General features: G+C 44.0%; 2 protein-coding genes, 2 long non-coding RNA genes and 1 pseudogene across 11 annotated transcripts; 3 read left to right on the top strand and 2 right to left on the bottom strand.

Moving 5' to 3' along the window:
• Nucleotides 1–14821: 14821 nt before the first annotated feature.
• On the bottom strand, nucleotides 14822–33274 carry Zfp37 (ZFP37 zinc finger protein). 7 transcript variants are annotated; one of them, XM_021160904.3, is made up of 4 exons: nucleotides 32827–33274; nucleotides 29540–29621; nucleotides 29034–29165; nucleotides 14822–18090 (listed from the first exon to the last, which is right to left on the bottom strand). In XM_021160904.3, the coding sequence occupies exons 1-4, from the start codon at nucleotides 32857–32859 to the stop codon at nucleotides 16565–16567; spliced, it is 1773 nt and encodes a 590-aa protein (XP_021016563.1). In that variant the 5' UTR covers nucleotides 32860–33274; the 3' UTR covers nucleotides 14822–16564. The 7 variants fall into 7 exon arrangements, with proteins under 7 accessions (XP_021016563.1, XP_021016568.1, XP_021016569.1 ...); XM_021160909.3 differs by having other exon boundaries at nucleotides 29540–29624; nucleotides 32818–33139; XM_021160910.3 differs by having other exon boundaries at nucleotides 29540–29624; nucleotides 32827–33139.
• A 7843-nt stretch (nucleotides 33275–41117) lies between these two features.
• Nucleotides 41118–50984, bottom strand: LOC110293556 (uncharacterized). 2 transcript variants are annotated; one of them, XR_002377815.2, is made up of 5 exons: nucleotides 50787–50984; nucleotides 48739–48805; nucleotides 46649–47065; nucleotides 46000–46057; nucleotides 41118–42535 (listed from the first exon to the last, which is right to left on the bottom strand). It is a non-coding gene; the product is annotated as an uncharacterized LOC110293556 (long non-coding RNA). The 2 variants fall into 2 exon arrangements; XR_002377814.2 differs by lacking the exon at nucleotides 50787–50984 and having other exon boundaries at nucleotides 48739–48906.
• A 590-nt stretch (nucleotides 50985–51574) lies between these two features.
• Nucleotides 51575–59538, top strand: LOC147004294 (uncharacterized). The gene is made up of 4 exons (XR_015047365.1): nucleotides 51575–51833; nucleotides 53505–53921; nucleotides 54513–54570; nucleotides 58035–59538. It is a non-coding gene; the product is annotated as an uncharacterized LOC147004294 (long non-coding RNA).
• Nucleotides 59539–63394: 3856 nt separating this feature from the next.
• On the top strand, nucleotides 63395–65074 carry LOC147004293 (importin subunit alpha-5 pseudogene; annotated as a pseudogene).
• Nucleotides 65075–65371: 297 nt separating this feature from the next.
• On the top strand, nucleotides 65372–68815 carry LOC147004292 (protein arginine N-methyltransferase 6-like). The gene is made up of 2 exons (XM_085839533.1): nucleotides 65372–65450; nucleotides 66678–68815. The coding sequence occupies exons 1-2, from the start codon at nucleotides 65372–65374 to the stop codon at nucleotides 67808–67810; spliced, it is 1212 nt and encodes a 403-aa protein (XP_085695659.1). The 3' UTR covers nucleotides 67811–68815.
• The last annotated feature ends 2279 nt before the right edge of the window (nucleotides 68816–71094 follow it).

Here is a 71094-nt window from a genome sequence, read left to right as displayed (position 1 = left end):
CGGGCAAGGCAAACACAAGGAGTTTGGACACTGAGAAGCCGTCGGATCCCAGGATTTCCAGGGGTGAGAAAGGCACCATTTGGGATCCCTGTGAACTTGTTGGAGTTGGGCTCTGACTCTCAGGCACCACAGACACCACCGGGGCCATGGAAGAGCTGGCTCTGGATTCCCTGGGCCACACAGAGACCAGAGATGACAGGTTCTCACTCACGGACATCCCAGATGCTGCTGTAGGTCCTGGAAGAGCTGAAAACAGGTGAGGACCCTCAGGAGGAGGACTCTGGCCTAAGGCCTGAAGGAAAAAGGGTAGGGAGGAGAGAGTTCTGGCAGATTACCCCAGGGATCAGAGTGCATGGCTTGCTCAGGCAGAGGCTTGGGTTGGCGGATGCTGGCCATGGCTGGGGTGCAGAGAGGCCTCCCAGTGGGAGGTCAGTCAGATGTGTGGTTCGTTAGGGGAAGACCTGCTCTATTGCTCCAGCATGGAGGGTCCAGATGAGAAGAGGCAGTCCATGGTTTTAAGGCATTTATTGTAGAAAAGCAGAGAGAAGGACAGAGTGAGGAAGGAGAGGCCAGTCATGGCCATGTGGAGAAAGCAGGGAAGGGGATGAGGAGAGAGGGGGAGCAAGCAAGCAAGAGTAAGAGCAAGAGAATTAAGAGGTAAGAGAGGCAAGAGAGCGAGAAGGGGCAAGCAGCTCCTTCTATAATAGGCTGTGCCATCCTGGCTGTTAACAGGTAACTGTAGGGGTGGAGTACAGACAGAATACCAGGAACTTGGGGCCTTGACTGATGGCCACACACTTCTTTACAGGGGGCTGTGGGAGGCTGTAGCTGCAACAGGAGCCAGGGGCGCAGGAGGGATGGCTGAACACCTACCATCCCTTAGGGTCACGGGGCACTGTGGGTAAAGCTTCCAATGTATATTTTTTGGTAGGCACAGTTCACCCCATATCAGCTCATGTAGGTCCAAGAGGAGCTTGGTAGGGGTCGGTTTTCTTGTAAATGGGAAGGAACTAAAGCATTTTAGAACTGCAGTAGGAACATGGGCAGAGGTGTGCTTTCAAAGTTCATCTGGCTGCATTTGGAGAACAAATGACAAAGGGAAGGAAGAGGAAGAGAGAAAGAAGGTGCAATCAGCAGTTCTCAATGTGTGGGTCATGACCCCGCAGGGGGTTATCAATTCATGGGTCTTGACCCCACAGGGTCACATGTCTTATATTCTGCATATCAGATATTTACACTGAAATTCATAACAGCAGCAAAATGACCGTTATGAAGAAGCAAGGAAATAATTTTATGGTTGGAGGTCACAGAACATGAAAAAGCTGTATTAAAGGATCATATCCTTGGGAAGGTTGAGAACCTCTAGGCTAGTAGATCATGATGGGAGTGACTGGAACATGCTGGCAAGAGATCATGTAAGCTTTATCTCAAGATAGCTGGAATGAGAGAGACATTTATAGAGAAACTACATGGTATTGAGAGAATGTGAGGTGTCAAGAACAAATTGGTATTTTCTGTATCTCTATATAGATAAATTTTAGAGTTTTGTGATTAATATCATGACCAAAAGCAACCTGAAGAGGAAAGGGTTTATTTAACTTACAGTCCATCATGAGAGGAGCTGGATGTTTGGGGTGGAGTAACACTATGTGAGAACCTGGAGGCAGGAACTAAAGCAGAGGCCTTAGGGGAATGTTGCTTCCTGATTCATTCCCTGTGGATTGTGAGCCTACCTTCTTATATAACTCATTACCCCCTGCCCAGGGTAGTATTTCTATAGGGAGTTGGCCCTCCTGAATCAGTTTTATACAGGCATTTTCTCACTTAAGGGTGCCTCTTTCCATATAACTCTAGCCTGTGTCAAGTTGAAACAAAAACAAAAATAAAAATAATGACCCAGGAAAGTTACTAATACTGGTTAAAAAAAAAGACAAAACAAAACAAAAAACCTTAACCAAACAAAAACCAATTCTACATGAGAAACAATAAAAATAACGCCGCTGCCCACTGTTTTGAAACCTGATGTCTGTATCCCTACGTACAAGTGGGTATGAAGGTATCTGATGTACTGTTGACTGATACATGCAGATGCTGGATGCATGAGACTTGCCACTATGATACACACATAAAGATGCTGTTTTGAACCTTTGTGATGTAGGCACTTCTGGCTTCTGTCTTTCTTTTCTTCTTCTTTCTACATTAATCATAATTTTCCGTGTGTCATGTTGCAAATAGCTTTATGTATTATGCTCAGGACTTCCCCCTTGACATGCATTGAATGGAACCATATATAACTGCCATTTTATAGGTGTAAAATGACTGTGCTGGCAGTTGATACAGTTCACCTCAACGGTGGTGATCCTTCTGTGGATGTAAATTCATTTTTATCTGAAGCATGATTAGTGGTTTTAAATTTCAGAATGTAAAAATACTTTAGCCACGGATGTGAAAACCGTAAAAGTGAATGACTGAATGCCCAAAGAAGTGCTTAGGGCTGGAGAGGCTCCTCAGTCAGTAATACCATCTCCAGACAATGCTTCCAGAGGACCAGATGAACGGAAGTTTCCAGCAGCCATGTCAAGCAGCTCACAACCTCCTGTCTGTCAGGCCTCCACGTGCACCTGCACACACACACACACACACACACACACACATACACACACACTCAAATTAATCTTTAAAAAAAAATAGCGAAAGAAATGATAAAAATGGGCTTATTATGTGTTTCTATTTGGATCACTGGCTTTATCCCTCATAATTAATTTGGTAAACAGCAATTCAGAATTAATTTCATTGTAAGTTTGACAATTGGTTTTCTGAAGACATGATCACTTTGATTTTATTTAGATGCAAAGGAAATTTAAAGAGTTTTTGAATGACTCTAGGGAAATGGACCTGCTTGAAATGGATATTTTAAAAGAATCAAACAAATCCAATATTCAAATACACTATAAATCTACTGTCAGACATTTGTTTATAAATAACAAAATAACTAACTAAGCTCTGTAGTGCAGAGAGGTACCAATGTGTCCGACATTCCATGCTACTTGGTTGTGGTGCTCAGCTTAGTTTCGTGCTGCAATTTAATCTATCCACTAGGCAGTAAATTTTAATTAGGTATATAAAAATATGAAGGGTGCCTGTCAAATACTACAGAGAAGATAAGGACTGAAACTCTGGAGATAATAGGACAGACCCTGCAACCACGCGATGGCCTCTGTAACTATGCATGCGTAGCTCTGTTAAGCTCATCTATGCCTGAAAGAGTAAGAACTTAACCACAGTAGTCACCTGGACTTTGATGAAGCTCAAGAAATTGGTGTTGAGCGCTCACAGTGCAAGTGCAGCAAGGACACGGTTGCCCCCTACTGGCCAATCTGAGTGTTGCACTGTCTCCTACAGCCACACTACTAGGGCTTCCTTTCTTTTGTGCCTGTTAGGTTTGTGCTCTGTGTATACATATTACATTTGTATGTATAATTTGAAGCCAGTAGCTGGAGAGTTTGAACACAAAACTTGTACTCACTACGGTCCTCTTTTAAAATTAGAAAAATTGAGTCTGGAGAGATAGCTTAGTGGTAAGAGCACTTGATGCCCTCACAGACGACCTGAATTCAGTTTCCAGCATCCACGTGATAGCTCACAACCATCTACACCTCCAGTTCCAGAAGATCTGACACCTTATTCTGACTCCTCAGGCATGATTCATATATGTGATGAACAGACATACATGCAGCCAGAACACTCAAACACATAAGATAAATCTAAAAAACTTAGAAAAATCAGGGGACTGGAGAGATGCGTCATCAGTTAAAAGCACAAGCTGTGCTGACAGGAATCTGATATAGCTGTCTCCTGCAAGGCTCAGCCAGTGCCGGGCAAATACAGAAGTGGATGCTCACAGTCATCCATTGGACGGAGCACAAGGTCCCCAATGAAGTAACCAGGGAAATACCCAGGGAGCTGAAGGGGACTGAAGCCCTATAGGAGGAATATCAATATGAACTAACCAGTATCCCCAGAGCTACTTGGAACTATACCACCAATCAAAGAAAACACATAGTGGAACTTGTGGCTCTAGCTGTATATGTAACAGAGGATGGCCTAGTAGGTCATCAATGGGAGGAGAGGCCCTTGGTCCTGTGAAGGCTCTATGCCCCAGTTTGGGGAATGCCAGGGCCAGGAGTGGGAGTGGGTGGGTTGGGGAGCAGGGGCGGGGATAGGGGATTTTCAGAGGGGAAACTAGGAAAGGGGATGTAAATAATTGTAAATAAAGAAAATATCTAATAAAAAATTAAAAGCACAGGCTGTTCCTTCCGAGGACTTAGGTTTGGTTTATGGCACCCACATGGTGGCTCACAACCATCTGTAACTCCATCTCCAAAGGATACATTGTTAATCTACTTTAAAAGAGTAATCTCATCTTTCATTACAAATGTTTCAAGCTAACCTTTCAACGAAAAGCCTTGGTTACTAGTCTTTTAATCTCTGAGTTACATTCTTTTGTTCTTTGAGTGCTGAGAGAATCTCAGGTGCAGAAGATACCATAGAAAACATTGACACAACAGTCAAAATGCAAAAAGCTCTTAACCCAAAACATCCAGGAAATCTAGGACACAAGGATATGGAGAAAGGGCACATTCTATTGCTAGTGCGAGTGCAAAACATGTACAACAACTTTGGCAATTAATTTGGCAGTTTATCAGAAAATTGGGAATAGTTCTACCTGAAAACTCATCTATACGACTCCTGGGCATATACCCAAAATATGACCCACTCTACAACAAAAACACTTCCTCAACTATGTTCATAGCAGCGTTATTCATAGTAGCTAGGAACTGAAACAATCCAGATGTTCCTCAACTGATGAATGGAAAAAAGAAAATGTGGTACATCTACACAATGAAATACTATTCAGCTATTAAAAACAAAGGCATCATGAAATTTGCAGCAAATGGATGGAACTAGAAAATATCATCCTGAGTGAAGTGACCCAGATCCAGAAGGATAGGCATGATATCTAGTCACTTATAAGTAGACATTCACCATAAAGTACAGGATATCCATGCTACAATCCACATACCCAAAGAAACTAAGTAATGAGAGCCCAAGTACCCCGACCTGCAGGGATAATCAGTGGGGACCCAGGGCAAGGGACTGAGAGAGTGGGAAGGAAAGAGACAGGAAGAATGAGAGCAAGTCAATGATACTGATCAATCTCTAAAAAATTTATTCAGGAGTGGCAATATAAGCATAAACAAGAGGTGGCTCCAAGAGAGTGGGGAAGAGTCTGGGGGGTCTCTGAAGGTCAGGTGGCAATCTTCAGCTCCTGGAACCAACAGTCACAGTGTCCTTTTTACCCACAAACATTCTTACTGTTATGACCACGAATGTTCTCTCAGGATTGTTTATGTAAGCTAGAAAATATCCACAAGGCCATGGCTGAGGCCATGGCTCCCAGCACCCAAGAGAGGATTCATGAATCTCACTCAGAGGAAAACATAATACTCATCGAAAGTGGATGGATGGGAGAAGGGGTGAGGAGAATTGTGATAGGAATCAGGTTGGGGAGAGGGGGCCTGGAGAGGGCTGGGTGTGAGAACAGAAATTGGTGAAGGGAAACTCTGGCCCTAGCAAGAGACCTGGGATTGGGGAGGCTCTTGGGAGTCTTTGGGAATGATCCTACTACCTGAGACTCCTATCAGCAGGAGATATGGAGCCTGAAGTGATCACCTCCTATAGCCAGGCAGGACTTCCAGTGGAGGGAAGGGGACATTAACCCACCCACTAAACCTTCCACCCATAATTTGTCCTGCCTACATGATGTGAAGGGATGAAGATGGAACAGAGATTGAGGGAACAACCAACCAATGACTGACCCAACGTGAGACCCATTCTATTTGAGACATACAACCACTCATACCATTAATGATACTCTGCTATGCCTGCAGACACACTGAATGGAACAGGTGCAGAGACCCACAGGCAAGCATCAGGCCGAGCTCAGGGAGTTTTGTGGAAGAGTGGGGATAGGGTTGAGCAAGCTGGAGGGGTCAAGAACACCACTTGAAGACCTACAGAGTCACTCACCTGCTGCAGCATTCAGAATAGGCCCTGCACCTTGCCTGGGCAGCACAATGGAGCTGGCCATGGATGTAGGGGTTACAGATGAGCTGGCCCCAAGAGTGTGAGTGCAGGAGAGCCAGTCCTGCCTCTTGTCTTCTGGGTGGTGTGGACAAGGAAGAGCAACTCTTCTTGCTTCCCTTGTCTCTCACTGTCTATGAGAGACAGGAGAGCTGACCCTAGGATTCTGAGAGCCATGGCTTTTAATTGGCTCAGCCTCTACCCCACTGATGAATTGCTGGCATCCATGGAGGGGCTGGATCTATAGACCCCAAACTACAGAATCTTCATGACATGGGGCAAACCCAGAATATCCTAGAAGAGTTCCAGTGAGGTTTCAGTATTGAAAGAGTAGAAGCCAGGGACTAAGAAGTCATTGCAAAAACATTTGTAAGCAAAGTATGGACAAAAGTCAATACTGTGGGACACACTGACACACTACAGCTTCTACAACATTATTTTTTTTCCCTCTGGGGGAAGATTGCAAGGGTAGAGCATGGGTATGTGGAAATGGCAAGATGAGTGGAATTGGGGCACATGACATAAAACTCACAAAGAACCAATAAAAAGTTTTTTAAAAACTTTTAAAAATCAACAATAAAAGGCAGCAATCAGAAGAGATCAGTTGACAAGCCTTAATGATTTTCAAAAATTGGTGGGAGATATTAATTGGCTATAGCGTACAACTGAATTAACTACTAAAGGTTTAAGTAATTTGTTTCAAACATTACAAGGTGATTTGCACTTAAACATTGCAAGATGGTTAATAGCTACATCAGAGAGAGCATTAACTCTGGTAGAACAGAGACTGGAAGGTACATATGTGGATCACAGAGAGCACAAACTTGATTGTCTTTGGGTTATTTTGCCTTCAACTCAGTCTGCTACTGGACTCATTATGCAAAGGGAAGATTGTACTATAGAATGGATTTCTTTTTAGTAACAAAGTAACAATTAAAGACTTACATTGAAAAAGTTCCCGATTTAATCATAGAAGGTAAAAATAAGACTATATCAGTTGTCAGGAGTGGGCCTAGCAGAAATTGTAATACCTTTTACTATTGTTGAGATTATGTTATTATGGGTCATCAATGAAGATTAGCAAAGAACTTGTAGCAGCTTTTTGGGAGAAATTAACAGCAAATATCTTAAAAGCAAGTGTCTCCAGTTTATAAGAACTAGCTGGATTTTAAATAGAACTCCAATTCCTGAAGCACTTACATTTTTTTAAATATTATTTATTTATTATTATTTAGATAACTAAACTGTAGCTATCTTCAAACACACACCAGAATCATCAGATGCATCAGATCCCATTACAGATGGTTGTGAGCCACAATGTGGTTGCTGGAAATTGAACTCAGGACCTTTCAGAAAAGCAGTAAGTGCTCTTAACTGCTGAGCCATCTATCCAGCCCTAGCACCTACATTCTATACTGATGCAAATAAGTTGGGAATGGCAGGCATAAGTCAGACAAAAATGAGCAAAGTAATTTAAAGCCCATATACTTCAGTTCAAAAATCAGAGCTATATGCAATCCTTATGGTATTTCTAGATTCTCCTGAATCTCTTAATGTAAGTACTGGCTTTCAATACGCAGAAAGAGTTGTTCTGCATATAGAAACTGCTGAATTTATTCTGGATAATTCAAAATCAACTTTTTTTATTTATACAGCTGTAACAGGCAACCAGAAATAGAAATCAGCAATTATATATCATCCATATTCAGTCTCACAGAGTCTTGTCAGGTTGCTCAACTAAAGGTTTAAAGAAAAAAACTTTCTATCACCTAGCAATAAGCCAATGAGTTTATAAGAAAATGACCTCCTTGTTCTTTCTATAACCAAACTCCATTTCACACCAGAAGTAACCATAGGTGTACTAAAAGAAATTAAATTTGGCAGATGGATGTGTTTCATTTTGTAGAAGTTGGTAAACTAAACTTTATACACCATACATTGATCCATATTCAGGGTTTCAATGGGCAACTGCTTTGAGTTCTGAGAAGGCTGATTCTGTAAGCACACGTTTACTGGAAGTCATGGCTTTTATGGTTATACCTGTACAAATTAAGACTGACAATGCCCCCAACATATGTCTCCATTAAGGTGAAGCAATTCTTTATGTTATAAAGCATATTACAGATATAACACAGAATCCCACAGGCCAAGCATTGGTACAAAGATCTAATCACACCTTAAAGGAAATGCTTATATAACAAAAAGGAAAAATAAAGTCTCCCAGGGACAAACTACATAGTACTTTGTTAACTTTAAATTTTCTTAATGAAAAAGGAACAATATCAGCCAAGAGACACTTGATTATAGAAAAAATGTGAAATTAAATCAACCCATATATTGTAAGGATGTGTTAAAACAGAATGGAAGCCAGAAAACATTTTGCATTGGGATTGCAGACTTGATTATATTTCCACAGGAAATCAAAAGTTGTGCATACCATCGAAATTTATGTAGATTAGAATTCAGCAGGAGAGGTCTCCTGAAAACCTTGGCCACTGATGTGATAAGTGCTTAGTTCATTTACAGTGTCTCTGATTATATTTTCCTGCTACATCCAGCATAGTTGATGACTTAAAACAGAAAGGGGGAAATGTAATGAGAATTCTGGATTTTTGTTTCTTAAAAAAAAAAGACAGAAATATTATACATCTATGTCTTTGTGTTAATCCCAGATATGAGTATATGGGGAGACTTCACAGCAGCTGACTGTGATTTGCCCCATGCTCTGGCAGAGGCATGTTTTAACCAGCTGAAGATAGAATCTACCTGTGATCGTGTGACATTTGGAATCCTGGGAACTTTTCAGAGGGTATATAAATGCTTGGACTCTCAGAGACAGGGTTGAAGGTTGTTGGTCATTTATGGAGTTGGCTACAGTTTGTAGTTGTGCTCAAAGAAGAAACAAAGATATTAGATTCAAGTATCTATATCTCTTTATCTATATCTTTCTTTTACTCCAATCTAATGATAGGGGATGAAACTGAAGGGATAAAATGTGGGGAAAGAACCCACAAAGTAGGAAAGACTCACTATGTATATTCATTGCCCAAATTCCTACCCTCTGAGAAGATTTCCCTTCAACAGTGTCTTTGAGGGCTGTCCCAAAAATGGGTTATAATTATGTAGCTGTCCCCTTCTGAGTGGTGCCTGCATAACATGATACTCCATCAGTGAACCAGCCCTTAGTCTTCTCATCTTCAGTCGATGATCATAGGACACATCCCATGAAGCTATGGGTGCATGCTGGGAGCAAATCACATTGTAATGGGAGTAGAAACCAGACATTTGTGCAACTTCTTCATGCGACTTGCTTGTGTCTTCAGGACCCACTCAGGCCTGATCTTGTATATAATACTTCCATTTGATAATAGATTTCTGTTGTACATCTCCTACTTTATGACTGGTGGGTCAGATAATATCCAGCTCATGATGGACAGCCCAATCCACATGGCAACTTTCTGGACCATTGTCAAATGTTCAGTTTCCACTAAGGTCCAACAGCAAGCCAAGAGCTGTCTCTTAAAGGGAGAATAATTTTCAGCAGATGATGTTAGGACCTTGCTCTAAAGTCTCATCTGTGATTCACCTACAGGGGCCTCCCAATGGCTCCAAAAATTATCCCTATCTGCCACTTACACCTCAAGTAACATCGGGCCTATTGCATCATATGGTCCAAGTGGTAGAGCAACCTGGATCTACTCAAGAGCCTTCTTTTGTTCCCTTCTGGGCCCAAAGTTAGCAACTTTTCAAGTCACTTGGTATATGAGCTAGAGTAGAGCATACAAGTGGGGAATGTGCTATCTCCATAATCCAAGTAAGCCACTAAATACTGTGCTTCTTTCTTGACCTTTGAAGGGGCCAAATGCCATAGCTTATAATTTACCTTAGAATGAATGTCTTAAAGTAATACCACACACCTCTGGATTCCTAGGAATTTCATTGAGGTACAAGACCCTTGAATTTTGGTTGGATTTATTTCTCATCCTCTGAAGTGCCTATCTAGTTTATGCCTCAAAGCACCATGATTGTTTAGCTAGTATCAAAGTTCATATGAAATAAAAATTCAAAGTTCAATCATAAAAATAAAATACCATAAAAATCACCTTTGTGCTGACCATTCCAGATCACACTAATATGGACATTGCTTTCTCTATGCCAACCATTAGGATAACCTTGCCCTTGTCAATTCAGTGTTGACACCTGTCCTATGCTACCTTGGGGCCCAATTGAGTGTGTTCCTCATCCAACTGAGCTGCAGCAAGCTCCACCCTTGTCTAGCATAAGGAAAAGGCAACAACAAAGCTCTTCAAATGTGCTGGTGCCCTTTCATCATTTTGCATCTTATAGGACTTATGAAGGGCATGTCTTCTGGTCCTTCCCGTTGTTTTACACATCACACCCACTCTAGCACTGCAATTTGCCTGAGCCTTAAAATCCCTTCATCAACACTAAGCCAAGGGATATCAGGCATCACCAGCACCTTTTCAGTAGGCCACCTTCTGACAAATGATCTTCTGGCCTTCAGCCAATGTTCAAACAAACATTTGACATCTTATTTTTTAACTGTGTGCAATTCCATGTTAAACCAAGAGTCTCCACTGGATCAATAAACTCAGCCTGATCCAGTTTTATGTTCCTTCTACAAGTATCCCGCCATTAAAATCCATTCACACACATATACCTCCAGAGTTCTACTTCAATGAATTATCAAACTCATTAGCACCCCTTCCTCATGGACTATACTTTCTACCTCCCCACTAAAAGTCTACTTAGCCTTTATATGTCTGGAAGCCCATTTGGTGTGCCCTGGGGAACATCAGTATTGTCTTACCATTGTCTCCTTCAGGGAGTTACTGCTGCTTTAGTAGACTATAAAGGATTGATTTCTGTTGGAGTGCACTGTGTGAAGGTTGCCTTTATATTATTCAACTGTTAATACTGTGCCAGCAGAGGATGAGTACTGGCTGGGTTTTGAGGACAGAACTTATAGAATGAAAGAGGGGGGAAAGAAAGGGAAGGAGGAAGGGGGAGAGAGAGAGAGAGAGAGAGTGTGTGTGTTATTAGAACGATTTACAGGCTGTGGTCCAGCTAATCCAACAATGGCTGTCCATGAGTGGAAGCTCCCAGAATCAAGTAGTTGTTCAGTTCATGAGGCTGGGGCATCTCAGCTGGCCTTTAGTATACACGGGAATCCCAAAGAAGTAGGCTCTAATGCCACTGAAGGAATAGACTTGTCTGCAAGAACAAGCGGCAAAGAGAGAGCAAGCTTCCTTATTCCATATCCTTTATATAGGCTAGCACCAGAATGTATGGCCTGGACTAAAGGTATATCTTTCCTCCTTAAAAGATCAGGATTAAAAGTGAATCTTACCACTTCAAAAGATTTAATTGAGAAAACATTCCTCTGCAGGTGTACCGATCTGCTTGGGTTTTATTTGATACCAGATGTAGTCAAGTTAACAAGCAAGAATAGCCATCACAGGCGTATTTTCTATCTGTTTGCTCTCTCTTAAAGAATCCAGGTACTGTAATATATATTTTTTATAATTTTCCCCACATCATTAATTTCCAATTTTCCAGCCCATGGATCTCCTTTTTATCTTATCATAATACTTCTCTCTAAATTCTTTCTCCAGTAGACTATTCCATTTCAACTTAAATTGCTTTAAACTCATTATGGAGAAAAGTAAAATTGCTTGTGTCTCCCAGGTTACCTTCATTTCTGTCAACATTCTTAGCTCACTACCAATATACTTCCCATCTTCACAGCCAGAAACCACTGTCTTTATTACAAACCCCATATCATCTGTGTAGTATTTTTTCTCTTTTATAATGTGGATTTGTTTGCATACCAAATTCTTCCTAGGATCATCATAATCCCATTCCTTATAATGTAATATGTACATGTGCATGGTGTGTGAGGGGTGGATATGCCAAAGCATGCCTATGCAGATCAGAAAACAGCTCCAAGGAGGTGATGCCCTCCTCCACCTGTGGAAGCACATCACCTGCTGAGCCACCTTGTCAGCCCAGAGGCTTTTTTTTTTTTTAATGGCACTGAGTCTTTGTCTCCACTTGGTATCAGTGATGCTACCTTAGGCAATGACTTTGGAAGTATTCTCTCTTTTAATTTATTGAAGAATTCAAGATGGTTTTTATTTTTGATCTATTTTTGATCCACTGAATTGACAGTTGTCTACATTTGTCTTATTTAATTCCCATGAATTGCTCAAATAAACTCAAATAAACCCCAGGTTCTTAATCCTTCATCATGACTTTTTCAAGGCCTTTTGGAAAAGCAATATTGTTAATGACCCCGAGCATCAGGATTTGTCACACAGACACCCCTATGAATCCTAAACCATTCACAGTTCATCAGAAGAAAAGCACTGCATTGCACTGCCTGCATTGACCTTATTAGTATCAATAAAACATTATGACCACTAAGCTGTGCTCAGATTTTGGTTAAATATGAGTAGGTGACAAAGGAAATCCTTTAAGCATCTAAACTTAATGAAAATTGCTTTAGGTCTCCTTGGCCATTGTTGGATAGGAGGGAGAATCCATTTTGTCCAGGCTGGCATTGTCTGGCATCGTTCCCCATACCCAGCCCAGGTGTGGTTTGGTTTTTGTTTTGAACTTTTTTTCAGAGAATAGTGGATTGTGAATTGTGATGGTTTGAATATGATTTGCCCATGGGAAGTGACACTATTAGGATGTTTGACCTTGTTGGGAAAAATTCATCACTGTGGGAGTGGGCTTTGAGGTCCTATGCTCAAGTTCCACCCCAGTGTGGATGAGAGTCCCCTCCTGGCTGCCTTTGGATCAAGAGATAGAACTCTCAACATTTCCAGTACCATGTCTGCCTGCACGATGCCTTGTTTCCTACCATGATGATAATGGACTAAACCTCTAAAACTGTAAGCCAGCTCCTGTTGTAGAAAATATTAAAAAAAAAAAAATAGACCCCGTACATCCCCACACTTGCGCTTCTGCACCAGTGGTCTGACTGGACATGCACTGGCAGGCAATGGCTGACCTGTTTTTATCTCATGAAGACTCTGACTCAGAACACCACAGTCTTTCCACCCAGCTTGTTGTGGGGAGCTGGTGTGGTGGTAGTCCCAAGATGGCACCCAGGACTGCAGCCAAGTCTTATGACTTGCACCTGACTTCCTCATATACCCGAAAATAAACCACATCCATCTTGAGAGCTGTGCAGGCACGCACCATGACACAAGATCAGGCCATTTGATGAAGACCAATGAACTGAGATTACGAGTGGGCTGATGGGACATGGTTGAGGGGTTATATAAGGGATTGCAATTGGGGGCTAGTGAGAGATTCCTGCTTGCATATTGAAAGGTTCCTGAATAAACCGTTTTGAGAATGCTGTGTCGTCGCTCTTTTCTGCTGGTCAGAGACAGAAGCGACAGCTTGCTAGGTACCTGCTGACATACATCATTACCACCTCAACCCCTTGCTTCAAATCTCCCGTGGCCTTTGTAGTGCACATCTGGCAAACTTTGCCACTGTACCTTTTTCTCTCTTGAATCCAGACAAGCCGCCACGTGAAGGAAAACACAACACAAAGTAAATTCAAAAAAAACAATGGTAACTCAATCTCTGGATGCAACAACTAAAACCTAATCTTGTAAGCCTTATTAAAATCTGATTCCTCTAGTGTCCAATCCTTGCGGATCTGCCATGGTACCAGGAAACTCTAGCAGCTACATCATACCCATATGCTATTCCCATCCCAAAAGGGCTGTAACTCTCTCCTGCTTCCCCTCTTCCAACCCAGAAGTCCTGCCTACTCGCCCAGTGATTGCCCCTTTATTCATTAGGAGATTGGTCCACAAGAAGTCATTTGAGAATGACTCACTTCTTGTCCACAACCCCTCCCAGGAAAGCAGAATTAACATACAAACAGGACCAGGCCCATCCACAACAAGCCCCAGTGAACTGTTTTCCTTTATAAGAGCTAGCTTGATCATGGTATGTCTTCAAAACAATGAAACCCCAACTAAGACACAGATATAAAAGACACTAAGACACTGATATAAAAGAAAACAATGTAAAACAATTAGAACAACTTAAAAGTGCTACACCACTCACCATTGGAGATGCCACCCTGGGCTGATAGTCCTAATGTATAAAAAAGCAGGCTGAACATGCTCTGAGAAGCAATCCAGTAAGCAGTACTCCTCTACAACCTCTTACCTCTAAGTTCCTGCCTTCAGTTCCTGCCCTGAACTCCCTGGATGATGAACTCTAAGCTACAAGATGAAATAAACCCTTCCTCGCCTCCAAGTTGATTTTAGTCATGGTGTCTTATCAGCAATAGATCCTAGCTAATACAGTTTGCAATGGCAGACAGGTCTCTTGAAAAAAAGTCAAACTGATGTACACTACCTTCTGGAATGCTTTCCCAACCAGCATTCTGAAGCAGACTCTGTAAGAAGCTGAGCAAGTGATCCAGCAACAATATCTGCTACTGGGCAAGAATGGGGTGTGGAGGCATTTGTTGAAATACAGCCGAAATTCTTGACTAAGACATTTGTGAATTAGCATTCTGAATATAAAATAAAATACCACTTTCACTTTCATTCATCTTTAGTTTTTAATAGCAAATAAGAGAAATAAAATATTGTTAACAGTTATGACTCATGTTAACAAAAATCTGTGCTCTATAGGAAACTCTTTGTGAATTCAATATCAAGGTTCAATGCCATATGCTTTCATTTCATTATTCATAAAGGAGCATAGAAATCTTATGTCACTTTTTTAAATAACACTGTGAAATAGACTCAGCTATTGTTCTAAATTTTGTTAATTTGCACATATGAATATATTTTTATATAATACATATTTGAATTAGACACATGTACATGATAAACATGTCAGACCTCAATGCTGCACTCTTGTGTTCAGTGGAAGCCACCATTAATTTTCTTATAGGTTAAAAAAAGAAGTCTATCCATATAAACACATATATATGTACACAGAGTACAGGGACACACATACACACTCTGTCCACAATGAGAACATACTATATACATGGTTTAACAATCCATTTTCTATACTTAACAATATAACAAGTATCACTCACTACCAACACATTTTCAGCTGTTTTCCACTTTTTTATGAACCTCTTATTAACAAAATCTAGACAAAACCCCTTAAAGTTTTCTACTGAAGTCTTTAAATCTAGCACTTGGGAGGCAGAGACAGACACATCTCTGTGAGTTCAAGGTCAGCCTGGTCTACATAATAAGTTCAAGACCAGCCTGGTACACATAACAAGTTCCAGGCTAGCCAGGACTATATGGTGAGATATTGTCTCAAACAAAACAAAACAACTCCCGAAAGTTTTCTACTAATTCAGAAGCTAACAGACATTAACAAAGAAAGCTAGACAATACCAGAGGATACCCTCACCCTCACTTGTATTTTACACAAGGCAGTAAGTATGCACTAAGAATAAATACAAATTAAATACTAACTGTGGAGCTTAAGCACACATCTAGAAAGTTCATGAATTGTCATATTTTACTGTTTGTTGCTCTAATTCGTTAACATTTTCACAACTGTGTGTGTATCTGTGTGTGTATCTGTGTGTGTGTCTGTGTGTGTGTGTGTGTGTCTGTGTGTGTGTCTGTGTGTGTGTGTGTGTGTCTGTGTGTGTGTCTGTGTGTATGTGTGTGTCTGTGTGTGTGTCTGTGTGTGTGTGTGTCTGTGTGTGTGTCTGTGTGTGTGTGTCTGTGTGTGTGTGTGTCTGTGTGTGTGTCTGTGTGTGTGTGTGTGTGTGTGTCTGTGTGTGTGTGTGTGTCTGTGTGTGTGTGTGTCTGTGTGTGTGTCTGTGTGTGTGTGTGTGTGTCTGTGTGTGTGTGTACATGTGTCAACCTTGAGTACTGTTTCTTAGGAGCCCTCTACCCTATTTTTAAAACAGTTCTTTTTTCTTGTGACCTATGGCTTGCAAATTAAATAAGTCTGGTTGGCCAGGAGTTCTCAAGACTCTCCTGTCTCAGCTTTCCCAATTGTGAGATTGCAAGAACGTGCCCCCACCCACATCTAGCTTGTTATCGATCCTTAGGGATGGGATTCAGACCTCTGTGCTTGCTTAACAAGCGTTTTACTGACTATGATATCTCCTCATCTCCTTACTCACTCTTTTAAAAGATTCATATTTTAATCTAAATATGGAGACAATTTATAATAAGTGTAAAAATACAGTATTTTCTGTTTAGGTTTAGGATCAAGGTTAAATTTTATTACCATCTTATGTAAAGATCCATATTCAAATTCTCTCATGTATCACAAGGAATGATTTCTTTAAAAAGATTTTCTAACATCATCAAATTGAGAACATCTTTAAGGTTAAATAATACCAAACCAGTCAGTTGTCAGATTTCCTACATTAATCTTCTTCCTCAGATTGTTCTTCTGAGTGAATTTTCATATGTTTGGTAAGAGAAGCATTTTGCTTGAAGGCTTTACCACATTCAATACATTCATAGGGTTTCTCTCCAGTGTGGGATCTCTGATGAATAACAAGTTGTGATTTTGCATTGAAGGCTTTTCCACACTCATAACATTCAAAGGGTTTCTCCCCTGTATGAGTTCTCTGATGTACAATGAGGTGTGACTTCTGACTAAAGGCTTTCCCACATTCAACACACTCATAGGGTTTCTCCCCTGTGTGAACTCTCTGGTGTTGGGTAAGGCCTTCAATTTGTTTAAAGGCCTTACCACATTGATTACATTCAAAGGGGCAATCACCTGTATGAGTTCTCATATGGTAGGTAAGAGATGAGCTATGTCCAAAGGCTTTCCCACACTCATCACATTTATAAGGTTTCTCCTTTGTATGAGTTCTTTGATGTATAACTAGATGTGACTTTTTGCTAAAAGTTTTCCCACATTCATTACATTCAAATGGTTTCTCCCCTGTATGAATTCGCATATGTTTAGTCAGGGAGGAGCCATACTTGAAAGCTTTGCCACATTCGTTACATTCATATGGTATTTCACCTGTGTGTGTTCTCACATGTTCAGTAAGAGATGAATTATATCTAAAGGATTTGCCACATTCCTTACATTCATACGGCTTCTCACCCGTGTGAGATCTTAGGTGTTGCATAAGGTTTGAGCTGTGTCTAAAGGTTTTGCCACATTCATTACATTTGTAGGGCTTTTCTCCAGTATGGATTCTTAGATGGTCAGTGAGGGCGTGTTTATGACCGTGTGCTTTGCCACACTGTTCACACTCGTATGGTTTTTCCCCAGTGTGAGTTCTCTGATGTACAACAAGGTGGGACTTCTGGCTGAAAGCTATCCCACATTCATTACATTCATATGGTTTCTCCCCAGTGTGAGTTCTTTGATGGTCAAGGAGTCCCTGTTTATGGCTGAGGACCTTCCCACATTGGTTACATTCATAAGGTTTCCCAGAACCTGGGGCTTTGTCAGGTTTAGATGGAGTACGGCAGTGTGATTTCCGTTTCTCCCCGGTCTGAATTTTGTCTTCCTTGGTATGGGATGCACTATGACGGCATACTTTCTCACATTTTTTGCTGGTTTGGTTTTTGTCACCTTTATCAGACAACTTATTGTTGGGTAACTTGTCGAATTTCTTTCTAGTTGGAATTTCATCTTTGTTCACATCAGATGCAGAACGGCTGAGTGATTTCCTGTATTCATTAGCTGTGTCAGGTTTCCTTTTCAGAGAGTCTGAATTCTGATTCGAGTTCTTCCCACGGGAACTGGACTTAGGCAGTTTTTTCTCAGAAGGAGTGTGTTTTGAGTCGACACTTTTGTTCTCCAACAAACCATACTCACTGCTTTTCTTACTGTTGGAACTTTTCTTCCTGAGTGTCACTTCCTTAGTAAGTCTGCTTTGGGACTTCTGCTTTTCCTCCCTATGCTCATCATCTTGTTGGAGTTCTAAAATAGAATTAGAGACATTCTTGTGAGTTTCTGCACTCCCACTCAAGTACTTTATACGTTTCCTAAAGAGATGCCCTCCTTGTTTGGGGTTGAAAACTTACTCAACCCTAACTAGCAATGTAAAATAAGCATCAAGAACAAATGTCACTATCCTCTTGGACCTGATGGGAAGAAAGTGATAGTAAAACCAGGGGAAAGACCACTGAAGTAGTCATTAGGAAATGAGTTGGTTGCTTAGAAATAAGATTTTGTAACCTTGGATAGAAGGTGAAATAGACACAAGGAATACTGAACAGGCAATGCATTAAATTAAAAAAAAAAAAAAAAAAAAACTTTGTGATTATGCCAGGTACAGTGGTACATGCCTATTAATCCCAGTACTCAGGAGGCTGAAACAAGATACTTTTTCATATGTTTGAGATCAGTCTGGGCTACATAACAAGGCATTACTAGTCTTCCCATTGTGATTAAGATGATATGATGTAAGTACTACAAAAGCCATACTTATCCTAAGTAGTGAAAACCTCTTCAATACAAAGAATAAAACACCCACACACAGAAAGAAGCAGAAATGTAGGACTATTTGTTCTCAAGAACATAGTGTGCATAATTCCAATTGCCTTGTGACTTCCAAGTTGCCAGTTCTTGTTCCTGGTGGAGTTTGGCTAAAGTCTCTTCCCTTGGCTTATAAGAAGTGTACTCATGAGCTCTTCAATAAATCCCTCTCTTTTTACTAAGGCTAGCTTAAATAAACTAAAACAGAGAATACATCTACCAAGGAGAACTGAGGAACTAGTGGGTGCCTGTGGCTCTAAGCAGGGGAGGCTATTCCTCCCTCTCTTCCACAAGCAACGTAACAAGGACATTCTTACTAAACAATGTAGTGAAAACCTCTTCAATACAAAGAATAAAACACCCACACACAGAAAGAAGCAGAAATGTAGGACTATTTGTTCTCAAGAACATAGTGTGCATAATTCCAATTGCCTTGTGACTTCCAAGTTGCCAGTTCTTGTTCCTGGTGGAGTTTGGCTAAAGTCTCTTCCCTTGGCTTATAAGAAGTGTACTCATGAGCTCTTCAATAAATCCCTCTCTTTTTACTAAGGCTAGCTTAAATAAACTAAAACAGAGAATACATCTACCAAGGAGAACTGAGGAACTAGTGGGTGCCTGTGGCTCTAAGCAGGGGAGGCTATTCCTCCCTCTCTTCCACAAGCAACGTAACAAGGACATTCTTACTAAACAATAGATGACTCTGTAGTTCCCCTAAGTTCCCTAATTTTTTACAAAGTCATGAAACTCCTAGCAATTAGCTTGGGAAATGCTTTACACCATCTGCATTTACAGTGAGAATCTACCTGTTTTTCCAGTGACCTGTGGAGTACATGCCTTTGATCCTGTCACCATTCCAATACTTGATGGACAAGTCCAAGTTTATTTATGGCTCTAAGTACTTGCTTATGTTCTTTTCCCTACACATTGCACAATTATAAATTTAGAAACATCTTAAAAAATTGATCTTCTCTAAGACTACTCAGTAATAGCTCTCTGCATAGAAATAAAATAGGGAAATCATCTGACTTAAGAATTCTAAACATTTAAAGAGAGAAACAAATGAAAGAGTGAATAGCCACCTCAGTGATAAAAATAATTTTATATGGAGAAAATAAGGGTATCTGAATGGATGAATGAAATTCTCTCCTTTATGGAGGACATTTAAGAGATTGTGATTTGGGGTAGGCTATTGTGGCACACATCTTTAATCCCAGCACTCACAAGGCAGAGGCAGGCCTTATGAGTTCCAGACCAGTAGGGGCTACATAATAGAAATTCATGTTAGAAAAATAAGAGAGAGACAGAGATGCAGTCAGACAGAAACAGACACAGAAAGAACAGAGACAGCAGACACATATACAGACAGAGAGAAACACTCAGAGGCAGGGGGGGGGGTGAAAATTAGATATAGTAGGGTAAGGGGCAGTCCAGAAAAGCTGAACTGTTAGCTGCTATTTCATCCAAGGACTCAAGAGATTCAGCACCCTGTGATAAAGAGATAAACAGGGCCCTCCAGGTAGCACAGCACACAAAGTCTTCTGACATGCAGTGATGATGGGGAAGACAGGGACAAATTTCCTTCTCAAAGTGGTCAGGCTTACACTTATTCTCTTGACATGTAAGAGTAAAACAATCTTTGCCTGTGTGTATACATGTTCACTTGTATATGTGTGCACCTATTTGTAGCAGAATTTTCCATGTCCAATCACTTTAATTATTAATACAACAAAAAGCCTGTGATTGAACAGGGAAAAGGGAGGTGGAGTGAAGAGTTGCAGAGATGGAGCCAGAGGAGATAGGTAGGGAGAGGAAGAAAGATGGAGCAGGAAGAAGACGATCTAGATTCTGTATGGCTTTAAATAGCTACAGGAAGCTATGAATATAATAAGAGGATAGAATAATTGGGATAACTTGTCTAATCTAGGTGGGCAGCTTGTTCATTATCAATTGGCTCATTATCAATTATTGTGTGGGCATCTTGTGAATTGATAATTTATTGACATATAAATCTGACTGGTTAATTATACGCTTCTAGAGTTTTGTTTTACTGGGCTAATGGGTATTGTGATATGCCCTTCCCCAAGCCTTGAGCAGGCTGAATCAGACCTTGTCTACCACAGGATAGCCAACCTAGGGTGGAGTCTTCTGACCTTAGGTAAAATCTACTGTCCTGCCACATCTGCAGCTTCCTGCAAGAAGCCACTACCTGCTGAGTAGCTGAGCTTGTTTTCCTGACCAGCTCCTGACAAGGTGGGGAATGGGTTTCCACCCTTTAACAATTCAGACTCAAGAATTAAAGTTGAGCCTTGATCAGAAAACTTTGCCTTTGCTCATTATTTCTTTCCTTTCAGGAACCCAGTAACCTGTGGCCACTAGTGGATACAAGTGCACTTGAACAAGGGACCTGAATACAGAAAAAACAACTGAGGGACACTGTCTTGGTGGAGCTCCACAGAAAACAGAAGAAAATGGTATCCTGCATGGTAAACAACATACAGAATTAATGTTAGCGCTACAAATTTGATCTTTGGAAGGCTGTTGATTGCAAGGGTACAAAAAGGATACAGGCTAGACTGAGTCAGCGTCTGCCCAATGCTAATATCAGCTAGGAGTTGACAGTGGAAAATGGGACTGGAAAATTCTAAACAGGCATTTGTCCACAGTCAAGAACTGCATCCGGCAAGAGGAGTAGGGCTTAAAATAAAATAGTAAAAAAACAAACAACAACAACAAAAGGAAGATGCTAGATAGACAAATGACATAAGAGAAAGAGAGATCAAGAGAGAAGAAAAATGGATTTCTTCTCGCTCAGAGCTCTCCCAAAGACAGAGGAAATCAAGAGACGTCCTGCTTTCTATCTGGCCCATACAGGAGACATCCTTAGTTCTGGTTACATCAAGTTCTCTACCCTTTCTGTATTGTCTGTCCTTAGTGCACCAATCTGTCCACGTGTCAATTTGTGTCTGTTTTTTTCTGAATGACTGTTGTTCTATGTTTCATATTGAAAAGAAAAAAGTGGTTAAATCTTTATCTGCTGGCTATCCATCTCTTGATTCAGTCTGTTTGCACAGAGGAGGCTGATTTAAGTTGCCCCACACTCTTAGCCAGGAGTCAAGCACAGCAGGAAAGGCCCTGCTGAAAAGCTGCTTTTAAAGGGGTCCCAGCTTCTTATGTTCTAAGGCAAATAAGCTGATAGCTGGTTTTTTTTCCTAGAAAAATGTCTGCAATTGTGATTATTGGGTTCAGCAAATGACAAAGTGCTTTTTCTCTTGAAATTATAGCTAGAAAAAGTAAAAATTCTTTGTTAGGTCTAAATTTATAAGATTCATGTAGCTGCTTCATTTGGTTTCTGACTGGTCTTAAAGGTATAAATATACTCTGCATGTCTTAGTCATAGAATATTGGCTTATAAGTTACTGGGTATGATTTTTAAAGTGTTACATTATTAACAAGAAAGTTAGCTTGAAACTGGTAACTCAGGGTTGGAGTCATTTTAAACAAAACACGTGGCATGAACCCCCAGGAAACTGTCATGCATTCATATATAAAAATTGGCAGCCAAACTTTACAATATGAAAGTAATGCTTTTGGTATTGATTTTAAAGAGAATGGATTGTTTAAAATTGGGTCTTGTTTTCCAAAGTTAGAATTATGCTTAAATATTGCAAAAAGAAACTGAATAATTATGGTTAAAATTGCCAGTGTTACATTGACTGCAGGTTTCAGTTTGATTGCAAGCTCAGGATTCTTAACTCACCCATATTTTGTAATTAGGATGATTGCAAGAGTAATAAAAGTTAAAAACAGCTGTGGCCAGTATGGACTTGCTGCCTCTTTTACACAAGCTTTATTGGATACGGTGGTAGAAGCAAAATTTAGCCCCCCAAGATTGGAAAGGAGATCTCAGTGAGAAATGATTTGGTATCAAACAGGCTCCAGATGAACTGTTTCAAGGAGTTTGTGTATAGGCTACTACAAACAGCTAGTAGAATTTTCGGGGACTCTCAAGCAGGGGTTCCTTTTGTTACACAATTGTCTTATGAGAACACTAATGCAGCTCCCTGCAGCCATCCGGTCATACAAAGTAAAGACTGACTTATCTTTATATATTCGTCTTTGTGCAGAAATTGGGGCCTCATACAATCAGGGTTTGGCTATGGTTGCTGTCTTGTAGGGGACGACAGTACGTACAAGCAATGCTTTCACAGCACCAAGTTTATAAGGAATGTTTTAAGTATAAATCATTTTAGGAAAGACTGTCCAAAAATTAGAGGCATAGACAGACAGTAGAATTACTCCCCTGGAATCTGTCCTTGCTGCAGGAGGGATAGTCTTGGGACCAGAACTCAGGCAGTATGCTCAGAAATATTTACATTTGAGTTAATGCAAAGCTCAGAGCATCCTCAGCAAGGCTTGTGTGCCATTACTTTTGTTTTGCAAACCCTACCTAGCAAAGTTTTGGGGGCCTTGCCTCTGGGAAATTATTTTTAAGCCAAAACAGCACTATTACAGACCTATCTAGGTGTTGTTGTAAAGTTTAAATTTAAGATTTATGAGAGATCAATGAGGCTGTGGAACTTGTAGATACATAATCTGTCCTGCCTACTCCATAAAGAATTATTATGAATTTGAAAGGTGTTATTCTTCCTTTGCATCCTGATCATTGTAAAGGGTTTGCTTCTAGTGAGCTTGTAATCATTGGAATGGTTTTGCCTCTAGGAATGGCTAATGGCCTTACATTATGTAAAAAAAAAAAAAAAATTGTCTCTGCTTCAATATAAGAAGCTAGGACTTTGAAACTTTCAGTGTATATTGTTTATTATATGGAGCATATTTTATTAGCTGATCCCACTGATGGCATTTTACTGCAAACCTTTGTTCTTATAAAACGAGCTTTAACATTTTGGGGAGTAGTTGCTGCTTCAGAAAAGATTCAGAGGCAATATCTTTTTCAATATTTGGGGCCTCAGTTATAATCCTAGAAAAATTGTAGTACAGAAAATTCAAGAAAGAAAAGATGATCTGTTTACTTCAAATTATTTTCAAAAGCTTCCAGGAGATATTAATTGGCTAAGACCTCACCTTAAACTCACCACAGGAGGACCTAAGCCTTCTGTGGATGTTATCAAGGGGGATGCAAATTAACTGATGAGAGTCAAAAGGCTTTGCAGAAAGTAGAGGAAGCGTCTGTAATCAATTGTTATCAATTGTAATCAAATGTTAATTATTCTTACTCAATGTGCCCACAGCAATTCTTTGGCAAAAGAGAGCATTAATGTGGATTCATCTTTCTTCATCTCCAAGTAAAGTTTTAACATCCAGTTATGAAGCTGTTGTGGTGTTAATAAAAACTATAGGATAGAATCGTGAAAGTATTTTGGAAAGAATGTCTTAAAACCTGACAGGACATCTATTCCTTGTTTCAAATAGCAATTAAATTGGTTATTAACAATATTGATATTTGGCATATTGCATAACAAACTTTTCAAGCAAAATTGATAATCATTATCCAAAAGATAAGTTGTTAAAATTTGCTCATATGCATGCTTTTGTATTTCCTGTAAATTTATGTATGCATCCCATAAAGAATACATCTACTGTATTTATAAACAGCCCTTCTATGGGAGAGAAGTATATGTGATTGGATCACATGTTTATTCTCGTGAGTTTCCTCCTGCTTCAGCACAAATAAGTGAACTATGTGCTGTAGTCATTTTTAAAGTGCTAAAATCAAAGCTTTTAATTTGTATTCTGATAGCCAACAATTTAATGTCAACAGTTTAATGTTACCCATATTAGTGGGATTCCTTATAATTCTCAGGGACAAGGAATTGTTGAACATGTGCATCACACTCTGAGAACTATATATAGCTCAGGGCTTACAATTGCTTGAAATTGTTCCTTTTTAAATACTGCTAATTCTCAAATTTTGCAATTGTTTATGCATATACAACTTAATTTAAGAGAAAGTACTGCTCCGTTAAAGTACTGTCTTTGGCCATTTAAGAACTCATCCTGGGCTGCCTGGACAAGACCCCTTAAGGCAATGCCACAGAAGATTTGTTATTGCAAATGTTACCCATATTACTGGGATTCCTTATAATTCTCAGGGACAAGAAATTGTTGAAAATGCACATCACACTCTGAAAATTTAGCTTTTAAAATAGCTAGAGAGATGGCTCAGCGGTTAAGAGCACTGATTGCTGCTCTTCCAGAAGTCCTGAGTTCAATTCCCAGCAACCACATGTTGGCTCACAACCATCTGTAATGGAATCGGATGCCTTCTTCTGGAGTGTCTGAAGACAGCCACAGTGTACTCATATACAGAAAATAAATAAATAAGTCTTTAAAAAAAAACAAAAAAACAAAAAGCAGGGAATTATACCCTCCAAGGTCACCAAAGCACATCTTGCCTTTGCCTTATTTTTTCTTTTTTTAATTTTTTGCAAACTGATGCTAACGGTCAGTCTACAGCAGATCGCTGTTGGCATCTTGTCACTTCCAGCTCATATGCCATGGTTAGACTAGGGGCGGGGGGCGGGGGGACCTAACTAATACATGGAATTATCCTGACCCTGTTTTAATATGGGGGAGGTTCTGTTTGTGTTTTTTCACAAGAAGACGACAAAGCCTGATGGCTGCCTGAAAAATTGATTTGTCAAGTAGACACAGATTCTGAGTCTTCTAGTAAGTATGATTCCAATTATAAAGCCAGCTAAAAAATCTTTATCAGCCAGCTGAGTTAATTTGGAGCATAGCTTCCACTATTTCCTGAGAAGTAACAGTTTTTTCTGCTGATTCTCAAAGCCACCTCCCCAACCAGACCTTGGGCATCATCATTACTAATTTGCAACTGAACTGAATACCTGGGACATCCCCACAGACTTTAATCCTGTAGCTTTTAACCTTTGACTTTGTATTTTAAGCAGGTTGGTTATTTCCATACATTCTCACCTTCAGCAAAGCTCACATATGGCAGTTATTCATCACTATGAAGAGATGCATTGAGCACATATTGTGGCTTTGGTCTGAATGGGAAAAAGGTGTGCTATGAGGGCCAGCAGCCAAAGATGGGCCACTGATGAGTCTATGACTCTTACCAACCTAAGACAGAGGCATGTGCCAAGAGGCCCTGTTTGTTCAAATAAACACTAAAAGGCCGAATTTGTGCAAAGTAAGCTGTGCATGGCCTCCAGGATGGGTAAGAGAGAGTCTAGGCCCAATCCTAAGCCAAGAGCAGCTGCCAGCCAACTTAATTCCTGGGCCAGACCATGGAGCATAAGTATATTTTATGCCCCAGTCCAGCTAATTTTAATAAATAAAAAGGGAGGAATTGTGCCCTCCCCGCCCCCCAGCCTTGAGCAGGCTGAATCAGACCTTGTTTTGCCACAGTCTGCTAGCCCACCTAGGGTGGAGTCTTCCAACCTAGGTGAAGTCTATAGTCCTGCCACATCGGCAGTTTCCTGCAAGAAGCCACTACCTGCTGAGCAGCCAAGCTTTTCTTCCTGACAAGATCCTGGCAAAGTGGGGATGGGTTTCCCCCTTTAAAATTTCAGACTCAAGAATTAAAGTTGAGCCTTGATCAGAGAACTATGTCTTGGCTCGTTATTTCTCTCACTGTCCTTCCTACCCATCCCCACTTTCCTTTCAGGAACCCAGTAACCCATTACCACTGGTGGCTGCATTGTGACAACTAACCAAGAGGTGGGTGATCATTGCATGGGACTGATGTGGCAATGACCCACCGGTGAGAACTTAGCGAGCTGGGTGGAAAGATTTTGAAGCTCCAAGCCAGCGAGTCTGCTGAGATGAGAACACCCTGCTGGTGCCATGTAGCCCACCAGTGCCCAGCATAGCGTAGGAACTTGCCATTACATTTTAATATTTCCCACAACATATATCCATGTGCCCATGCATGTGGAAGCCAGTTTGACATCAAGGCATTCCTAGATTGTTTTCTTCATCTTATGTTTGCAACAAGGTTTCTCACCAAACACAGAGCTCTCCAGTTGGCTAGACATGCTGGCCAGCAAATCCCAGGCTCTGTTCTCCACCTCCTTGGTCCTAGATTACAGGTATGTACCCTCAGGCACTGCTTGTTACATGGAGGTTGAAGAGCTGACCTCAGATTTATGCTTATGTGGCCAGTACTTTACAAACTGAGCCATCTCCCTAGTCCCATAACCAACTTCTTACAACTGAACAGTTGCTGTTGCAACTGATATCCACTCCCCCAAAAGACAGAAAGCATGAAAAGACAACATGACTATGAAGGGATTGTGAATCACAGTCCTAGTATGTAACAAGATCATACCAGAGCAGATCTGGGTGTGATAGAATAATAATTGATTAAGGCTGGAACCATTTTCTCTTCTTTTCCTTTTTTTGTTTTGTTTTGTTTTGTTTTGATTTGATTTTTTGTTTTTCAAGCCAGGGTTTCTTTGTATAGTCCTGGCTGTCCTTGAATTTTCTCTGTATACCAGACTGGCCTCAAACTTACATAGATCTCTCTGCCTATGCCTCCTGAGTGTTGAGATTAGAAGTGTGTATCCCCTTTCCCAGGAAAATAATTTTCTTAATTTGAGACAGCAACTAGAACCTGAATTTTAATAGAAACCAAATGTAACTTCAGAAACGTAAGCATAGGCTCACTGGGCCATGCAAGTACAGGTAAGGCTTATCAGTAACATATAAGAAGAATTAAGAAAAAGTAGACTCATTAAATCCTCCTAAGAACTAGACTTAGAGATCAGATAAACTTGATTCATGTAGTATCAGTGACAACTAAGAAAAACAAACAAACAAGTGGGACTTGACAAGAGGATCTCGGAAACCAGGGCTAAAATCTGAGGACAAAAGCAGGGGGGATGAAGGGAGCCTCTGACTGATAAACACGAGACTTTTTCATAGGCGACTCTTAAAGAGTCTCCTACAAGCAGCTCCAATAAGAAGGTACAACAAAGACATCGAAGATGCCCATCTAGAAGCTGCTAGTGTAGAAAAATTACCTTGTATTTGCGTAATGGGAGATCTTTTTGAAAGAGGTACAATAGAGGACTAGAACACCTTAAGGGACCATCAGCAAAGTAAAGGGAGCTGGTAACTCACCTGTTTAAAGACATGGCAAGAACTTAAGGTTGACAGCTATTAGCATGGGCACTAGAGGGCAAGAGGGTTGAATAGAGATAGTACTAGTCACTTCTCTATTGCTTTGATAAAACACTGTGACCAAATCAACAGGTGGGAAGGGGTTTATGGTTTCAGAGAGATATAAGTCTCTCTCTATAGTCATGGCAGGGAGACATGGCAGCAAGGGACTGTCACAGAGCAGAAAGCTGAAAGTAGGCAACAGGCCACACCTCCTAAACCTCCCCAAACAGTACCACCAACTGGGTGATGTCTCAAATGCCTAAGACTATGGGGGTACATCTCAGTCAAATAATCCCAGGGATTAAGGGCAGATGGACATGATGCTGTCTTACAGAACAGGGGTACAAGGAGTTTTGTAGTTGAAGGAAGGAAACAAAATTATTAGGAGCAGGGGTATTCATCATTCCCAGAGATGCAGAAAAAAAGACTGATCTAAGAATGTCTGAATTCATTAAGAGAAAATATGACACATTAGGGAACTGGTGTGCAGGTAGAAGACAGGGAAATTGAGGATTCTTTTTTTAGATTTGGTAAACAGAAATGAGATTGAGAGTTAAGAGCTCAGCGATGGGCATACAGGAAGGAAAGGGGTTAGGGGAAGGAGCTGGGCACTTCAGGCTGCTGAGCCCTGGGCTTCAGCTTTCCCCCTATCACAGAATGGTGACTGATTATACTTTTGCTCTTTATGAAAGAACATGCCTCTCTAGCTCCTCAGTAGCATGGCATTTGGAATTGCAGCACCTCTCCTATGAAGAGATGATGCATGCCTACCCTCTGAGCCAGATGCTTAAATGTAGCTACAATGGACAGCTACCACATCCAAGCAGTGATTCCTTACAAGGATTAATTAAGTGGTTTCATTCACCCTTTTTTCTTCTTCTTCTCCATAAAATAAGAGCTTGTCATGAGCCTCTCATGTGGACAGGTTTATAGAAAAAAGAGATATCAGAATCTCCAAAGAAAACATCTGTACTTTGAATTCCTTTTCTCCTGAGAGATTCTGGTGGTTTTGTTTTGTTTTGTTTTGTTGGTTTTTTTTTTCCTACTAGTTCCTGGTTAAGAAAAGAAAACCTAGGACTTTTAAGGAAAAAAAAAATTTTTTTCCATATTGGGAATTAAATCTAGGTCCTTGTGAGAAATCACTCTATTCTGAGCTGTATTCCCAGCTCTAATAAAAGATTACAAATTACTCTTTGAAGAATTCCAAACTTACTGCCAAGAAACTAAAAACTTACTTGCACTTGTTCCTGCCTTCTTGGGCCTTGCTATTTTGTCCAGACTACTTGGGCTGGTTTTTTTCCCCTTTCCCGATGATGGTTCTTCTTCTTCCAACTTGGAGACTATGTCTTGTTTGGTATCTTGATTTCCTACTCATAAGAAATGAGACACTGAGTGTTGGAACAACCAACTCAGAAATCAAGCGCTGATGATGTCTGTACTTAGGGTCTTTCAAGGCTAATAAACATATATGATTTCTAATATTTCAAAATAAGGATGCCCATGTACCTCAACTGAGAAAACCTTCCCTTTTGGATGCAATGGCACAAACATCATCCCTGGTACTGAAAAGCGATTAAAACTCCCTGACCAACCATCATTATCAACCTACGACCACTGCCACCACCACCACCACCACCACTACCAAAATAAAATAAAATTAAACAAAACAAGAAAGCATCAAGGATTTGAGAAAGAAGGGATTGCAGTGAACATGTTCTGGGTGGTGGGGAACTGTCCTTACCCATGGAGTCTGGATTGCTGCAGTTCTCTAGCTTCGTATCCTTGTACACATTTCTCTGCACAGGTTCCAGCTGCTCCCATTCCTTCTAAGTAAAAGCCACAGATAAATCTATGAATGTTACTGATTCCTATCATATTCTAGATTCCTATCATATGCCTACATATTCCTATCATATTCTCAGTCTGGCACTTCTTAAATCTCCACATTCCTGAGTTTCTTCTCACCTCAACTATTCACTATTGCCCACAATACACATTTAAACATGCTCTCTTAACATGTAAAGGCAACCCTCACAGACCAGCAATGTGTGACTTGGATCTGTCACTAATCTCCACCTCACAGACTTCCAGTCTAACTCTTAATAACCCCCAACACTCACGGCCACAGTGCTCCAAATAGCCAGGTCAGTACAATTCTCCTTAATCATATGAGTAATTTTAACAACAACAACTCCCAACACAGCACTTACCCACAGGTTCCTCAATCACAGAGTCCCACAAGGCACATTGATCTCTAACTCCCAGAAGTCCCCAAATATCTAATCTGACCAATCCCAACTCACTGATACCAATAGAATTCTTTAACATTACAGAAACCCTACTCTCTGTCAGCAAACTCCATCTCTAGCCTATTTACTTTAAATAAAACTCACCATTCTCCCAGGGATCCTGCACCTTACAGTAATATCAAGTAGAGGCTGTGTTTAATTTTTCTCCATGGCTCATGTACCTTAGGATCTAATGATAGACGGAAACAATTGTTTCCACCAATTCTTAACTACGTTCACTGTCTCAAGTCTGTTTACAGACTCACCAGATTTTAATACAGTAACCTTTAGTGATTCAATAGGAAGATACCTGTAATCACAGGTATCTTCCTGTATTCAATAGGAAGATACCTGTAATCACAGGTATATTTCATTACAGCTAAGGACTCATAGCAAATCAATTAATCAGGATTGGATGAAGTCTGTGTGAAAGCAAACCCAGGCATCCAAGAATCCTTTCCCAGTAGAGTCACACAGAACACACTAATTCCTTCAGAAACAAGTTTTGGACACACATGTGAAATGGGTTGGAAAGCTCCAGCAAAGGTCCAAAGAGATTTTTACTGGGGGGGAAGGAGGAGGCTGGGTTCTATCAGAACCAGCTACTTGCATATACAAAAATCCTAGACTCCATTTCCTGAAGCCCAAAAGCTAATCTCAATCTCATTATCTATATTAATTCACCATGTTCACATTCAGATGTACTCTCAATGTGATTTAATTTTTCCAGTATAACTCCAAATTGTCACTATAATCTGTCTTTGACCATTGCAGTAAACTTCTGACCTCTGGCACCTACTTGACCTGTAGTTCATCTTCCATAGAGTAACCAGTGATGATCTTTTTGATGTATCAATCAGATCAAATCACTTCCTTGCTTAAACCCAGTGGTTTATACATCTAACATAGCCAATATGATCTTACATGATCTAGAACCTTGTACCACTGATATCCTATTTTTCTACTTCCCCTGTGTGTGTTCCAGCCACAATTTGTTTTTCTTTTACTATAACAAGAAGTTAATTTCTATCTTAAGGCTTTAGCAATTGACATTCTTCTTTGAATATTTTTGGATCTCTGCATTAACCACTGTTCAAATCAACTGCCATTTCTTTAAAGATTATTTTTAAATTTTATTTACATTTCTGTTTTGTTTTGTTTAAAGATTGATTTATTTTATGTATATGAGTACACTATTGCTCTCTTCAGACACACAGGAAGAGGGCATCAGATCCCATTACAGATGGTTGTGAGCTACCATGTGGTTGCTGGGAATTGAACTCAGGACCTCTGGAAGAGCAGTCAGCGCTCTTAACCAGCCCCTTCTTTTAAGATTAACTTGAGAAACAAACACTTCCATTCTTTACTCTCTACCACATCATCCTCTTTTACTTTCTTCATAGCAGTTACCTTTGCCTGGAATTATCTTACTTACACGTATATTTACATTTTATTGTCTCTTTTCTGTTTCTCAAATTTAAAAGTCAGACTCGGAGGTGGGGGAGGGGCAGGGGAGAGAGAGAGAGAGAGAGAGAGAGAGAGAGAGAGAGAGAGAGACAGCGAAGTTGGGCGAAGAGATGCCTCAGTTGTTAAGAGCACTGGCTGCTCTTCCAGAGGACCTGGGTTCAATTCCCACCCACATGGCAGTCTGTAACCCCAGTTCCAAGGGATCTGACACCATCACACCAATGCACATACGGTAAAATTAAATAAATTATTTTTAAAAAGAGACTGGCCCTATATGTTGCTACTTAAAATTCTCTGGCATAAAATAGGTGTTCATCTTATACTCTGTTTTACAATTTTCTAACCATTGACACTCAAATATCCCTCAGTCACTAACCTTCGTAAACCTCCCCTACATAGATAGAAGTTCCCAATTACCATTCTTCAAGAACAGTCACTAACCTCCACTCAACTCCAGTGACCTTACAGAACCTTCTATCATTAAACCTTGAAAACTCACAAAGCCTTGGCCTCAGAATCCTAATAATTATTAATAATTCCTACCAAGAACCCCATCACTAAAGGGACAGTTAGGACTACTGATACCCTTTCTCCCTAGATGACAATCTGCCATCCAAATAGGCACTTCAATATAAGACTTCTTGTATTCCACCAACTGTCATCTGCTCATTAGCCTCCAGGTTCCCCGCCTCACTGCCAGTCATAGCACACAAAACGGGGACTCTTAAAGACATTGCTTATTAGACTTCCAGAAATACCACCTTTACTGACCCCAAGGGCTCAACTTCTAATCCTCACATATTCCGAATGAACCAGTTCTCCAAATCTCAATACTGCCCCTCTCACAGCGCAGCCTGTTACCTAAAACACCAGCTCCCAAACAGTTCAAATTCTAATCCTTGTAGGGCTTCCCGTCTGTAATACATCACAAAGCCCTCATTTCAGATCTTGCTAGCTTTCCAGACCCAGACTCAGTCACTGTGACTGTTACAGATGCCTCCCCGCTCCCAAGCATCACTTACCTAGGCAGATCCGTCAAAATACTGATTTCCTAAAATTACAGCAATCCCCAACTCCAGATGCCCCCAATATCACGGGCACTTAATACTCCATATGCCCATAAAACCCCAATACCTTGGTCCCTTAGAACACCGGCCTCCCAAAAAGACTATTCAACAACGACGCCACAGATTCTCAAATCTCGTCCACTAGGACTCCAGTCACCCTCCAATCACCGACAACCAAACCAACCCCAAGCCCTTACCGCCCTCACCGCATCGCTTTCCGCAGGCTCGGATGTAGCCATCTCCTCCGGACGCCTGGCTTTGTCCGCACTCCTCCGACCCAGCGCCTCTGGCTTTGTCAGGTCCTCGATGGAGTCAGAGGCCGATATGGCGGCCACCCCGGGCACCGCTTCAGAGGGTCCGGGGGCTTCGATGGCGGAGACCTGCGGAGATTGCTTGTGGGCGCGGCCATCTTGGCATGGACCCCGCCGTACAGCGGAGGCGCGGGCGCCTCTGGGATCACTGTGCCGGCAGGACTGGCGACTCGTGAGTCCTGGTTCCCGGAGCTGCGACGTGTCCCAGGCAGGAAGTGCTCAGAGGAGCTGCTGCGCGGGACACGCACCCCAGAACCTAAACCCCGGAGGCGCGGGGAGGCCTCGCCTCGGGGGTTCTGTTAACAGAACTCGGAATTGCTTTTCCAAAGGGTTTTCCAATTGCCGTTGCCGGGGAAACCCGGGAAGCAGGATGACGCATCCAGAAAGAGAAAGAAACCAGAAAAGCTGGTCTAGACTAGTAACGTTGACTTACAGAGAGAAGACATTTATCGCTAAGACATAGGAAAAATTCTTTGGATTACTGTTATAATGGAGAGGGGAGGGAAGAGGCAGACAGCGAACACTCTCACTCCTGGTGAGAGCCCAGCACTGGGGAAGACATTTCCTCAGAACTGCACAGCTGTTAAAATGACTTCTCAGTGCACCACTTAACAAGCTCATTGCGTTCACTTAGCAGTTTTTATGTAGAATTTTTGATATGTAAATATGTACAATCCACGTGCAGGATGAAGAACAGGACTACACAACCTTCATCCCCCTCCTCAGTTTGGATTCGCAGTAGGGCAGAGAGATTACTGCAAAAGCGTGGTTTCTCTTTGATTGACTCAACACCCCTATTGGAAAATGGATCCAGTGAGGAGACTGCCTGCAATCCCATTACGCAGGAAGCAGGGGCAGAGTGTTTTCAAGACAAGCCTTGTTATATAGAGTGAACTTGAGGTTAGCGTGAGCTATCCAAAGCACTTGTCTCAAAGGGGCAAAATAAAATAAGGGTTTTTATAGCTTTATTCAATGTACAGCGGGAGAAAGAACAGAACTGATTTGTGGAGGCCAGAGTATAAATATAAGAGTTAGTTCTCTCTTTATGGGGATCCAGGGACTTCACTCCGTTCTCCAAACTTACCTACCACAATGGTTGCTATTTACACTCCGAGCCTTCTCACAGGCACTAACATTTTAAGCTTCGCTGGTTTTCCTGAAGTCCCCTTCTGAAGACAGAACCTAGGGCCTTGTGCTTACTAGGCAACTAACTACTCTGTACTGAGCTAAAACTCAAAGCCCAAATTAAACCTGTTTTGCATGCCGCCCCCGCCCTGTCTGCTTGTCTCCCTTAGTTGCACCTCCTGTTCTTGAGCCTCTGGTTATGGGGTATCCACCAGAGAAGACTGCTCAGACATGGGTTCAAGCCAACAGAAAAGCTAGCCAGTGACTTCCCTGGGTATTTGGGATCCCAGTGTAACACTGAGCCTTCCTCGGGATGTGCTTTTAAGTACAAAAAACCATGTTCTGGGTTGACATATTTCGGCTAACAAAAACAGTTAGCCAGAAACAGAACTGCAGAAGCAAAAAAGCAAGGAACTTAGCGTTTGTATACATAGCACCAGACCAACCTCCAACACTTTCTTTAACCTTTCTCACCTCCCTCCCCGCCCCCGCCTCCCCCCACCTCCAGGAGAGAAAAGATTGAGGGGTGAGGGGAAGAGAGATCCTCAAATCTAACCTTTGCTTTGTTTCTTCCCTGACCACTACCAATAACAACCTGTAGGCAGCACCCTAAATCCACTGAAATACCAATAACTACCTACCCCACATCTTGGGAATGAGGGCATTGTGTTTCCTGCTGTCTGATGGCAATGGCATCTTTGGAGACCCTAAGAAAATTGGGATGTTGGCTAAGTCCTGGGAGAGTTGGTTGTTTCTCATTTGCTGTCCAGGAAAGAGCATGCCTTACTGAGGCAGTCTGAGAAGCTAGACCACCTGCAGCCAACTGCTTTGACTTGGTTTGTTGTTCAAGTGCTGATTTCTGTGCCCAGGGATCTAGTTGCAGTCTGGACTTAGGTAGGACTCAGTATTTGGTAAAACACTGTTTTCCATTACCTCCTGATTGGTTAAATAAAGAGCTGATCAGCCTATAGCCAGGCAAGAGAGCAAAAAGTGGGACTTCAGAGCTGGAGAGGGGTGGGGGAGGGAGGGAGGGAGGGAGGGAGGGAGGGAGGGAGGGAGGGAGGGAGGGAGGGAGGGAAGGAGGGAGAGAGGGAGGGAGAGAGAGAGATTGAGTCAGCACACAAATGAAGGAGTAGGCCAGGCCAGGATTGTCAGGTTAGAATAGTTCAGAATCTGTCCAGCTATCATGCCTGAAACTTTTATAAATACAAAGGTCTCCATGTCATTATTCAGAGCAAGGGCTGGCATAGAAAATTCATATTTTTACATTAGTGTCTGAAAACACATAAACTATTAAAAGTAGCATTGTAGGGACATGTTTGTATTAGCACATGTATGAAATGTGTGGTGTGTACAAATCAGTTAATGATGATTCTCTATGCCTGACCAGGTGAAAGGCATCTGTAAGTCAGGTTGAACTGCATCACTAAACTGTAATGGAGTGCTATAACCCCATCCATGCCATCTGAAAGGATGGCAGGTAGTAGTAGGTCACAAGGACCAAGTAGTCGAAAAAGGTTCATAGGCTACTGCAGAAACATCATGGTTCCTTAACTTACCCCTCTGATAGTCAGAGGGTCAGGGATCAATGTTTTGAGACTTGTACCTGTATACAGGTCTCCCATGGTCAAATAGAATCCTTACTAACTTGGAAGGAATCCACAGCTTTTTGTCTCCCGTGGAAATAAAAGCATAGCCTCTTCCCTAATGCAGCACATTTCCTGACTTCATTGTGAGGTTAACACACCCTTAACTATCCTTAATATCAGATGATTTAAATCAGCAATGCTTTATAAAATCCAGTATTTTTCAACAGCTGAGACAACAATGAGAGAACCTTAAAAACAATTTTAAAAATTTAATGGTAAAGAATTATGTAATCTTCCTCTGGAAGATCTCGTATCCCCTTCGGTCTTATGAGCATCTCCTTTAAAGTGCAATTAGACCTTTCCACACTTGCTTTATCCATAGGACTGTAAGACACACCTGTAATGTATTTTCTGTTAAAATATGTAAAAAAATTGTTTCATTTTAATGGATACCTATGATTGAGTGTTATCAATTTTAATTTATAAAGACATTCCCAGGATAGCCATTATTTTTATAAATGTGTGATTACAAAATCAGCCTTTTTTGGAACTCAAGGCAGAAGCCCATTGAAATCCTGAATAGGATCCAAAATCAATTATATTCTGTACATATGTTAATTTTCCAAACTCTGCAAAATGAAACACATCCATCTGCCAAATTTCATTTCTTTGGGTACCTCTAGGTTTACTTCTAGCAGGTAACAGAGCTTGATTTTACAAGGAAGAGTTAGGACAATTTTTAATAATTTCTCTGGCTTGTCACCACATTATAAAATTTGTTTCTTTAAGCACCTATTATTTATATAATATTCTTTATGAAAATGTGAAGCTTTTAATATATTTCCTATTAATAATTGATCTATCTCTTTATTTCCTAGTATCAATGGTCTTTCCTGGCAAACCCATATGGGACCAAATATGGGTTATATAGTGGATAATCAGTTTCAAATTACCTGTTGTAGTTGTATAGACAACAAAGTTAAATCTGAATCATCTGGACTAAGTTCAGCAGTTTCTATATGTAAAGCAACTCTATATATAAAACATTATTAAGAGTCACTCACTCTTATATTATGAGATTCTGGAAAATCTAGTAAAACTGTTGTAATTTCTTACCCCAATAAGCCCATATAAAAACACACAATTCAGTTATATTTATAAGCTATATGCCTAGATTTGGCAGATCTATCACTATACTAATTTATTCCCCAGCTATGAGACCCCATACTGCAGCTTCTCTGGGCCATGTGATTCTGCTTCATCTTCCTTCCACCTCTCTCTCTCTCTCTCTCTCTCTCTTTCTCCCTTACCCCCTAGACCTCCCATCCTACCTTTTCTTTCTCCCTGCCCAATCATCAGCTCTAGCCTTTATTTGGCCAGTCAGAATGGAGAGAAGGTTCAGTGAGATCACCCGAGTATGTGATCTACCCCTTGTCAGAGTAGCCCCTCTTGAGGAAGCTGAATTAACATCAAAATACAAACAGCATCAGGGAAACCCACAAGAATCATGAGAATAGCATATAATTATGATTTTGAACTGGAGCATAGGGGCTTTGAATTGCTTTATTTATATATTCTGACTTATGAGATGTCATTACTAGTTTATTGACTCTTAACTGGTATTTTTGGTATTTTCCAACAACACCCTTCCCAGCCCCTTGAGTTGTGTTTTTTCCTTTAAATACCCCCTCTCCCAGCTACTTGGGGCACCACAGTCCTCTACCCCTGTGTGGTGTATGACTGTGGGCCCAAGTCTTGAAACAAAAGTCCTCTTACAATTTGCATCAAGACCATTTCTCGTGAGTGATTTGGGGTGTTGCCTCTCCTGAGTCAGAACGTGGGGGAGTCCTCACGTTGTGGATCTTTCAATGGCAGTCTGGAACACAACCACTGCCCAGTGCACCCACCATGGCCCCAAATTTGCCTTTCTCTGTTACCCAAATATTCACCATGCAGATCAATCTGACATCATTCACTCTGACACTACAGGTCTAAGCAATGGTGTGCTCTACCAGTTGCCATGGTAGCAATACTGACTCCACTCAGCAGTGTGTGTGAAGCACCCACCAGAAAAGGTGTGATGCTCCACCAGAAAATAAATGGACTATTTTTCTTTATTGTCTTTCACATCTTATCTTTAAAGTGGTATGAAAGCATCACTTTGCCTTTTGTCTTAAATAAACTATATACAATGGCTTCCAGTGGAAAAATAACTCATCGGTGCTACTATGAAGAGGGAGAACAAAATAATTATCCTTGGCAAGCATCACCTGTCAAGAATATTCCCTTCTTTCCAGGTCCCACTAGAACACAAAAGATGGAGATCCATGGTGAGTCCAAAGAATTAGCTTTTCAATTCTACCAGGATAGGGAGTGGTTCAAGAAAGATGAGGAATTGTAGCGACAAGGCTTGGAAAGGGCTGTGAGAGGGAGGGAACTTTGCCCTTTCAACCTGATCTGTTTTTACTGCTCAGTAGGCAGGAGACTTCAGACACCAGAAATATTTGTTAAGGACCAAATGATTCACGGAAACATGTATTATCTGAGGGGTATCTCACCGAAGACTATAATAAATTACTCACTTGGTGTCAGATGAAATTCCCAGCAATACCTCAATCACTGATATCAAGGATAGTACATCGGTTTGAATAGGAATGGGCCCCATAGACTGATGTGTTTAAATGCTTGGCCCATAGGGAGTGGCAAGGTTAGGAGGTATGGCTTAGCCTTGTTGGAGGAAGTATGTTACTGAGAATATGGAGATGAGCTTTGACATCTTATACATGCTCAAGCAGCACCTAGTATTGAGACAGTCACCTCCTTGCCTGCAGATCAAGAAGTAGAACTCTCATCTCCTTCTCTAGAACTATGTATGCTTGGACGCTGCAATGCTTCCCACAATGACAATAATGGACTGAACCTCTGAAACTGAAAGTCAGACCCAATTAAATGTTGTCCTTTTTAAGAGTTGCCTTGGTCATGGTGTCTCTTCACACCAAAAAAAAAGTAATTACCCTGTTGCGGTAAATCTCCACCCAAATATGCCTCGGCAATGAAAACATGACACAGTGCATATGATTACATGCTGTGTGCAGATCTACCACTCTACTACCATCTTCCACAGCTTATGAGACCCCTTAGAACTTGCAGTTTCTCCAGGCCATGTGCTTCTGCTCTGCTTTTCTTTTCCTCCTCCTCATCTTCATCCTCTCCCTCTTCCATTTTCTCCTTCTTCTCCTCCTTCTCCTCCTCCTCCTCCTCCTCCTCCTCCTCCTCCTTCTTCTCTCTCTCTCTCTCCCTCTCCCTCTCTCTCTCTCTCTCTCTCTCTCTCTCTCTCTCTCTCTCCCTCTCCCTCTCCCCCCTTCTGTTCCACCTTCCTTTTTATCTGCCCAATCATCAGCTCTCCTTTACTTTACAAATTAAGGTGGGAAGCATGTTTACAGGAGTTTACCTGAGTGCTGACTCATTCCTTGTTTGCAACCCCTCACAGGAGAACAGATTTAACATCAAATATAATTAGCCCCAGGGTTATCTGCAACATTACCCTGTGCTTACTTAAGGTTAAAATGATGTACAAACTTATATCCCCAGCACTCTGCTCCCAGACCTTGATCATAACCTTCATTGCTTTGTTAACTAAGAAAAGTTCTGAAAGTTTTGTTACATATTGTATATACTTTAAACAGTGTTGGAAAGAAGTAGTGGGTTTTGTTTTGTTTTTGTTTTGCAACTTGAACAATGTAACAAGAGCCATCAAAATCTCTTAGTTACCCTTTGTTAAAAGATACCTGTGGATCTGCGCACACCTGTCCTAAGTGGTAGGCTTTACTCTATTTACTGAAGCACGTTTTACATTTGAAATAAATGCAGCCTTGTTTCACCTTTGACTCTCTATGAAATACATTTCTCCATCACAATCCTGAATCTTGGTTTTGCCTGAGTGTGTGGTGGAGTGCTCTACTACCAGAGACACTAAGAAAGAGTTTGGGCATGGAGGAGTGAGCTGGAGACAGGGCTCTGCAGTTATGAACACTTACTACTCCTGTGGAAGACTTCAGTTTGGTTCCCAACACCTGCATTAGGTGACTTACACCCACGTCTAAATCTACATCTGACACCCCCTTCTGTGACAGATACCAGCACACACACCCAATGCACATACACACAATGCACACACACACATTAAAAAGACTTTTAAAAAAGAAATTGGCCAGGCAGTGGTGGCGCACGCCTTTAATCCTAGCACTTGGGAGGCAGGCAGATTTCTGAATTCTAGGCCAGCCTGGTCTACAGAGTGAGTTCCCAGATAGCTAGGGCTATACAGAAAAACCCTGTATCGAAAAACAAAAACAAAAACAAAAAAACAAAAAAATGATATTAAAGTTTCCTTATTTAAAAATGAATCTCTGAGACTCTGTCTTTTTATATAACACTAAAGTTCTTTCTTGTATAAATAATTGTATTTCTTTAAATGTGCATATTAGGGGCCAGAGAGATAGATCAGTGATTAAGAGCACTGGCTGTTCTTCCAGAGGTCCCGAATTCAATTCCCAGCAATCACATGATGGCTCACAATCATCTATAATGTGATCTGATGCTCCCTTCTGGTATGCAGATGGAATACTCATATTCATAAAATATTTTTAAAATGTTTTTTAAATACATATTTTTGTGTATGAGTGTTTTACCTGCATACACATAGGTAAAAATGGTCAGTTCCCTTAGAACTAGACTTCAATGATTGTCAAGCACAATGTGGGCACTAGAAACAGAATGTAGCGCCTCCCCAAAACAACCTGTTCTTAAGCTATGATTCATGCCATCTCTCCAGCCTCTAATCACATTATTTACTCTTCTTGGCCAGCACTGGGAACAAAAATGAGACTTACAGAACACTTACAAAACATTCAGCATTTCCTGTTGATGACATCATATCTATCTTCATCTCAGACTTTTAATCATCATGTTGGACAGTGAAAATCATTAATTTTCCTTGATGACAGATGTAATTTTAAATATTTAAAAGATTACAAATATTTTTTTTCTTATCTTTTTTTTTAAGATTTATTTATTTATTATAGGTAAGTACACTGTAGCTGTCTTCAGACTCACCAGAAGAGGGTGTCAGACCTCATTTCGGGTGGTTGTGAGCCACCATGTGGTTGCTGGGATTTGAACTCTAGACCTTGGGAAGAGCAGTCGGGTGCTCTTACCCACTGAGCCATCTCACCATCCCCAAATATTTTAAATATTTGAAAAGATACCTGTGAAAATTCATTCTAGAATAATCATTCTCATGGAACATATAATATGTACCTTTTAGCTTTGGTTAAAAAAAAACTCACACTTTAAAGAGACTCACACATAAGCCCATGCTGTACCATTCTCACAGCACTCTTCCTGCTACACAGCCTGCTCCCTACCAGGAACAAAAGTGTAATTCCTGAAAGTCAACTAGGATTATGATTTTTAATACACAATTTTGCAACTGGGAGACATACATGTATGACAAAATTAGAAAATACATTGCAGATATGTGGACACATGAATCTGAAATTTAAAGTAAAGAGGGAGAAAAGACCGAGGTTCCAGACCATTTCAATATGCAACTGAGAGTTGAGACCCACAAGCTTCTACTGTTTAGCCCAGCCCTTGCACACAGTCAAAAGGTCCCCTGAGCCCAATGAAGGAAAGAGATTGCACTGTGTGAACTCAAATAGGCTGGCCCTTCTTCCTGTCCTCTGTCAAAAGGATAACAAGACAAGACCCCTGACTCTACCTTGGGCAGACTGACTCTACCTTTGGATGCTGGGCAATCTGTCAAAAGTCAAGTGAGCTCTATCAGGAAAAAATGCAGAGTCAAGAGCTAGAAGGCTGAGTGAAAGCATCACAGGAAGAGGCTGCACATGATGCTGTGTAGAGCTTGAAAGGTATGCTCAACACCTCCACTCTAAAACGCACCACAGGAGCAGACAATCAGACTCAAAAGATAATCATGTCTACAGGCTTGGTGGGAGCCTCAGGACACAGGTATACCACAGAAAGCAGTCCCAATGACTACAGGAGGCTCTAGGGGCTTCTAAATTTATGGAGGACCAGGTCATGACAAGAACATGACACCCGCATTGCCTAAGGTTTGAGACTGCTTTCTGCAGTTCTAACACATAGTGTATGTATGATAGTGTGTTCAGTTTTGCAAACATGTATTTTAAACTAGCACTTTAGGAACACAAAAGAAACTCTGGATAAATACTAAGGCACCTGGGAGATCAGGTGAACTCCAGGGAGGACTATCCTAGGAAAAAGGAGGATCAGTGAACATTTAGCTTACAGGGAGCACAGAGGAATTTAACTGTGAGGATCCTGGAGAGTACATGTGTGTGTGCGGGAACCTTCAAGTCTCAAAACTGATGTGAGGAGTTGGTGGTCCAGCTGGGCAAATGGGCACAGAGTGACTTTCAGATCACAGGCCCAGATTTGTCAGCTTAGGAATTCTAACCTAGGACTGAAGCTCCAGGGAGAAGAACTTGATGCTTTTCTTGCTCACTCAAGAACAAAAAGAGACATATGAGGGTGGAGGGGAAGGACTGCTCCTGTGGGGTTACCGAGCCATGGGCTTTTCTCACTTCCTTTACTAGACTTCTTGTGTGTACCCTGGGCTGACCTGGTCGCTCACAGATCCTAAGGAGGGTAAAAAATACCCTCCTCTGTCCCTCTGCAGAGTCCCTTAGGGCAGGGTTTCTTCCTGAGCTCTGGTTTCACAACTCCACAAGGCTAACAGCAGGCAAGTCCCAGATATCCTCCTGTCTCCATCCCTCCACAGTTGGGTTTGCAGGAGTTGGCAGGAAAGCTGGGCATGTGACAGGGGTGTGAGGATCTGAGATCTGGTCCTGTGGAGAATGGAAAAAGTTAACCTCCAAGCCATCTCTCTAGCACTTTCTCTTTTCTTTGGTGAGCAGTAGACCTCTATGGTCTGACATGGGACAGAAGTCCCATGTAACTTCCAGCTGGCCAAGCAGGTTGACAACAAGAACCAGACAGCAAGGGAAGCCAAGGCAAAGCCCAAGGGAGAAGGGACACAGTCTTTCCTCTTCTTTCCTCCACAGAGTGTCTGAAGGAATGTTGGAACTCAGAGAAACCAAGCAAATGTCCTCAGAGAAAGAGATAGGGTGAAGTAGACAAAGACAGAGGCAAGCTGGGCACCACAGAGACTAGGCTCACACGTGCACAGGCCTGGGGAGGCAATCCTGGTGGTGAAAGCTACACTCCTGACTCAGGCCTGAGGAATGGCCTGACCTCCTGTGAAGAGCTGCCCTAAGAGGCCCCAGGAGGCACATTGCCAACACTGCCTAAAGAGCTGCCAATATCACTGTCCCCTCCCTGTCTGCCCCTAACCACCTCCAGTTCCTGAAGAAGCCTGGCACAAGGCAAGAACCTGTAGGAAGGACAAGGACAGCCACCTGGGAGGGAGAAATGAGCATCAGGACCTCTGGGCCTGTGCCCCATGGACCAGGAAGGTAGGAGAGTGACTCTGATCTGCTTCCATCTAGAGGGAGCTGCAGAGCTCCTTTGGAAAGTGAATGGAGGAACAGTTACAGACAGAGCTAAGATCTGAGAGGCTGACAGAGCTGAAGCTGTGTCCTGAGGAGGCAGAAAGGGAGGCTGGACCACCCCACACTATCCTCCACTAAGACAGGGGAAGTGGCTTTCAGTGCTGTCCGGCCTGCTCCACAGCACCCTGTCCAGTGCTCGAGGTCCTGGTTGCCCATTCCACATAAGCCAGGATCCCACTAATCAGGGACCATCCCCCTTCCCAGCCTGGCCTTTGCCCCTCTGTTCAGAGGCCACAGACACAACCTGGAGCCTCTTCATCCTGTATATTCCACATTCTTTAGGACATGTCATAGCCTGAGAGTTGGTGTCCCTCAAAATTCATATGTTATAACCTAATTTCCACTGTGAGAAAAGGAACAGGTTTGTGTAGATGAGCCAAAAAGATACTCACTCACGCACGCGCACGCGCGCACACACACACACACCACACACACAAACACACACATATACACACACTTACAGAAACCCCTTCATGAATGTGACTAGTGCCCTGAAGAACGTGGTCAGGGGTGGCTCTGTTAACCTCTGCCTATGGAACTCAGCTCTAAGGTGCTGTTCAGGAGCTCTGGGCTCGCACCAGGTGATCCATCTGTCAGGACTTTGGCCTTGGACTTCCCAAGTCCAGAGCTATTTTCAATCAATGACTGCTTATTTATCAGGGACTCATATTTTCTGTTGAAGCAGTTATCAGGATGCACATCCTCACCTGGCAAACACCCACTTTCAGGATCCAACAGGGCAGGAATGCTTGCCTATCCCAGGGGACAAGGAGGCCAGGGGACAGCTGGCTATGTGAGGGCCTGCTGGCTCCATGGTGCTCAGAGATTCTCCAAGTCCCTCCACATGGGAGAAGAGTGAAAAAAAGAGAAGAATCAATGAGCAACCCCAGAGAGGACCACAGGAGACTTCATAGAGACCAAGAGGGAAGGAGGCTGCCAGCCAAGGGAGGGCAGAGGATCCTGGGAGTGAACCCATTGTGGTCTGTGCTTCATCAACTATACTCCTGAGAGTGAAGAAGGGCCAGGAGATCCAGGCCACAGTGCTCGGTGACCCTGGAACAGAGCTCTGTCTATGGAGGACCAATGTGACTCAAGAGTGCCAGCCGGTCACTGGGCACATCACAGTTTCTGACAACCAAGACAGGGCTTTGCTGCGGCCAATGCAAGGAACACAGCTGCACAAGGATAGATGCAAGGCCCAGGCAGGGACCACAAAGCCAAGTTCCCCTGAGCACACAGGAAGGGGTAGGTATGTCTGCCGCCCCATCTCCAGCCCACCTCTGCACCACACCCACCCCAGACCCTGTCAGGAAGGGGATGAAGTCACAATCTGACAGTCAAGGAGTCTACAAGGACTAGTGCTGTTACCAGCAAGATGAAGGTCATACCAAGGTCATAAATGCCAAGATGCCAAGGCAATCGGGACAAAGGCAATATGTGAAGGCAACGCCATCCTCGCCACCAGGTCCTCCTGTCCGAGTTTAAGAGTCTCCTTGCCTAAGTGAGCACTCAGCAGACTGGGTAAACAGCCCAGGTTTACCTATGCCTCCATCAAAGGAAACCAGGAAGGGCAGTGGATTAGAAACTAAAGAGACAGAAGTGTGTCAGGCTCTTCACACTGATGTGGGGGGTGGGGGTGAGGGGCGAAGCAGAGGCAAAATGAACCCAGCCAGATATTCCAGGGGCTGCCCAAAGTGTGGGCACTCAGACATAGCCCTGCCAGCAAGGTGAAGGGGGTCAGAGGCTGGGATCAGCAGTGGAGTCCCTGTTTGCCTGCAGAGATGCTCTCCTTTACCATCCCAGCATCATCCTGCTCCCTGGTACCTCTGAAGCCAGGTTGTGCGGCAGCAGCATGACACACCACAAGGCGAGGCATTGGAAAACCTACAAAGGATGTGAGGCAGTCCAGTTCCCCCGCCCATTTAACATCCATGAGCTGGCTGCAGTCCTCAGTCTGCTGGGAGACCCGGGTTCAGCTGACCAGGACCTGCTGCAGGTCCCAGCCTGCAAGGCCTGCACCACAGCTTTCCAGGGGCCTGGCCTGACCACTGCCCCCTGACCTGGATGGGGAGAGAGGCTTCCTAGCATTCCACACATACCCATTTCTAGGCTCCTTCACTGCACCTGCTCAGAGGCCCGGTTATTAACACTGCTCCCCGTTTCTTGCTATCTCCCAGAAGAACAAAAGAATTACTAAACAGCCCTTAGAAATTTTATCACAGGACAATGAACCAAAGACCAGAGACTACGACCTAGACAGAGCAGAATACACCTATTTCCTCAGGACATTAGGTCCCAGGTGAGCCAGGCACAGGAGCCACGGGTGAGGGCTGCTCTCTTAGGAACTTCCCAATACCTTCCAGGTGGGGAAAGAGACACAGCTCCTTACCTCCTGGGATGGGAGGAGCATTTGAGCATGAGGTGACATTTACAACCTAAGCTTCAGTAGCACTCACTATGGCAAAGGGGCCATTGGTGGCAGGCAGGCCCTGATCCCCAGGGTCTACTGGGCTTTGGCCATCCTGCCTAGGGCACAACCAGCTCCACACATCCTCCAGGCCTCGCCTCTTCCTGTGCCTGGTGTCCATCAGGACAGGAGAGAGGATGATTCTGGCTCTGTGGTGTTTGGTGGAAAGGCCTGGCTCTGACTCCTCAGCAGGCTCCATGGCCACAGAGTGGGCTCCATGGTCGTTCAACAGGAAGCACACCCTCTCCAGACCCAAGAGAACACAGGGCCTCACCTCGGGAGGGTGAGAGAACCAGAGCAGTGGCTTTCAGGTGAAGTCAGCCAATCAGGTCCTGCGGAGAACAAGAGAGAGGACCTTCAGGGAACCTTTGCTTTTCTTGCCTTTCCAACAGGAGGGCTAAGTAGTCTTGGGAAGACAGCAAGGATGTTAACTCCAAACCAGGAGGACGACGAGGGAGAGGAAGAGGAGGTGGAGGAAGAGGAGGAGGAGGGGAGGAAGAGGTGGAGGAGGGGGAAAAGGAGGAGGAGGAGGGGGAGGAAGAGAAGGAGAAGGGGAAAGAGGAGGAGGAAGAGGAGTAATGACATCATAGCCGTGAGCAAGGAACCTCAAAACAGTCACACGTGGTATGTAGGTACCCTACCAGACACTGCTGTGGACTCTCCCTTCCCGGATAGGAACACATTACCCGACCTCTGAGTGGGACCCATGTCCCCACCAACTCACACCCACAGAGAGGGCGTCTACAAAGGGCACAGGTTTCCAGTGTCATGTGAACCAGTAGCCAGCAAGCACAGGGTCCTGGGCTGAAGGGCACAGGTCCAGAAACACATTGGGTGCCAAGGATCCGGCATGCCTTCAGCATGGCACTTTCTGTGGTGGTGAGGCCTTCCCACTGAAGCCACGCTCAAACCAAGGGAAGCACCTTGGGTAGGAGATCCACGGTAGCTGGAGTGTCCCATTCCTGCTGACCCAGAGCATCAGCCTGCCTTCACTGGGCACACTTCAGTAAGATAAAGAAAGCAGCACAGGTCAAGGAGGCACAGAGTGGGTGTGGTTTTAGGGAGCAGTCATCTGGCTGTCCCTTCAAGGACAGAGTGTAGCGGCTCTGTCTTGGCTCTGGTGGGTATGTCTCTTCTCTTTCGGCACAAAGATGGTGCCCGACTCAGGGCACCTTTCTTTTGGTGTGTGGCTCACATCTTCCTCACCTCCAGTACTCATGACTCACAGAAAATGCTCATCTTCTGTGCAAACGGCTTTCCTTAAGGGTTTCCGTGACCCCTGGACTCTTCTCCTGCTTGGCAGAACTCTGTGGACAGAGCTCACAAAACACAGGCAGGCCCTGGGTAGACAGACCACAGACAGACAGACAGACAGACAGGTTACTGTATGCATTCTTGCATGGCTCTCTTACTGGGTTATTTAATCCTTCTCTGAGGATCAGGTCTCTCTGGGAGTCTCTCTGGGAGACTCACTGAGGGTCCTGAGTCCCCACACACATGTGTATGCCCTGTCTCTGCACTGCCTCCCTGCTTCCCCCGCCCACTCCCTGCCAGGGCCCATCCTCTGCCATTGCTTTAGGGAACCTGGCTCCCCACCAATTGCTCCATGCAACCTGGCTCCCCAGCAGGGTGCCTTGCATTGAAGATCAGAATTTCCACAGCAGTCACAGTTGTTTCCCTGGGAAACGGGTCTCTTTTGAGACAAAAAAAAAAAAAAAAAAAAAAAAAATTGCCTTCCTCATCCTTGTCTTTTGGTTTTATTTTGTCTTTAGGCAGGGTCTCATTCAGCCCAGGCTGGCCTTGTAAGTTCTAGGTCAGCAAGGATGACATGCCTGACCCTCCTCCCCCAGATCCTCACACCTCCATCTCCTCCTGAATGCTAAGATTACAGTTGTGGCCTGCCACATCTGCTTTAAAGTGGCTCTGGGCATCCAAGCCAGGGCTTCTTTATGTGCCCCAGACAGGCAAGCAAGCACCCTGGCCACCAGGCTCTGGCCTATCCCCTCTGTCTCCTTAGGACCTGAGGCACTTTATCAGACAGGGTGTTGCTCTCCAGCATTGGCTTGTTGGAGTCACAGCAATGCCCCATGCGTGGGGCTCCTGAATGGAGAGCCAACAGTCTGAGCCACTGGAGAGGACTTAGCTTCAGAGCCTTGCTAACTCAGACCTGTTCTCAGTGTGGAGCCTGGGCTAAGCTATGATTCTCAGTGCTCCTGCCTCAGCCTTTGACCAACTAGAAGCACAGCCTGTGGCCCTGTGTCCAGCCTTGGCTATTAAGGCAGTGGTGAGCTAGTGCTATTCAGAAAAATTTAAAGAAAAACAAATTGCTGCTAGACCATTTTCAGACCCGGTCTCCTCAGCCAGCTGGATGCCTGCTAAGTTCTCAAACCTGTTTCCGGGGCAGGGTTCAAACTCAAGGGGTGTTAGGGAACGTCTGAAAAAACACTTGACATTGCTCTTTACCAAAAACGTGCCAGTGGATTGCTTTGAAATTAAAAGCCAATGCTACCTATTTGTGTGAGCAAGATTTGAACATTTCTAGGGAAGTCAAGGCCTTACCGGGTCATCACTATACCCTGAGAGTCATCACCATACCCTGAGAGGTGCAGGGGTCAGCAGGTGGTGGGAGGCAGATTTGGGGAGGTTCCCTTCCCTCTGTAAATTCACCATGAAGCAAAACCTAGGGTTTCCTGCTAAGCCCCAGACACCTCTTGCCCCTTGCTCACAAAGACTGGGGCTTTCTCTTCCCTGCCCACTGCTGCTGCGTTCTGGCCCTGTGCTGCTGCCTTGACTCTCAACACTGAGCAGGACAGAGGGGAGCTTTTGCTAATTGGCCGAGTCAGGGAAGATGGCCGCTTTACCCGGGGGCCCCAGGCTGTTGGTATTGCTGCCACCACAGAAGAGACTCTGCAGGCAGCCTCCCTCCATCCCACCTCCAAAGGTGTGACCAGAGCCTGCTCCTCAGCTCCACTAAAGTTAGTTTGGCGCTGGACCACAGAGATGATCTAAATACCCAGTTATGAGACGATTCCTCCAGACGACCGACTGACACCGACGGACCGTTGAAGGCCCACAGGAGCCTGGAAAAGGAAGGTCTTGCTTAAGTGGGGCTGTCTGCATCATCTGGGCATTGGAGAGAAGTCAGTTGGCAGCAAATCGAACATTGTTTTGGAAAAGAGGATCCCATAACTTTTCACTCACTCCCGACGTTGAGGGATGGCCACCAAATCTCACACCCTCAGCAGATCCAATTTGGGTTTTGCCAATATCGCTAGACATTGGGCCTGCAGTTAAAAGACCCTCCTGGATCATTTGGTTTATGAAACTGGATGGGAAGGAACCGTTAATCTAGAGGCCACGCGCGCCCTCTGCTGGCCGTTTGAGCCCACGGTCGGCAGGTCGAGCATTAATATGAGGGCTTCCTCCTGATTGGTCTGTTGGAGTCACTTAGGTTCCCAGGCTTCGACCTCTCAGTTCATAGTATTTGGGGGAGGAGTGATCAGAAGTCAAGAAAAGAGAAAATGCACAAAATATATGTAACTAATAGCTGAGTCCCCTCCTCCTTTATTATGTTTTAGTATGTAATTATGTCTGAGTTATCTGGTCTTCCCATTCCTTACTAAAGACACTATCCTGGGGGCTTTTGCGTTGATGGTATCTAAGTGGTGCATGCTGATCCAGTCGATGTGTCTGGAAATAACGGGTTATTTGAACATGACTGTCCCCTACATGTGTCCCCATCTGTTCCCTTACAATCCCATCCCTTCAAAAGCATCCGAATTGTCCCTGATGTCACATATCAAATATATGTTAATGATGGCATAACCTCAAAAGATCAGGAGTCCATTGTCCTGGAGCTGTCCAAAGAACAGCCACACAGGCGAGAGATCTGGTGAGAATGCCTGTACTGACCTACCCAAGGATGAAAAAAATAGAATTGTGTTATAATGAAGTTACTGGTTGCTATTTATGTTTTCAACAGCAACCTGTCTAAACAAATACCACTTAAAAAGATTTTACATAGCCAGGTGTGTTGGCATATGCCTTTAATCCCAGCACTTGGGAGGCAGAAGCAGGCGAATTTCTGAGTTCAAGGCCAGTCTGGTCTACAAAGTGAGTTCCAGGACAGCCAGGGCTATACAGAGAAACTCTGTCTCAAAAAAACAAAAAACAAAACAAAATACAAACAAACAAAAAACAAAAACAAAAAGATTTTATGTAAAGGCCAAATTCAAATAAGATCAAGAAAGTAAGTATTAGTTTTGATTTACATTATATATTTAAATAAATAGATATGCATATGTTCTCATAATGTATAAGAGATCGTGTTGAGGGTTCCAGAGATGACTAAGCAGTTAAGATTGCTTACTGCTCCCCAGTGGCTTTCTAATACCAACATGTGTGCTCGAAACTGTTAATTCCAGGTCAGGGGAACTGATGCCCTCTTCAGGCCTCCTCAGGTACTGCATGTACCTGGTGCCCATGCATACTTACATACATACATACATACATACATACATACATACATACATACATACATACTGAACACTCAATAGGCATAAAATAAAATACAAATAAGTAACTTTTAAAAAAGATAGTGTTAAAACAGAACCAGGGCTGGGCGTGGTGGCGCACACCTTTAATCCCAGAACTTGGGAAGCAGAGGCAGGCGAATTTCTGAGTTTGAGGCCAGCCTGGTCTACAAAGTGAGTTCCAGGACAGCCAGGGCTACATAGAGAAACCCTGTCTCAAAAACAAACCAAAACAAAACAACAAAAACCAAAACCAAAACAAAACAAAACAAAACCAGAACCAGGGATTTTTGTACCCATATTTCCTTTCTGGCCCTCAATAGTCAAGGTGGCTTTTTCAAATCAATATATGTGACTCCTGCATGTGTTACTGTGCACATCTGGCTGCAGGCACTCGTGGAGGCCAGAAGAGAACACTACATCCTGTGGAACTGCAGTTAAACATGGAACTTGATATGTATGCTGAGGACATAATTCTGGTTCTCAGCAAGAACAGTAGGTGCCTGTCCCCTAGGCTGTCTTACAGTACCTCAAGATGACTTTTCAAGCCAGACAAGCTGCAATCAGGATAGCAGATGTTTAGAATGTCCTCTGTGATTTTTCTGAAGGTCATGTCAAATGAGAAGAAAGCACACTTCAGACTCCTGTCTGGTCCTCTCTGGCAGATGGTGCCTTTCTTCCTTGGCCTTCAGACAGGGATAAGTAATGTCTTTAAATCTCTGAGCAATGATTCCTAAAAAGAAGCAAGCCAAATGTTCTATCTTAATCATCCTGTTTGTGTTAAAGAATAAAAGATTATATATACAGAAGGTCACAAGTACTTCATATCCAACTGGTTGAATCTCTCCCAATAGAAGGCAGAATCCTGATGGAACGCATTTTTGATGCTTTGCGTCCTATGAGAAACTGGAACAGTCTTGTCCAACACACATGATGGAGAAAAGGTACTTTTGAACGAGTTAAAAGCAAAGAGACTGTCTTCTCCACCTCTGGCTTAGTACCAGGCATACACAGAGCATAGCACATACAACTGGGCCATAAGTAGAAACCAAACAGCTTCCGCCTCCAGCTTCCTGCTCTGTTTGAGATCCTAAACTTACTTCCTTTGATGTGGAAGCTTAAGTCAACTATAAACCCTTTCCTCCCCAAGTTGCTTTGGTCATGGAGGTTCATAAGAGCAATAGCAACCCACCTACCAAGGGGGCTGACAGCCAATCCTGCACGAGCACAACGCAAATGTCGTTGCGCTCCAACGGCCAGCAGAGGGCATGCGCGTGAGTTTGAAATTGAACTCAAAAAGCCCATGGATAGGGTAGACAATCCTACTCGGATCCTAGGCAAGAAGCAGGGAAATCAAGCGACTTTACTTGGCTGTCAGCCAAGAGACTAAGAATCAAAAGTGCATGAAGACTCATTTACAAAGAAACGTTCAGTTTACTGCCAACTGACTTCTCTCCGATGCCCAGATGATGCAGACAGCCCCACTTAAGCAAGACCTTCCTTTTCCAGGCTCCTGTGGGCCTTCAACGGTCCGTCGGTGTCAGTCGGTCGTCTGGAGGAATCGTCTCATAACTGGGTATTTAGATCATCTCTGTGGTCCAGCGCCAAACTAACTTTAGTGGAGCTGAGGAGCAGGCTCTGGTCACACCTTTGGAGGTGGGATGGAGGGAGGCTGCCTGCAGAGTCTCTTCTGTGGTGGCAGCAATACCAACAGCCTGGGGCCCCCGGGTAAAGCGGCCATCTTCCCTGACTCGGCCAATTAGCAAAAGCTCCCCTCTGTCCTGCTCAGTGTTGAGAGTCAAGGCAGCAGCACAGGGCCAGAACGCAGCAGCAGTGGGCAGGGAAGAGAAAGCCCCAGTCTTTGTGAGCAAGGGGCAAGAGGTGTCTGGGGCTTAGCAGGAAACCCTAGGTTTTGCTTCATGGTGAATTTACAGAGGGAAGGGAACCTCCCCAAATCTGCCTCCCACCACCTGCTGACCCCTGCACCTCTCAGGGTATGGTGATGACTCTCAGGGTATAGTGATGACCCGGTAAGGCCTTGACTTCCCTAGAAATGTTCAAATCTTGCTCACACAAATAGGTAGCATTGGCTTTTAATTTCAAAGCAATCCACTGGCACGTTTTTGGTAAAGAGCAATGTCAAGTGTTTTTTCAGACGTTCCCTAACACCCCTTGAGTTTGAACCCTGCCCCGGAAACAGGTTTGAGAACTTAGCAGGCATCCAGCTGGCTGAGGACACCAGGTCTGAAAATGGTCTAGCAGCAATTTGTTTTTCTTTAAATTTTTCTGAATAGCACTAGCTCACCACTGCCTTAATAGCCAAGGCTGGACACAGGGCCACAGGCTGTGCTTCTAGTTGGTCAAAGGCTGAGGCAGGAGCACTGAGAATCATAGCTTAGCCCAGGCTCCACACTGAGAACAGGTCTGAGTTAGCAAGGCTCTGAAGCTAAGTCCTCTCCAGTGGCTCAGACTGTTGGCTCTCCATTCAGGAGCCCCACGCATGGGGCATTGCTGTGACTCCAACAAGCCAATGCTGGAGAGCAACACCCTGTCTGATAAAGTGCCTCAGGTCCTAAGGAGACAGAGGGGATAGGCCAGAGCCTGGTGGCCAGGGTGCTTGCTTGCCTGTCTGGGGCACATAAAGAAGCCCTGGCTTGGATGCCCAGAGCCACTTTAAAGCAGATGTGGCAGGCCACAACTGTAATCTTAGCATTCAGGAGGAGATGGAGGTGTGAGGATCTGGGGGAGGAGGGTCAGGCATGTCATCCTTGCTGACCTAGAACTTACAAGGCCAGCCTGGGCTGAATGAGACCCTGCCTAAAGACAAAATAAAACCAAAAGACAAGGATGAGGAAGGCAATTTTTTTTTTTTTTTTTTTTTTTTGTCTCAAAAGAGACCCGTTTCCCAGGGAAACAACTGTGACTGCTGTGGAAATTCTGATCTTCAATGCAAGGCACCCTGCTGGGGAGCCAGGTTGCATGGAGCAATTGGTGGGGAGCCAGGTTCCCTAAAGCAATGGCAGAGGATGGGCCCTGGCAGGGAGTGGGCGGGGGAAGCAGGGAGGCAGTGCAGAGACAGGGCATACACATGTGTGTGGGGACTCAGGACCCTCAGTGAGTCTCCCAGAGAGACTCCCAGAGAGACCTGATCCTCAGAGAAGGATTAAATAACCCAGTAAGAGAGCCATGCAAGAATGCATACAGTAACCTGTCTGTCTGTCTGTCTGTCTGTGGTCTGTCTACCCAGGGCCTGCCTGTGTTTTGTGAGCTCTGTCCACAGAGTTCTGCCAAGCAGGAGAAGAGTCCAGGGGTCACGGAAACCCTTAAGGAAAGCCGTTTGCACAGAAGATGAGCATTTTCTGTGAGTCATGAGTACTGGAGGTGAGGAAGATGTGAGCCACACACCAAAAGAAAGGTGCCCTGAGTCGGGCACCATCTTTGTGCCGAAAGAGAAGAGACATACCCACCAGAGCCAAGACAGAGCCGCTACACTCTGTCCTTGAAGGGACAGCCAGATGACTGCTCCCTAAAACCACACCCACTCTGTGCCTCCTTGACCTGTGCTGCTTTCTTTATCTTACTGAAGTGTGCCCAGTGAAGGCAGGCTGATGCTCTGGGTCAGCAGGAATGGGACACTCCAGCTACCGTGGATCTCCTACCCAAGGTGCTTCCCTTGGTTTGAGCGTGGCTTCAGTGGGAAGGCCTCACCACCACAGAAAGTGCCATGCTGAAGGCATGCCGGATCCTTGGCACCCAATGTGTTTCTGGACCTGTGCCCTTCAGCCCAGGACCCTGTGCTTGCTGGCTACTGGTTCACATGACACTGGAAACCTGTGCCCTTTGTAGACGCCCTCTCTGTGGGTGTGAGTTGGTGGGGACATGGGTCCCACTCAGAGGTCGGGTAATGTGTTCCTATCCGGGAAGGGAGAGTCCACAGCAGTGTCTGGTAGGGTACCTACATACCACGTGTGACTGTTTTGAGGTTCCTTGCTCACGGCTATGATGTCATTACTCCTCTTCCTCCTCCTCTTTCCCCTTCTCCTTCTCTTCCTCCCCCTCCTCCTCCTCCTTTTCCCCCTCCTCCACCTCTTCCTCCCCTCCTCCTCCTCTTCCTCCACCTCCTCTTCCTCTCCCTCGTCGTCCTCCTGGTTTGGAGTTAACATCCTTGCTGTCTTCCCAAGACTACTTAGCCCTCCTGTTGGAAAGGCAAGAAAAGCAAAGGTTCCCTGAAGGTCCTCTCTCTTGTTCTCCGCAGGACCTGATTGGCTGACTTCACCTGAAAGCCACTGCTCTGGTTCTCTCACCCTCCCGAGGTGAGGCCCTGTGTTCTCTTGGGTCTGGAGAGGGTGTGCTTCCTGTTGAACGACCATGGAGCCCACTCTGTGGCCATGGAGCCTGCTGAGGAGTCAGAGCCAGGCCTTTCCACCAAACACCACAGAGCCAGAATCATCCTCTCTCCTGTCCTGATGGACACCAGGCACAGGAAGAGGCGAGGCCTGGAGGATGTGTGGAGCTGGTTGTGCCCTAGGCAGGATGGCCAAAGCCCAGTAGACCCTGGGGATCAGGGCCTGCCTGCCACCAATGGCCCCTCTGCCATAGTGAGTGCTACTGAAGCTTAGGTTGTAAATGTCACCTCATGCTCAAATGCTCCTCCCATCCCAGGAGGTAAGGAGCTGTGTCTCTTTCCCCACCTGGAAGGTATTGGGAAGTTCCTAAGAGAGCAGCCCTCACCCGTGGCTCCTGTGCCTGGCTCACCTGGGACCTAATGTCCTGAGGAAATAGGTGTATTCTGCTCTGTCTAGGTCGTAGTCTCTGGTCTTTGGTTCATTGTCCTGTGATAAAATTTCTAAGGGCTGTTTAGTAATTCTTTTGTTCTTCTGGGAGATAGCAAGAAACGGGGAGCAGTGTTAATAACCGGGCCTCTGAGCAGGTGCAGTGAAGGAGCCTAGAAATGGGTATGTGTGGAATGCTAGGAAGCCTCTCTCCCCATCCAGGTCAGGGGGCAGTGGTCAGGCCAGGCCCCTGGAAAGCTGTGGTGCAGGCCTTGCAGGCTGGGACCTGCAGCAGGTCCTGGTCAGCTGAACCCGGGTCTCCCAGCAGACTGAGGACTGCAGCCAGCTCATGGATGTTAAATGGGCGGGGGAACTGGACTGCCTCACATCCTTTGTAGGTTTTCCAATGCCTCGCCTTGTGGTGTGTCATGCTGCTGCCACACAACCTGGCTTCAGAGGTACCAGGGAGCAGGATGATGCTGGGATGGTAAAGGAGAGCATCTCTGCAGGCAAACAGGGACTCCACTGCTGATCCCAGCCTCTGACCCCCTTCACCTTGCTGGCAGGGCTATGTCTGAGTGCCCACACTTTGGGCAGCCCCTGGAATATCTGGCTGGGTTCATTTTGCCTCTGCTTCGCCCCTCACCCCCACCCCCCACATCAGTGTGAAGAGCCTGACACACTTCTGTCTCTTTAGTTTCTAATCCACTGCCCTTCCTGGTTTCCTTTGATGGAGGCATAGGTAAACCTGGGCTGTTTACCCAGTCTGCTGAGTGCTCACTTAGGCAAGGAGACTCTTAAACTCGGACAGGAGGACCTGGTGGCGAGGATGGCGTTGCCTTCACATATTGCCTTTGTCCCGATTGCCTTGGCATCTTGGCATTTATGACCTTGGTATGACCTTCATCTTGCTGGTAACAGCACTAGTCCTTGTAGACTCCTTGACTGTCAGATTGTGACTTCATCCCCTTCCTGACAGGGTCTGGGGTGGGTGTGGTGCAGAGGTGGGCTGGAGATGGGGCGGCAGACATACCTACCCCTTCCTGTGTGCTCAGGGGAACTTGGCTTTGTGGTCCCTGCCTGGGCCTTGCATCTATCCTTGTGCAGCTGTGTTCCTTGCATTGGCCGCAGCAAAGCCCTGTCTTGGTTGTCAGAAACTGTGATGTGCCCAGTGACCGGCTGGCACTCTTGAGTCACATTGGTCCTCCATAGACAGAGCTCTGTTCCAGGGTCACCGAGCACTGTGGCCTGGATCTCCTGGCCCTTCTTCACTCTCAGGAGTATAGTTGATGAAGCACAGACCACAATGGGTTCACTCCCAGGATCCTCTGCCCTCCCTTGGCTGGCAGCCTCCTTCCCTCTTGGTCTCTATGAAGTCTCCTGTGGTCCTCTCTGGGGTTGCTCATTGATTCTTCTCTTTTTTTCACTCTTCTCCCATGTGGAGGGACTTGGAGAATCTCTGAGCACCATGGAGCCAGCAGGCCCTCACATAGCCAGCTGTCCCCTGGCCTCCTTGTCCCCTGGGATAGGCAAGCATTCCTGCCCTGTTGGATCCTGAAAGTGGGTGTTTGCCAGGTGAGGATGTGCATCCTGATAACTGCTTCAACAGAAAATATGAGTCCCTGATAAATAAGCAGTCATTGATTGAAAATAGCTCTGGACTTGGGAAGTCCAAGGCCAAAGTCCTGACAGATGGATCACCTGGTGCGAGCCCAGAGCTCCTGAACAGCACCTTAGAGCTGAGTTCCATAGGCAGAGGTTAACAGAGCCACCCCTGACCACGTTCTTCAGGGCACTAGTCACATTCATGAAGGGGTTTCTGTAAGTGTGTGTATATGTGTGTGTTTGTGTGTGTGGTGTGTGTGTGTGTGCGCGCGTGCGCGTGCGTGAGTGAGTATCTTTTTGGCTCATCTACACAAACCTGTTCCTTTTCTCACAGTGGAAATTAGGTTATAACATATGAATTTTGAGGGACACCAACTCTCAGGCTATGACATGTCCTAAAGAATGTGGAATATACAGGATGAAGAGGCTCCAGGTTGTGTCTGTGGCCTCTGAACAGAGGGGCAAAGGCCAGGCTGGGAAGGGGGATGGTCCCTGATTAGTGGGATCCTGGCTTATGTGGAATGGGCAACCAGGACCTCGAGCACTGGACAGGGTGCTGTGGAGCAGGCCGGACAGCACTGAAAGCCACTTCCCCTGTCTTAGTGGAGGATAGTGTGGGGTGGTCCAGCCTCCCTTTCTGCCTCCTCAGGACACAGCTTCAGCTCTGTCAGCCTCTCAGATCTTAGCTCTGTCTGTAACTGTTCCTCCATTCACTTTCCAAAGGAGCTCTGCAGCTCCCTCTAGATGGAAGCAGATCAGAGTCACTCTCCTACCTTCCTGGTCCATGGGGCACAGGCCCAGAGGTCCTGATGCTCATTTCTCCCTCCCAGGTGGCTGTCCTTGTCCTTCCTACAGGTTCTTGCCTTGTGCCAGGCTTCTTCAGGAACTGGAGGTGGTTAGGGGCAGACAGGGAGGGGACAGTGATATTGGCAGTTCTTTAGGCAGTGTTGGCAATGTGCCTCCTGGGGCCTCTTAGGGCAGCTCTTCACAGGAGGTCAGGCCATTCCTCAGGCCTGAGTCAGGAGTGTAGCTTTCACCACCAGGATTGCCTCCCCAGGCCTGTGCACGTGTGAGCCTAGTCTCTGTGGTGCCCAGCTTGCCTCTGTCTTTGTCTACTTCACCCTATCTCTTTCTCTGAGGACATTTGCTTGGTTTCTCTGAGTTCCAACATTCCTTCAGACACTCTGTGGAGGAAAGAAGAGGAAAGACTGTGTCCCTTCTCCCTTGGGCTTTGCCTTGGCTTCCCTTGCTGTCTGGTTCTTGTTGTCAACCTGCTTGGCCAGCTGGAAGTTACATGGGACTTCTGTCCCATGTCAGACCATAGAGGTCTACTGCTCACCAAAGAAAAGAGAAAGTGCTAGAGAGATGGCTTGGAGGTTAACTTTTTCCATTCTCCACAGGACCAGATCTCAGATCCTCACACCCCTGTCACATGCCCAGCTTTCCTGCCAACTCCTGCAAACCCAACTGTGGAGGATGGAGACAGGAGGATATCTGGGACTTGCCTGCTGTTAGCCTTGTGGAGTTGTGAAACCAGAGCTCAGGAAGAAACCCTGCCCTAAGGGACTCTGCAGAGGGACAGAGGAGGGTATTTTTTACCCTCCTTAGGATCTGTGAGCGACCAGGTCAGCCCAGGGTACACACAAGAAGTCTAGTAAAGGAAGTGAGAAAAGCCCATGGCTCGGTAACCCCACAGGAGCAGTCCTTCCCCTCCACCCTCATATGTCTCTTTTTGTTCTTGAGTGAGCAAGAAAAGCATCAAGTTCTTCTCCCTGGAGCTTCAGTCCTAGGTTAGAATTCCTAAGCTGACAAATCTGGGCCTGTGATCTGAAAGTCACTCTGTGCCCATTTGCCCAGCTGGACCACCAACTCCTCACATCAGTTTTGAGACTTGAAGGTTCCCGCACACACACATGTACTCTCCAGGATCCTCACAGTTAAATTCCTCTGTGCTCCCTGTAAGCTAAATGTTCACTGATCCTCCTTTTTCCTAGGATAGTCCTCCCTGGAGTTCACCTGATCTCCCAGGTGCCTTAGTATTTATCCAGAGTTTCTTTTGTGTTCCTAAAGTGCTAGTTTAAAATACATGTTTGCAAAACTGAACACACTATCATACATACACAATGTGTTAGGACTGCAGAAAGTAGTCTCAAACCTTAGGCAATGCGGGTGTCATGTTCTTGTCATGACCTGGTCCTCCATAAATTTAGAAGCCCCTAGAGCCTCCTGTAGTCATTGGGACTGCTTTCTGTGGTATACCTGTGTCCTGAGGCTCCCACCAAGGCTATAAGCACGATTATGGTTTCAGTCCCATTTTTCTCTCTTGTGTGCTCATTTTCCCACTCTGGGTGACAATGGGCAGCATTCCTTTGTTTCAGAGGAGGAAACTAGAAAATGGCACTGCTGTGTCCTTTACAGAGCCACCTCTGTCCTCAATGCTATGCCTTGGGCCCCAAGAGGATAAGCAGTGCGAATTCCCTCCTCCTCTGGGTGCAGCCTGTTCATGTGCCCTTGGTTTCAGTCTTCTCTTGATGCTTTGAGCTTTATACACCTTGGCTCAGTGGTTTCTCCTGGCAGGAAGGGGTCTTTGCCAGAAGCACAGCTTTCGAGTTGCAGAGTTAGTCAAAGCCCAAGTTAGTTCAGGGATTATTTTTCTTGTCACTTGACCTAGGAAGGGAAGGTATTAAAGCCCAAGGTTTCCTCCACTGGACTCAGATGAGGGTTTGGATGTGTATGGGGGGAGTTAAGCTGAACTCCAGCAATATCCTTGAGGGTCCAACTTTATGCTGAGTATTGAGATTTGCCCATGTACCTTATCCTCTGAGGCCCCTAGTGCCTCCTATAGCTAGTCATCATGACTGTTTTCTGTGGTGCACCCTTGTTCCCTGAGGCTACCACCCACACCTCCAGCTTGGTTGTGTTGTCAATAAACAATGAAAAAATCATCAATCCCTGTCCTGTAAACTTATTTGTCCAATATCAAGATTTAAAGCATGAAACTCAATATGATTTCTTCTTTTTTGAGTGGCTTCAAATGCTCTCCTCACCACCCCCACCTTAACTAAAAACATAACCCTAGGAGGAGATGTGTGTGTGTGTATTTAGGTTTTAAAAAGTGGGGAGGTGTTTCCTAGGAAAATATCTTCTCCCAAGAACAGAATTCTTTAACTCAGAAGAAGTGCATCTTAGACACTTATTTTAGGATTTCTTATGACACTATCTGTTCCCATCAGTATGACCTTCACCTCTGTTCCCTGACCTGGGCCTGCAGTTCAGAATCCCCTGGAGGGCTGGAGAGATGGCTCAGTGGTAAAGAGCACTGACTGCTCTTCCACAGGTCCTGAGTTCAATTCCCAGCAACCACATGGTGGCTCACAACCATCTGTAACGGGATCTGATGCCCTCTTCTAAAGTGTCTGAAGACAGCTACAGTGTACTCATATACATTAAAAAAAAAAAAAAAAAAGGATCCCCTGGAATCCTGTGGAAACAGTTGGTGTTCAACCACCACAACATATCTTTTCCCAGGGCCCCCATAGCCTGAGAGATTCCTGTGTGTGGTGTTTCTGCTGCCCCTAAGGCCACACTATGTGTCTCCAGTCCTGGTAGAATTAGAAAGCTAAAGCTCCAGACTCCCTGTACCTGAAGAGTCTCCTGTGTGTCTCAGGGACCTTGAAGAAGCCAGAGTGCAGAATTTTAATAAGGTTACTGATCAATTGGCCTAAAAGAGAGGACTTACCCCAAGTGTCTAATGAGCCCTTTGAGGGAGAATGCTTTCCCTGGATTGTAGAAGAAGGGAAACCATGTAACCTCCCCTCAGCCTGAAGCAGGCTGAGCCAGACCTTGACCTTGCTGCCACTAAGGAGATTACCTAGGGTGGAACCTTCCTCCCTACATCACTTTATTGGTGAGCCACCCATCACTGTTCCCCTTCAAGATACTGCTACCTGCTGAGAGGCCCCAGAGCTATTCCGGAGACTACACCCTATCCTACACATCAACACCTGCAGCTCGAACAGGCTCCAAGAATGAATTGGCAGGAATGGGCCTCCCCCTCCTTTATAAGCACATTCGCCATTAAACGTTTGAGCCTTTATCAGAACCTTGTCGTGGCTCCATTTCTCTCATATCTGCCTAGTTTCCCTCTCTTTCAGCCCCGATTTGCCTCCCAGGTGAAACCTAGTTCATGTGAGCCGCTGGCCAGCTAGCAACAAAACCAGAAAGTCTAGCTCTGAGTAGCCATTCAAGCTTGTGCTGCTCTGAAAATGGGAAGAGCCATGTTAGATGTGCAGAGGAGCAAGTTTACCAGTAAGTCCTACATGGTACAGCACACATCTGCTCAGCCTAGCAAAGAAACACAGAACACAGTCCAGGTCACTAGGGCTGAGGCTTGTTCTCTGCACACTTGCTTTTATTAGATATTTTCTTCATTTATATTTCAAATGCTATTCCGAAAGTCCTCTATACCCTCCCTCCCCACCCTGCTCCCAACCCACCCACTCCCACATCCTGGCCCTGGCATTCCCCTATACTGGGGCATATGATCTTTGCAAGACCAAGGGCCTCTCCTCCCATTGATGGCCGATAAGGCCATCCTCTGCTATATATGCAACTAGAGACACAGCTCTGGGAGTATTGGGTAGTTCTTATTGTTTATAGGGTTGCAGACCCCTTTAGCTCCTTGGGTACTTTCTCTACCTCCTTCATTAGGGGCATTGTGTTCAATCCAATAGATGACTGTGAGCATCCACTTCTGTATTTGCCAGGCACTGGCATAGCCTCATAAGAAAGAGCTATATCAGGGTCCTGTCAGCAAAATCTTGCTGGTGTACACAATAGTGTCTGGGTTTGGTGGTTGTATATGGGATGGATCCCTGGGTAGGGCAGATTCTAGATGGTCCCTCCTTCCATCTCAGCTCTGAACTTTGTCTCTGTAACTCCTTCCATGGGTATTTTGTTCCCCATTCTAAGAAGGAACGAAGTATCCACTCTTTGGTCTTCCTTCTTCTTGAGTTCCATGTGTTTTGCAAATTGTATATTGGGTATTCTAAGTATCTGGGCTAATATGCACTTATAAGTGAGTGCATATCATGTGTGTTCTTTTGTGATTGGGTTACCTCACTCAGGATGATATCCCCCAGATCCATCCATTTGCCTAAGAATTTCATAAATTCATTGTTTTTAATTCCTGAGTAGTACTCCATTGTGTAAATGTACCACGTTTTCTGTATCCATTCCTCTGTTGAGGGACATCTGGGTTCTTTCCAGCTTCTAGCTATTATAAATAAGGCTGCTATGAACATAGTGGAGCATGTGTCCTTATTACAAGTTGGAACATCTTCTGGGTATATGCCCAGGAGAGGAATTTCTGGATCTATGTCCAATTTTCTGAGGAACCTCCAGACTGATTTCCAGAGTGGTTGTACCAGCTTGCAATCCCACCAGCAATGAAGGACTGTTCTTTCTCCACATTTTCGCCAGCATCTGCTGTCACCTAAATTTTTTATCTTAGCCATTCTGACTGGTGTGAGGTGTAATCTCAGGGTTGTTTTGATTTGCATTTCCCTGATGATTAGGGAGGTTGAACATTTTTTCAGGTGCTTCTCAGCCATTTGGTATTCCTCAGTTGAGAATTCTTTGTTTAGCTCTGTACCCCATTTTTAATAGGGTTATTTGATTTTCTGGAGTCCATCTTTTTAAGTTCTTTATAAATATATTAGATATTAGTCCCCTATCTGACTTAGTATTGTTAAAGATCCTTTCCCAATCTGTTGGTGGCTTTTTTGTCTTATTGATAGTGTCTTTTGCCTTACAGAAGCTTTGCAATTTTATGAGGTCCCATTTGTCGATTACAGCACAAGCCATTGCTATTCTCTTCAGGAATTTTTCCTCTGTGCCCATATCTTTCCCTACTTTCTCCTCTATACATTTCACTGTCTCTGGTTTTTTGTTTGTTTGTTTGTTTGTTGTTTTGTTTTTTTGTTTTTGTTTTTTCAAGACAGGGTTTCTCTGTGTAGCCCTGGCTGTCCTGGAACTCACTCTGTAGACCAGGGTGGCCTCAAACTCAGAAATCCGCCTGCCTCTGCCTCCTGAGTGCTGGGATTAAAGGCGTGCGCCACCATGACTGGCCACTGTCTCTGGTTTTATGTGGAGTTCCTTGATCCACTGAGACTTGAGCTTTGTACAAGGAGATAAGAATGGATCAATTTGAGCCAGGCATGGTGGCGCACGCCTTTAATCCTAGCACTCGGGAGGCAGAGGCAGGCGGATTTCTGAGTTCAAGGCCAGCCTGGTCTACAAAGTGAGTTCCAGGACAGCCAGGGCTATACAGAGAAACCCTGTCTTGAAAAACCAAAAAAAAAAAAAAAAAAAAAAAAAATGGATCAATTTGCATTCTTCTACATAATAACCACTAGTTGCGCCAGCACCATTTCTTGAAAATGCTTTCTACTGGATGGTTTTAGCTCTCTTGTCAAGTGATCAAGTGATCATAGGTGTGTGGGTTCATTTCTGGGTCTTCAATTCTATTTTATTAATCTACCTGTCTCACTGTACCATTACCATGCAGTTTTTATCACAATTGCTCTGTAGTACAGCTTGAGGTCAGGCATGGTGATTCCACCAGAGGTCCTTTTATTGTTGAGAATAGTTTTTGCTCCTTCACCTGCTTGCCGTGTGGGACTGAGCAACTGCTAGATTCTTGGACTTCCATTCACAGCTGCTACTGACCATTGTTGGGAGTTGGACTGCAACCTAAATCATGTCCACACCAGGAAAAGAGAACTTTCACCCGAAAAGTTACAAGAACAAATCTCTGAATCCTGATGAGATGCGCAGGAGGAGGGAGGAAGAAGGACTGCAGCTACGGAAGCAGAAAAGAGAAGAACAGTTATTCAAGAGAAGAAATGTTGCTACAGCAGAAGAAGAAACAGAAGAAGAAGTTATGTCTGCTGGTGGCTTTCATGAGGCCCAGATAAATAACATGGAGATGGCACCAGGTGGTGTCATCACCTCTGACATGACTGATATGATATTCTCAAATAGCCCAGAGCAGCAGCTCTCTGCAACACAGAAGTTTAGGAAACTACTTTCAAAAGAACCTAATCCTCCAATTGATGAAGTCATCAACACACCAGGAGTAGTGGCCAGGTTTGTGGAGTTCCTCAAACAAAAAGAAAATTGTACACTGCAGTTTGAATCAGCTTGGGTCCTGACAAATATTGCTTCAGGAAACTCTCTTCAGACCCGGAATGTGATTCAGGCAGGAGCTGTGCCTATTTTCATCGAGTTGCTTAGCTCAGAGTTTGAAGATGTCCAGGAGCAGGCAGTCTGGGCTCTTGGCAACATTGCTGGAGATAGTACCATGTGCAGGGACTATGTCTTAAACTGCAATATCCTTCCTCCTCTTCTGCAGTTATTTTCAAAGCAAAACCGCTTGACCATGACCCGGAATGCAGTATGGGCTTTATCTAATCTCTGTAGAGGGAAGAGCCCACCTCCAGAATTTGCTAAGGTTTCTCCCTGTCTGAATGTCCTTTCTTGGTTACTGTTTGTCAGTGACACTGATGTACTAGCTGATGCTTGCTGGGCTCTCTCATACCTGTCAGATGGACCCAATGATAAAATCCAAGCAGTCATCGATGCAGGAGTCTGCAGGAGGCTTGTGGAACTTCTGATGCATAATGATTATAAAGTGGTTTCTCCTGCTTTGCGGGCTGTGGGAAACATTGTCACAGGGGATGATATTCAGACACAGGTAATTTTGAATTGCTCAGCTCTTCAGAGTTTATTGCATCTGCTGAGTAGCCCAAAGGAATCTATCAAAAAAGAAGCATGTTGGACAATTTCTAATATTACAGCTGGAAATTGGGCACAGATCCAGACGGTGATAGATGCTAACATGTTCCCAGCTCTTATTAGTATATTGCAAACAGCAGAGTTCCGGACAAGGAATGAAGCTGCTTGGGCCATCACAAATGCAACTTCTGGAGGATCAGCTGAGCAGATCAAGTACCTAGTAGAACTGGGTTGTATCAAGCCACTCTGTGATCTCCTCACTGTCATGGATGCAAAAATTGTACAGGTTGCTCTAAATGGCTTAGAAAACATCCTGAGGCTTGGAGAACAAGAAGCCAAACGAAACGGCTCAAGCATTAATCCTTACTGTGCTTTGATTGAGGAAGCATATGGTCTGGATAAAATTGAGTTCTTACAGAGTCATGAAAACCAGGAGATCTATCAAAAGGCTTTTGATCTTATTGAGCATTACTTTGGGACCGAAGATGAGGACAGCAGCATCGCACCCCAGGTTGATCTTAGCCAACAGCAGTACATCTTCCAGCAGTGTGAAGCTCCTATGGAAGGTTTCCAGCTTTGAAGCAATCCTCTCCTTCTTGTTCCTGTGTCAGACCAGGCTATCCAGTCAAGTCCTCTTGTGGAGCCCACATCCTCATGGAGCTAATCTCTCAAATGTTTTCCAGAATACTGTTTGCGCTCATTTGCTTGCCTTGCGCACCTGCTCTCTTACACACATCTGGAAAACCTCTGGCTCTCTGTGGTGGAATACCCTTTTATTACAAGGGTAACCAGAACGGCCCACTCTCTTATGGAAAAATCCCTAAGCTTTGGAGATCCGCACTTACATTAGAGTCATGGGAATATATACACATACTAATGTGGCTCCCTTTTTTGTGGGGGAAAAAAAGAGGACTCTTCCTCATTCCGTAAAGTGGGGAAAATGACATTAAAAGATAAAATTAAAACCTTTATCTTGAATTTTACACAACTACAAGGGAGATATTTAGACTTGTGTATACGTCAGAGTACTCTTCTCGAGTTCTTCCACAGTGAATCAACCCTTGGAGTACCTGGTGGCTTTTTCTAGCCACATTTGCATTAATCCTTATTGAGATGGGATGGTTTTCTTTCCTCTAATGGAGTCATTTTCTTCAGATATTAAAGTTAAACCATCCAATCCCTCACCTTCAGCCTTCAGTGAATGTGCTTCTAGTTGTCAGGAATGCTGAAGAATTAACACTTTGACTTTTAAATGTGAAAAAAAAAAAGAGAATAGTTTTTGCTATCCTAGGTTTTTTGTTATTCCAGATGAATGTGCAAATTGTCCTTTCTAACTCTTCAAAGAATTGAGTTGGACTTTTGATGGAGATTGCATTGAATCTGTAGATTGCTTTAGGCAAGATAGCCATTTTTGCTATATTAATCCTGCCAATCCATGAGCATGGGAGATCTTTCCATCTTCTGAGATCTTCAATTTCTTTCTTCAGAGACTTGAAGTTCTTATCATACAGATATTTCACTTCCTTAGTTAGAATCACACCAAGGTATTTTATATTATTTGTGACTACTGTGAAGGGTGTTCTTTCCCTAATTTCTTTCTCAGCATGATTATCCTTTGTGTAGAGAAAGGTCACTGATTTGTTTGAGTTAATTTTATATCCAGCCACTTTGCTGAAGCTGTTTATCAGGTTTAGGAGTTCTCTGCTGGAATTTTTAGGGTCACTTATATATACTATCATATCATTTGCAATTATTTTGACTTCTTCCTTTCCAATTTGTATCTTCTTGATCTCCTTTGTTGTCTAATTGCTCTAGCTAGTACTTCAAGTACTATATTGAATAGGTAGGGAGAAAGTGGGCAGCCTTGTCTAGTCCCTGATTTTAGTGAGATTGCTTAAAGCTTCTCTCCATTTAGTCTGATGTTGGCTACTGGTTTGCTGTATATTGCTTTTATTATGTTTAGGTACGGGCCTTGAATTCCTGATCTTTCCAAAACTTTTATCATGAATCGGTGTTGGATTTTGTCAAATGCTTTCTCAGCATCTAAGGAGATGATCATGTGGTTTTTGTCTTCAAGTTGGTTTATATATTGGATTACATTGATGGATTTCCGTATATTAAACCATCCCTGCATCCATGGGATGAAGCCTACTTGATCATGATGGATGATGGATGATCGTTTTGATGTGTTCTTAGATTCGGTTAGCAAGAATTTTATTGAGTATTTTTGCATCGATATTCATAAGGGAAATTGGGGAGCAAGAAAAGAAAGCTTGAGTCAGGGGGCGTTGGAGGCGCCGGTGTCGGTGCCGGAGGTGAGGGAGCCGAGGAGGAAAATGGCGGGGAGCAGGAGGTGGCCCCGCCACGACCCCGGAGGACCAAGCGCAAGCGGGACCAGCTGTACTACGAATGCTACTCCGACGTCTTGGTCCACGAGGAGATGATCCCCGACCGGGTCCGCACCAACGCCTACCGCTTAGGCTTCCTGAAGAACTGGGCCGCGTTGGGAGGCAAGACGGTGCTGGACGTGGGCGCGGGCACCGGCATTCTCAGCATCTTCTGTGCCCAGGCCGGGGCCCGGCGCGTGTACGCGGTGGAGGCCAGCGCCATCTGGCAACAGGCCCGGGAGGTGGTGCGGCTCAACGGGTTGGGGGACCGCGTGCACGTCCTGCCGGGCCGGTGGAGACGGTGGAGCTGCCGGAGCCGAGTGGACGCCATCGTCAGCGAGTGGATGGGCTACGGACTTCTGCTCCTGAGCTCCGTGCTCCACGCGCGGACCAAATGGCTGAAGGAGGGAGGTCTCCTGCCAGCTTCCGCGGAGCTCTTCGTGGCCCCGATTAGCGACCAGATGCTCAAGTGGCGTCTGGGTTTCTGGAGCCAGGTGAAGCAGCATTATGGCGTGGATATGAGCTGCATGGAGAGTTTCGCCACGCGCTGCCTCATGGGCCATTCGGAGATCGTGGTGCAGGATCTGTCCGGAGAGGACGTGATTGCCCGGCCGCAGCGCTTTGCCCAGCTCGAGCTGGCCCGAGCCGGCCTGGAGCAGGAGCTGGAGGCTGATGTGGGCGGACGCTTCCGCTGCAGCTGCTATGGTTCCGCGCCTCTACACGGTTTCGCCGTCTGGTTTCAAGTGACCTTTCCCGGAGGGGACTCGGAGAAACCTCTGGTGCTGTCCACCTCGCCTTTTCACCCGGCCACCCACTGGAAGCAGACGCTCCTCTACTTGAACGAGCCGGTGCCGGTGGAACAAGATACGGACATTTCCGGAGAGATCACCCTGCTGCCCTCCCCGGACAACCCCCGGCGTCTGCGCATACTTCTGCGCTACAAAGTGGGAGACCATGAGGAAAAGACCAAAGACTTTGCCATGGAGGACTGAGCATTGCCTTTTCTCCCCCTCCACCTTCTTCGGAAGGTCCGAAGAGAAAGGGAGATCGCCTATGCAAGTAGGGGACATAGCTGTCTCTTTTACCTCACCGCTCCAGTCTTCATTTGAGGACATTCTTCTGGCAGTGTTTATTTTAAAAGTGAGCATCCCTGACCAAGGACTGATGCAGTGTGCTTACTAACGGGCTTTTAAACCTGGAAAGCATGTAGTATGAAGAAACTCTTGTATTTCTGTTTCTTTTGTTTAATTGCCGGGGTTGGGGGGGGGGCAATAAATGTGATCCTTTTATAATTGGTCCACGAACTAATCTGACACCTCCCCATCCCTATCAGTATGAAACTGGGAGAAAGGCAACATGGTCTGATTACATTTCAGAAACTTGTAGAATGATTTTTAAAGCTGTATTTTTTTTTTAAGCCGGAATTCTCTCAAGTCTTGGGTGCCTGTAGGATATGATATCTTCCTTATATTCTAACATTCATACTGTTAGTAAGGAAGTGGAGCACAGAAGTATTTTAAATAACCCTGCTCACGTTACGGAATGCTAAATTTGATGAACCTTAGTAAAATGGCTTAATTTTACAGCTTGCCTAGGCAATTCTGAGAGTGACAGCAGAAAAAGTCTGAAAGTGAATGGGGTGTTAATAATTTTATTTTGACTTTCAAGACTGAGTCAAGAAAACCTATGTTTTATAATATAAATATTTTTGTGACTCTTGTAAAAGCTGTCTGATAAGGGAAGGTTGCTGAACCTAGCCCAAGGGCGAATCCTTTACCTCTTGTGCTTGCTTTATTTGAGCACAGGTCTAATTCTGTATGAAAGGGACACGAGCACTCTAATCTAGTAAAAGTTCCTGTCTTCCTGTCTTCCCTTCTCCTTAGTTCAGACAACTGTGAACAGTGTGCATTTGGGGAACTCCCTTACAATGAAGTGTGAGTCAGATTGTCACATTTACTTCACATATTTATCTTCCCTCCTTTCTGTGGCAAATAAAATGGAATTCTCACTTAAAAAAAAAAAGGGAAATTGGTCTGAAGTTCTCTATCTTTGTTGGGTCTTTCTGTGGTTTAGGTATCAGAGTAATTGTGACTTCATAGAATGAATTGGGTAGCGTACCTTCTGTTTCTATGTTGTGGAATAGTTTGAGGAGAATTGGAATTAGGTTTTCTTTGAAGGTCTGATAGAACTCTGCACTAAACCCAACTGGTCCTGGGTTTTTGGATTTGTTTGTTTGTTTGTTTGTTTTGTTTGGTTGGTTGGCTGGTTTTTTGGTTGGGAGACTATTAATGACTGCTTCTATTTCTTTAGGGGATATGGGACTGTTTCAATCATTAATCTGATCCTGATTTAACTTTGGTACCTGGTATTTGTCTAGAAATTTGTCCATTTCATCCAGGTTTTCCAGTTTTGTTGAGTTTAGCCTTTTGTAGTAGGATTTGATGATGTTTAGGATTTCCTCAGGTTCTGTTGTTATGTCTCCCTTTTCATTTCTGATTTTGTTAATTAGTATACTGTCCCTGTGCCCTCTAGTTAGTCTGGCTAAGGGTCTATTGACCCGTCCAGCAGGTCCAGTTATTCGAGGGTCTCAAGGGGACCTTCTCCTAAGAACCAAATGAGGGGAGAGAAAGACAGACACCAAGTGCGAGGAACGACACGGAACCAGTCTGATTAGCATCAAGGTGTCCCTGTATTCAGCAAGGCTCAAGGCTTAAATGCACAAGCAAAAGGGCAAGTACTTCTCAGCAGGAGGGGTGGGGCAGTGGAAATGTTTCTTTTGGCAGCTACATGGAGAAGCAGGAACTTGGTGGTATCAGGGTACATCTTGTGGTCAGGACATCTGGCGCTGACTTAGGGCTGGAACATTCTGTGGTTGTTCTCGGAGCGGTGCGTCAGTGTCCCGCTTTTGACCCCCTTTTCTCCTGGGGGGGGGGAGGCCCAATTCAGAGATCAGGACAATAGTGTTGTCTTAATAGCTCCCAACAGTTTATCTATCTTGTTGATTTTCTCAAAGAACCAGCTCCTGGTTTGGTTGATTCTTTGAATAGTTCTTTTTGTTTCCACTTGGCTGATTTCAGCCCTGAGTTTGGTTATTTCCTACTGTGTACTCCTCTCAGGTGAATTTGCTTCCTTTTGTTCTAGAGCTTTTAGGTGTACTGTCAAGCTGCTAGTGTATGCTCTCTCTAGTTTCTTTTTGGAGGCACCTGGAGCTATGAGTTTTCCTTTCAGGACTGCTTTCATTGTGTCCCATAAGGTTGGGTATGTGTTGACTTCATTTTCATTAAACTCTAAAAAGTCTTTAATTTCTTTATTTCTTCCTTGACTGAGTTATCATTGAGTAGAGTGTTCTTCAGCTTCCACATGAATGTTTGTTTTCTATTATTTATGTTGTTATTGAAGATCAGCCTTAGTCTGTGGTGATCTGATAGGATGCATGGGATAATTTCAATATTTTTGTATCTGTTGAGGCCTGTTTTGAGACTAATTATCTGGTCAATTTTGGAAAAGGTACCATGAGGTGCTGAGAAGAAGGTATATCCTTTTACTTTAGAATAAAATGTTCTATCTGTTAAATTCATTTGATTCATAACTTCTGTTAGTTTCACTGTGTCCGTGTTTAGTTACTGTTTCCATGATCTGTCCATTGATGAGAGTCAGGTGTTGAAGTCTCCCACTATTATTGTGTGAGGTGCAACGTGTGATTTGAGCTTTACTAAAGTTTCTTTAATGAATGTGGATGCCCTTGCATTTGGAGCATAGATATTCAGAATTGAGTGTTCATCTTGGAACATTTTACCTTTGTATGTATGAGTATGTATCTATGACTATGAAGTTCCCCTCCTTGTCTTTTTTGATAACTTTGGGTTGGAAGTCGATTATATTCGATATTAGAATGGCTACTCCAGCTTGTTTCTTCAGACCATTTGCTTGGAAAATTGTTTTCCAGTCTTTTACTCTGAGGTAGTGTCTGTCTTTTTCCCTGAGGTGGGTTTCCTGTAAGCAGCAAAATGTTGGGTCCTCTTTATGTAGCCAGTCTGTTAGGCTATGTCTTTTTATTGAGTCCATTGATATTAAGAGATATTAAGGAAAAGTAATTGTTGCTTCCTTTTATTTTTGTTGTTAGAGTTGTGATTCTGTTCTTGTGGCTGTCTTCTTTTAGGTTTGTTGAAGGATTACTTTCTTGCTTTTTCTAGGGTGTAGTTTCCATCCTTGTTGTTGGTGTTTTCCCTTTATTATCCTTTGAAGGGCTAGATTCGTGGAAAGATATTGTGTGAAT

Source organism: Mus caroli, unplaced genomic scaffold (genome assembly GCF_978045245.1).
Source record: "Mus caroli unplaced genomic scaffold, Mus_caroli_1 scaffold_6, whole genome shotgun sequence".
Taxonomy (NCBI): Eukaryota; Metazoa; Chordata; class Mammalia; order Rodentia; family Muridae; genus Mus; species Mus caroli.
The sequence above is the reverse complement of the archived record's forward strand: the minus strand, read 5'-3'. Positions and strand labels throughout refer to the sequence as shown.

What these genes read in the sequence shown, in the direction of transcription:
- LOC147004292 (XM_085839533.1), top strand. Translation starts at nt 65,372, where the DNA reads ATGACATTAAAAGATAAAATTAAAACCTTTATCTTGAATTTTACACAA. An exon ending in ATATTTAGACTTGTGTATAC is followed by an intron (nt 65,451 to 66,677) that starts GTCAGAGTACTC and finishes GATATTCATAAG; the next exon opens with GGAAATTGGGGAGCAAGAAA.
- Zfp37 (XM_021160909.3), bottom strand. Translation starts at nt 32,859, where the DNA reads ATGGCTACATCCGAGCCTGCGGAAAGCGATGCGGTGAGGGCG. An exon ending in CAGCAATCCAGACTCCATGG is followed by an intron (nt 29,166 to 29,539) that starts GTAAGGACAGTT and finishes TCTTATGAGTAG; the next exon opens with GAAATCAAGATACCAAACAA. An exon ending in GAAGGCAGGAACAAGTGCAA is followed by an intron (nt 18,091 to 29,033) that starts GTAAGTTTTTAG and finishes ATTCTATTTTAG; the next exon opens with AACTCCAACAAGATGATGAG.